We start from the raw sequence: 72,089 nt of genomic DNA, 5'->3' as shown, positions 1-72,089 counted from the left end.
AAATTAATATAAGAATTTAGCAATTAAATAAGTTTAATTTCATAATTGTCCCTATGGATCGATACCTGGACTTGCCATTATTTTAAAAGAATTTAGTATAATTTAGTGTTTAATTTTGGTGTGTGTAACGATCCATCAGGGACCAAATTGACACATTGTTTGACTTTCCGTTAAATTAACTTAACAACCGTTATTTATTGGACTAAAATGATACAATCCGTTAAATTAAGGGGTAAAATCAAGCAAATTGAAACTATGAGGACCAAATTGATACATCGTGTAAACTACAGGGACTATTTGCATAATTTTTCCAAAAAATAATTAACGAACACCAACTAAACTATCCATCATAGATTCATAACTATCAAATACCTCCAACATTAAAGTAACAACAATTAGTCAAAACAACTGAAATAATATAACGTTAAAAAAAATAATCCACAATGTCAAATTGTCAAAATACTAAGGTCATAAAAAAATAATAATAAATACAATAAACTAATATCAACCCTAAGCTCAAGAAAACAAAAGAAGTCCAAGAGACATGCCTAATAACTATAATTATTTCTCGTTACCACTGTAGCTCCAACTAATCTTGCAAAGGAAGCTCGGATGCGCTTAAATAGAATGTACCCGAGATGCCAAGAGATAAAATGGATCAGTATACAAGTATACTGATATGAGTACAAATATTTAACACCCACGTGTCCACCAGACACAAATAAAAGTACATTTAGTTCTTATTACGGGACAAGACAAGTAGTTCCACCCACACCGAGACAAAGGAGTAGTTTCTCACGATACGGTGACATTTAGTTTCTTACCCGTACATAATTAAATATAAATTGAGTATAAAATAAATAAAATAAACATAAAAATACGGTGGGTCATCCTTTCATAAAAAGTTAGTAAGACCCACCATTCTGCCAAAAAATAAAGTTAGTATATTTAATCATAAGTAAATTACTGAAATAGTATCAATATGCACTGTTTCATGCTTATATCATTCGAATTAACCAAAATTCAAAGAACAAAAGTTGTATAGAATCCAATTTTTTGAAGAGTGTCATGAAAGGATTTAGTATAAACTAAACAGGTTGAGAGAAAAACTTGATAGAAGAATCTAGATAGAATTCGACCGAAAAATCTGAAACTGAAAACGAAAAGAAACTGGCCTAAGGTGATTTTTTTCGAAAATGTTCAAAACATGAAAAGTGTCCAGAATAATGTTTTACTTTAGTTTACGTGAAATCAATAAAAATGAGCTCACTTCATGGATTAAAACAGCATCTAAAATCTACATTGCTAAAATGAATAAAAACTATTATAACCAATATCATCTGATTAAAAGTTCTAATCAATCTTTTTAGTACAAAGTTAAAATACAAAAATTATCTAGAATTACGTATACATGCTTCTATCCAAATTTCGTAATTTATCAAGGCCGTTTACTAATTTTCAAGATGTACAAATTAATACAATTCAAACTATACCGATAAGTTCATATTAATTCTGTGTACCTTAACTTCACAACTTCGGCCCTTCACTTTCGGCCTACACATATATCCCGTGTGCCTTTCGTATACCTAATACCGCTCTGAAGCCAAACTTGCACGGGAATATCGTCCCAAGTTTGACCCACACTCTCCGGATGGTTAGAATATACGTACGCGCGTAAATCAAAGCACCCGTCTACTCTTGAGAACGAGGCAACAATATATATATACACAACCTCTCAACTATTCATGAGAACAAATATAACAATGCCAAGTCTAAGGCATTGAAATCAATCTCATAATCCTCACTTTTTTTTCTTTCTTTTACACTTTTTCTCACCAGCACTCAAATAAAACAACAATCGATAGAGTCATGATGGAGTATAAGGAATTTATCTATAGGTTCCCAATTTATTTTAATTTCATATATTCATGAGTGTGATTACATCCATAAAATAAATATACATAAAAACTCTATACTTTGCGTACACATCTAACCAAATAATGAAATCAATCCATCATCTACATGCCAATACAAAATCAAATAAATAAATAAAAATAACGAATTAAACATAAATCAAGGGAAGTGGGTTTTGTACTCACAATATTTTTTTGAATATTAAAGAATCACTTGAAAAATTAATGAAACTACCAAAATAAAACCCTAACCCTTATTTTTCTCCCCTCTCCCGCCATCTCTCTTTCTCTCGGCTATATTCGCTGGTTGATTTTCTTTGATGATCACCAAGAGTCTCTCTCTCTCTCTCTCTCTCTCTCTCTCTCTCGGCATGCTACGGCTCCTCTATTTTTTGTTTTGTTTTATTCCTTTTTTTTTTATAACACTTCTCTAATGCTTATAACCTAATGTGACAATATATTATATTTTATTTATTAAATAATCACAACATATATAAATATGCTATATATTTTATTAATATATAAAACACTTTTTTTTATATATAAAATATATAAATAATCAGATTAATTATATATAATTACCTATCACATTAAATTAATTAAATACCACATTAAATTCTCATGTAGCCACACAATTAATAAAGTCTAAAAATAAAATAAAATAAGATAATAATAATAATAAATAATGACTTAAGAAAAATTGGAGTTGCTACAATATACACACCTCAAAAGAATCTTGTCTCGAGATTCGAGAGAAGAGAGTACTAGGCAAAAAGTTCCAGGTCCATACGCCGAACTTTCTCTTTTAATTCTCAATTGATATTGTTCTCATCCTCGCTCCATTGCACTTTCACCGAGTTCACTTTCTTACACCGCAAGTACTTTACGTCTCGGTCTAGAATAGTAACCGGTCGCACCACATATGTTAGATTGTCACTAATCTCCAACAATTCTAGTGATGCTACTTGGGAAGGGTCTTGCACACACTTCTGCAATAAAGATACATGGAACACGTTGTGAATCATAACTAAAGCAGGTGGTAAGGTTAATTTGTAAGCCACATTACCAATCCTCTCAGTGATCTCGTATGGTCCCATAAATCTAGGTGCCAACTTTTCATTCTTTCCGAACCGCATGATACCCTTCATCGGCGAGACCTTCAAAAACCCAAAATCTCTAACATTCAACTCAACCCCCTTATGTTTTCTATCAGCGTAACTCTTCTGACGTCTCTGTGCAGTCTTAATACGTTCTCGACTAATGTTCACCTTCTCTGTGGTCTCTTTCACCAACCTTGGCCCTAACAATGGTGTATCTTCTACCTCCGTCCAACATGTAGTTGATCGACATGGCCTTCCATACAAAGCCTCAGAAGGTGCCATCCCGATACTTGAGTGATAGCTGTTATTATGAGCAAACTCCACCAATGGCAAGTGTTCTTCCCAACTATCGCCAAGATCGAGGACACAAGCTCTCAACATATCCTCTAAGATCTGATTTACCCGCTCAGTTTGCCCATCCGTTTGAGGATGATAAGCCGTTCTTAGGTCTAACCTATCACCCAAAACATGCTGAAAACTCACTCAAAACTCTGCCACAAATAACGGATCACAATCCGAAACTATAGAAATTGGCACGCCATGAAGTCATACCACCTCCCAAATATACAGCCTAGCTAGTTTATTCGTCGTTCGGTGAACACTGATAGGAATAAAATGAGTAGACTTAGTGAGTCAATCCACTATCACCGAAATAGATTCATTGTCTAAGACCACGACAATCCATCCACGAAATCCATAGAGATGTACTCCCATTTCCAATTAGGGATCTCGAGAGGCTGTAAAAGTCCAGACGGTCATTGGTGTTCCGCTTTAACCTGTGACACACATAGCATCGAGAAACATACTCTCTTACATCCTTCTTCATACCTTCTCACCAAAACGTCCCCTTCAGGTCATCATACATCTTTGTCCCATCAGGGTGAATGGTATATCGGGACCTATGGGCATCATCCATAAGCTCTTTCCTCAATTCAACAATGTTAGGTACACACAACCTGCCCCTGAATCACAATCCCCCATCTGAGTCCACAGACCAATCAGTAGGATAATCATCAGTCAAATCCACCACAAGGGCATCGACCTTGTTGACAATGAACCCATCTAAATACTGCATCTGACGAACTTTACCCAGTAACATCGGTTGCACGGTCAAACTACCAATGTATGTCCTCTCAGCACTCTTTATTGGTTGAACCTCATGCATCAAAATTAACTCTAAGGACTTCCATTCCTGAATCATCAAAGAAGCTATAATCCTATGTTGTCGACTAAGTGCATTTGCAACCATATTTCCTTTCCTCGGATGGTAAAGGATCTTGAAATCATAACTACTGACGAATTCAACCCACCTTCGTTGCCTCATGTTCAATTCTTTTGGAGAAAAAAAATATTTGAGGCTCTTGTGTTCTGTGTACAACTCAAAACACTCCCCAAACAAGTAGTGTCGCCACATTTTCAACGCAAAAAAAAAAAAAAACTATTGCCAACTCTAAGTCATAAGTAGGGTATTGTCGCTTATGAGGTTTTAACCATCGAGAAGCATAAGATACAATCTTCTGATACTGCATCAACACACATCCCAACCTAGTTCCACTCGCATCAGTAAACATTACTAACTTTTCCCCTTGTACTGGTATAGTTAACATTGGTGCTGTACTCAACTGCTGCTTTTAACTCTTGGAAAGCTCTCTCACAATCATCTGTCTATAAGAACTTCGCATTCTTGCGGGTCAACATGGTCATGGGTGCTGCAATAGTGGAAAACTTCTCTATAAATCTCCTGTAATAACCAGCTAATCCTAAAACAGTCCTTACCTCTGAAGGATTTGTGGGCTGCTTCCATTCTTTGACTGCAACAACTTTATCAAGATCTACCACTATCCCCAGATTAGATACAACATGTCCCAAAAATCAAACTTCTTTCTCTCAAAAGTGACACTTACTGAACTTGGCGTATAACTATTGTTCCCTCAAAGTTTGCAACATGACTTTCAAGTGTTCTCTATGCTCTTCCTCATTCTTAGAATACACCAGGATATCATCTATGAAGATAATCACAAATTTATCTAGATACGATTGAAAAATTCTGTTCATCAAGTCCATGAAATAGGTAGGAGCATTTGTTAAACCAAAAGGCATTACAGGAAACTCGTACAACCCATACCGAGCCCAAAAAGCAGTAAGCGGTATACTTTCCTCTGACACACCCATCTAATGATAACCCGTTCTAAGATTAAACTGAGAGAACATGGCAGCCCCCCTCAACTGATCAAACAAGTCATCAATTCTAGGTAGCGGATACTTATTCTTGATAGTCACTTTGTTCAACTCTCTATAATCTATGCACATGCGGAGAGCGCCATCTTTCTTGGAGACAAAAATTGCGGGTGCTCCCCACGGGGAGTTACTTGAACGTATGAACCGTTTCTGAAGCATCTTTTCCAGTTGCTTCTTCATTGCTACAAGCTCTGTAGGTGTCATTCTGTATGCCGCCTTAGAAATCGGTGCAGTTCTTGGCATTAAGTCAATGCAAAATTCTACTACTCGTCGAGGTGGAGGTCCAGGTATCTCCTGAAATACATCCTCAAACTCATGTACCACATCTACCTCACAAATATTCTGCATAGGGATTTCTACTGAGCACAGAAAACTCGTCATTATCGACTCTTGTCCATCGCCAGAAGTATGGGTAAGCCATTTCATACCGGAAATATCTATATCTACAGTCCTCCCAGCACAATCTAGAGTCACAAAGCGTTTTCGCAACCAATTCATACCCAAAATAATTACAAACCCCTTAAACCCTAGCACAATAGGTCTGCATACAAGACTCTGCTCACAAAGTCAATCTCAAAATTTTGAACAAAAAACATTTTAAACTTTTTCGTGCAACTAAGTATTGCTATTGATGTCCCTGGTGAAAAAAGTATCATTTTCAGGCAAGACTATTTGGAAAGGTATTGAATTTTACTTTTTTACATGTTTAACTCTTCGTTGTCAAGTTTTGTTACTCTTTTAACACCTATCGCACCATGTTTTCTTTGGAGAGTTAACCTTCTCTTTTGGCCTAGCTTTCTTCAAATTCATCCCCATGATGGCTATGATGGTATATTGTTATATTTAGATCCCATGAGGTGGGGAATATTGGTTGATAGCTAGGCAATCTGTCATTGTTATGTTTATCTTTTCATTACCTTAACTAGCCTGTTTTTGAGGCTACAAGCTAGTTTTCAATTTGAATATGTTTATTGCACTTTTGTTAATTGAACTAAACTGTTTTCGCAAATTTTTAATTTTATTTTCTGTTTTGTGGGTTTTGGTTTTCAAAGCACAAGAAATTCACTCCAAGAAGTGCAGAGAAAACACTACCAGTTTTGTTTGATTTGTTTACAGTCTAGACATAGAAGGGGCTTACATAGTCAAATATATATAATAAATAAAAAAATAAAAGTTAAAGTTGAATTTATTTATTTTTCTTTGAAAAGTTCAAGTTGATTCATATAGTCTAGTCATTGCAGGACTGTGATTCTATATAGATTTTGGAAAAATTAAAGTAATTGAATCAATAATTTTTTTTATTTTATTTATGGTTGTCTTTTTAATTAGGTCCCATATATATGTATATATATATATATATATATATCATTTTCTAAGGAAAATTGATGATCTAATTTAATGAAGAAAAACTGATTTCATGAAGAAAAATTATAAATGCTCAAATGTAATTGGTTGTCCAAAAAGTAATAATATTTAAACCACCAATAATATTTGGACATGAATGTTTTTAGTAGAATTGTTAGTAAGATTTTAAGTAGATTTACCATTACTCAAATGTGAAGTACTATAATCCATGATAGTGAATTGCTAAGGGTAGTTCTAAGAGATATAGATTTCCTTTTAATTTATTGCTCACATTTTACTAGTTAATTTAATATCCCTTTCTTGCTCACATTTTAATGTGAATATGCTTTGCTTGTGCCACATTGGTGCTGGATTAGATATAGTTGGTACCTTTTGAATTATGTTATGATATTTTCTATTACTTCTTAAAAACTATGGAATCAAGCGTGTATGTCAATGGGGTTTCTTGTCTTCCCTCACGTGTTACTTCTCCTTTCTTATTTTATTGTACATATGTGATTCAAAGTATTTGGGCTTCAAATTGTAACTTCGTTTGAAGGATTTAGTGATTATTTTTTTTAAAAGTTAACCTGTTAAATGTATTTTACTATTAATTGTTGTTTCTTTATCCAAAACTTATGTTGATTTTGTTCTTGTAGGTGTGAAAGTTCTTGAACATGTGTCAAGGGGAGTTGATTGGAGAAGCTTGATATTCTCATTGTGAATACGTTCTTGGGACTGGTAATGCTCAGATATCTATTTCAGAACTGCAATTATCAGGTAGATAAAAAAAGGGTGAATTACACTAACAGTCCCTATAGTTTGGGGCTTGTGTCATTTTGGTCCCTGACTTTTCAATTGTGACACTTTTGACCCTGAATTTTGAATCTTGTTCCAAATAAGGACAATTGAATATACTATTGGATTTTTTAAGGGCAACATTGTCAATTTGATAAAATATAAATTAATTTGACAAAAATAAATGTTAAAAAAATATTTATGAATTTTTAAAAATTATTTCTACCTACTAAAGATAAAATTGATAAATCTTTAGAATTTTTTTTTAACCAAATTAATTTTTATTATGTATTTGGATGATGATCATGTAAATTTAATTTTTAAAAATTAATCATGTAATTTTTATTAATTTTTATCAATTGTACATAATTTTATTTTTGGTGACTAGAAATAATTTTTAAAAATTTTAAAATATTTTTTTGACATTTATTTTTGTCAAATTAGTTTATATTTTATCAAATTGACAATTTTACCCTTGAAATTAAGCAATGGTATGTTAATTGTCCTTATTTGGAACAAGATTCAAAATTCGGAGTCAAATTTGTCACAATTGAAAAGTAAGGGACTAAAGTGACACAAGCCCTAAACTATAGGGACTATTAGTGTAATTTGCCCATAAAAGAATATGAATATAGATTAAGAGGTTTTGATGCTTCAACTAGAGGATCAACAACTAGCACGGCCTAAGCAGAGTAGTTTGACACTAAATTCTAAATGCTACTAATAACTCTGCTGTATAAAGTAGTTTATCACTTGGAACCTTGTAAATTAACTTACAACAAGCATGTATAATTGGGTGGGTATGATATGGCGGAAGGAGCAGTTCCTTCAAGTACAGATATAAATGAAGGATATGTATACCACATAAGAACTTCTAAAACATTAGGATGCCGATATGCCAAGAACACTGGAAGACATATATATATATATATATATGTAGTATATGCATGTATGTGTATATAACTAAAGAATAACCTACTATAGACTTATGCAACAAAATCTTTCTTTACGAATCTTTCAAACGTTCTAAAATTTCTAACTTGTAATACAAAATTCACAAAAGCAAATTGAGAGTAATGTTTTGTGGACACGATCTACGGACCAAAGATGTGTTTTAATCTCATTACCCCAATGTTTCTTCACTAAGAAGTCGTCAAAGTTCAGAAACTCTTGTTATGTTTCCTAAGAACACTATAATGCTATACTGGAAATGTCACACATCTCATAATTTGCTTTTGCAATATCAGACAACTAATGCTCACAACATGTCATCGCCGATAAAGTACGATTTGTGGGCACAATGCTATCATACTATTCATATTCATTCTACTTTTTATTTGAGCAACTTTTTTACCTTAATATAAGTGAAAGAAACCTCAAATTTAAGATTTAGGTCCTTATTTCAACTTAGTCATGAAAGTAAAGGTAGCACTTTGGATGAAATCTCATTCCATTAGTAGCTCTTACTCAGTTGATATTTGCTTTTATTTTGGAACCTTGAAATTGGATTTGATCAGTATTCCATTATGACATAATTTGAGCTAGCTTTTGGTTGTATAATATGTGACTGATTTACAAACTTGTAGAGATATTGCTTGTAATTAGTTCATATATGTCAAGTTTTAATTGGTGAATCACGTGTTACTTTTTGATTTTGGTATATTGAAATCTTGTAATTCACCGTAGGAAAATTTTCTCATAATTTTTTAATCTATAATGTGAAACCAATGTTTTCAGACCAAGAATTTTATTATTAACATTTTAACATTGTAATTTTTTTCATATATTTGACAGATTGGCAATGGACAGAATATAGTTCGGGGAACATCGAAGGATTACATTTTGAATTTTTGGATATATTTTGTCATAGGTTTTTGTTATGAATTTGCAAGCTTAGAATGTTTTTTTTGGAATTGCATGTTTGAAGTTTGGGATTGTAAGAGATTTGTACTTATATTGGATGTTTTGGATTTGATATTTTGCTTATATTTAATAAGCTACTACTTTTGAATGCTTTGCACAAGTGTGTTAATTTGAATTATGTTTTGTTTATGTTTATAGGTTTTATGAATTATGTACTGAACAGGGAAATTGTAAAAAAAAATTACAAATAATGAATTTTTGGTGACAGGCTTTTCAGTTGTAAATTTACTTTTGGTGACACTTTATTTCTGTTGCTGAAAGTTTGTGTGAATAATTTTTTTAGCGACCCAAAACTTGATTGGTCGCCAAAAGACTTAACATTCAACAACCAATTCATTTAGTCACTGAAAGATATTTTTAGCAACATATTTATATGTTACTAAAACCTAACATGTCATCCGCTTAATGTTACTTTTAGCGACTAAATGTTAATTTTTGGCGAAATTTTTTTAGCCTTTTGGCAACTGAAATATTTGGTCGCCGATTTATTTATAAGGCAACCAAAATTTATTTGGTCATTGAACCATTTAGTGACAAGGCTTCAGGGACCAATTTTGTTAATGTCTCGGATACTTTCAGCAACCAAAATTACACTTTTGGTGACTAGAAAAAAGGTTGCTAAAAATGCTTCTTCTTTTTTTTCTTTTTTTTTTGTAATGAAAGCTTTACACATCACATAAAGAGTAATTGCCCCTTCTAAAGGGGTCTCAACGCGAATAGGTCTAGATAAGGAGGTAGTTACATGATGTTCTCTTTCTACAAACTGTCTAGATATGAAAGAATGAGAGGCATCAGTATCAAAAAGTACTCTAATGGACTCTTGAAAAAGATTAAAGGTACCTTACACTTTGTCATTTCCTGGCATCACTGCAAATGCCTTGGCTGGAGTTGTCGGACCTTGTCGTGCCTACTGTTTTTTAGGGCAATCCTTGACTACATGTCCCAACTGTTGACGCCCAAAACACTTCCTATTGATCAGTTGAGATGCTACTGCTTTGATACCAAACTGTCATGCCCTGGAACTTGAACAATTAAATATTAAATTAGAACTAAACCCCAATCAATATTCCATCATCCAAATCCTAGGGGCAAAACAAAATCTAACAGTTCTCATCCCATAAAGGTTTAAGTAAATTTCAATGCTCAAAAAAAAAAAAAATATAGGGGATAAAAAGATAATTAACAAACACCAATCAAACTATCCATCATAGATTCATAACTATCTGATATCTCCAACATTAAAATAACAATAATTAGTCAAAACAACTTAAATAATGTAAAGTTGAAAAAAATAACACACAATGTCAAATTATCAAAATACTAAGGTCATAAAAAAAATACAATAAACTAATATCAATCCTAAGCTCAAGAAAACAAAAAAAGTCCAAGAGACATGTCCAATAACTATAGTTATTTCCCGTCACCACTGTAGCTCCAACTAATCCTGCAAAGGAAGCTCAACTACACTTAAATAGAATGCATCCAAGATGCCAAGAGACAAAATGGGTCAGTATACAAGTATATTGGTATGAGTACAAATATTTGACACCCACATGTCCACCAAACACAAACAAAAGTACATTTAATTCTTGTTACGGGACAAGACAAGTAGTTCCACCGGCACTGAAATGAAGGGGTAGTTTCCCGAGATACGGTGACATTTAGTTTCTTACCCGTACATAACTAAATATAAATTGATTATAAAATAAACATAAAAATATGGTGGGTCAGTCCTGTATAAAAAGTTAGTAAGATCCACCATTCTGCAAAAAAATAAAGTTAGTATAATTTAATCATAAATAAATTGCTGAAGAAATATCAATATGCACCATTTCATGCTTAAATCATTCGAATTGACCAAAACTCAAAGAACAAAAGTTGTACATAATCCAATTTTCTAAAAGGATTTGTGGAAGGATTTAGTATAAACTGAACAGGTTGAGAGAAAAACTTGATGGAACCTAGATAGAATTCGGCTGAAAAATCTGAAATTGAAAACGAAAAGAAACTAGCTTAAGATGATTTTTTTCCGGAAAATTTCAAAACACGGAAAGTGTCCAAAATAACATTTTACTTTAATTTTCGTGAAATCAATAAAAATGAGCTCGTTTCGTGGGTTAAAACAGTATCTAAAATCTACATTGCTAAAATGAATAAAAACTATTATAACCAACATCATCCGATTATAAGTTCTAATCGATCTTTTTAGTACAAAGTTAAAATACAAAAATTGTCTAGAATTACGTATACATGCCTCTGTCCAAATTTCGTAATTTATGTAGGTCATTTATTATTTTTCAAAATGTACAAATTAATCCAATTCAAATTATACCAATAAGTTCATATTAATTCTTTGTATCTTAACTCTACCACTTCGGCCCTTCACTTTCGGCCTACACATATATCCCATGTGTCTCCCGTATACCTAATGCCACTCCGAAGCCAAACTTGCACGGGAATATCGTTCCAAGTTTGACCCACACTCTTTGGATGGTTAGCATTTAAGTGCGCGCATAAATCAAAGCACCAGTCTACTCTTGAGAACGAGACAACAATATATATATATATATATACAACCTCTCAACTATTCATGAGAACAAACATAACAATACCAAGCCTAAGGCATTCAAATCAATCTCATAATCCTCACTTTTTTTTCTTTTTTTTTTTTTACACTTTTTCTCACCAGCACTCAAATAAAACAACAATCGATGGAGTCATGGTGGAGTATAAGGAATTTATCTATAGGTTCCCAATTTATTTTAATTTCATATATTCATGAGTGTGATTACATCCATAAAATAAATATACAAAAAAACTCTAAACTTTGCATACACACCTAACCGAATAATGAAATCAATCCATCATTTACATGCTAATACAAAATCAAACCAACATCAAATAAATAAAAATAAATAAATAAAAACAACGAATTAAACATAAATCAAGGGAAGTGGGTTTTATACTCACAATATTTTTTTTGAAGATCAAAGAATCACTTGAAAAATTAATGAAACCACCAAAAAAAAACCCTAACCCTTATTTTTCTTCCCTCTCCTGCCGTCTCTCTTTCTCTCGGCTGCACTCTCTGGGCAGTTCTCTTTGATGATCACCGAGAGTCTCTCTCTCTCTCTCTCTCGGCTTGCTGCTGTTTCTCTATTTTTTGTTTTGTTTTATTCCTTTCTTTTTTTCAACATCTCTCTGATGCTTATAACCTAATTTGACAATATATTATATTATATTTTATTAAATATAACATATAAAAATATACTATATATTTTATCAACATATATATAAAACACTTTTTTTATATATAAAATATATAAATATATAAATATTCGGATTAATTATATATAATTAATATTATATTAAATTAATTAAATACCACATTAAATTCTCATGTAGCCACGCAATTAATAAAGTCCAAAAATAAAAATAAGGTAATAATAATAAATAATGATTTAAGAAAAATTAGGGTCGCTACAAAATGCCGAGATCTATTTTATTCATTTGCAGTTTTTTTTGAATGCATTACATAACCATCTTTGAGTATATCTTCTTGTCTTCTTAAAGTGCATTCAATGCGATTTACCATGCATTTGAAGGTCTTGGATCTTTGCCTTAATTTCCCTTTACCAAAGAGCTATTATAAGTGGTATTTTTAGTAAAGTTATGTTATAATGTTTTGGATAAAAACTTTGTATTGTTTTGAAAAAGTATTTGGTCAAATATGAATGATTATCCTTTAGTTTTGTATCAAGTATTATGTTGGCTTTGATGACATTCTTGAAAGGTCCTTGTGTTAGGGACTTTAATATGACTAGTACCTTTCTTTGAGATATCTCTTTTGCCACTGATGGGTGGGCTTGTCTAATCGATTTTGGGTTGGTTATTCCTTTATTTTGTCAATGAATGTTTATCTTTGTGTTATGTAGATGTTAGTAAACATCCTTTGAAGCTTTGAAAGCCTTTGATTAATGAACTGGTCCATCCTTTGATTTGTTACAAGCTATGATATGTATTATTTTGATAAAATCTCGAATATTATTCATTCAAATCTTTAGTATTTATATCATTCACTGAGTTTTTAGCTCATCTCTCTCCCTTATATATATGTAGGTGATGAGCAAGAAGGTGTTGTCGCCTAAACTTTGTGGAAGATGTGTTTTGTTTCATGTTTTGTATTCATCTTGAAGATTATACTTCTTCACTTTGTAAATCATTTCTTTTGTATGTTTTGGCTTGAGAAGTCGTTTAATCAAAATGTAATATCAAGTTTTGTTTTATTATTATTATTATTTTTTGTATCCAATTTATAACACCATTTTAATGTGTATGTCATTTCATTTAATCTATGCACAACTCTTACAGACTAATTAGATCTAAATTTATTGATTTTGCACATGTATGCCCCATATGTATACTTTATATGTATAAATCTTTATAAGTTGGCCTTCGGCAATCTAAGATTACTGGTCATCACGACATCATTATATTAGAGGCGGAATGGGGTCGTGACTATTTACTAATATGATTAAAAGTGTCTAAATTGTCAAATTACATATATTTTTGCCCCTTAGATGAAGAATCCATTATTATTGAAAAAATTAAGGGACTGCATAAATGAATAATTTATAGATGAAATAGAACAAATAACAATAATTTAGGAGATAAAAGCTCAACCCTAAATTAACGTTTTAAACTTTTTTCTCAATAAGTCTAAGCACTTTTTATTTTTTATTTTTTATATATAGTGTTGCTATTTGCTCCACTTACACTTTTTTGGATCGCCATCCACCAAATTAGTCATTTTTTTTCTTTGAATACTCACCATAATCCCAGTTATACCCTTTCTTTGGACATTTACCATTGTCACCACTTTCTCTAGTATCTTCTTGCCACTCCTATTATCGATAGCCCTTTTCTAGCCACATTCATCTCTCGAAGCTCCTTTATTAGCCGTTATCCCTCTCCGCCACCCATTACTTTCGGTGCTCCTAATATTTTTTTTGTAGCCTTTGACACAAAGAGATAGAGAGAGCGTCAGAAATAAAAAAAGAGTGATAGAATGATAGAGATGGAGAGTGAGTATGAAATCAAGAGAGAGAGAAAGAGAAGTCAACATAGGGAAAAAATGACATCTATAGAGAGAAGTAGAGCGAGAGATCAACAAAGAGAGGAAGAGAAAAACCAAAAGATCAATACACAGAGAGAGAGAGAGAGAGAGAGAGAGAGCAATAGATGAAGAGTTGGGACTAGAGAGCGGTAGAGAAGGGCTAGGGGTAGTAGAAAGAGGTTAGAAAATGACAAATGAGGGTGGTTGCATGTGAGGTAAGTTAGGGTTTGTGAGGATAAGAATGGGAATAAAATTGATATTTTATGATATGATAAATTGTAATTAAAAAATTTGGAGTAGGGGTTCAAAGAAATTAGATGAGAAGTACTTCATTTTTAAGTAAAGCCACAATGAAATTGTGGTGGAATACCCCTTATTAAAAAAATTAGTTATTTGCTGTTTAACATCACAAGCAAGAAGGCTAATTTTTTTTGACAAAAATTCTTATATTTCTTTAGGTGGTCTGTTGTTTGAATTTTTTTCCTACTAATATTACTTAGAAGAATAAGGATAAACAATTTTCTAGCAGTAGTTTAGGTCTTCTAGCAAACAGAGCTAATAATTTTGGACAAAAATAACCCCCCATGGTTAGTTAACTTTTATGTTGTTTAAATAATTTCAAAACTTTAAAATTTAATAACTTTTGATTTACATCTCTATTTTTTGTAAAATTTATATTTTTAGACCTTCATCGACACGATCTTTCAAACAAGATCAATGAGTAATACGAATTCTTAATATTAAAATTCATAAAATTTTACTATGTTTATTGTTTTGTCACAGTGAAATTTCTCTAACTTTGTATAGAGTGAAAAATATAAGAACACAGAGAAAATTTTGTGTTTTAACACAGAGAAAAACACAAAAATAAAGAGGAAAATTTGTTTCAACACAGAAAAAAATACAGAGACAGAGAAAATTCTATTTCAATACAGAGAAAAACACAGAAACATAGAGAAAATTGTGTTTAAACCTAGATAAAATACAAAAGAAAGTTTTGTATTTCAACATAGAGAAAAATAGAGACAGAGAATTTTCATAATTCAATATAGAGAAAAACACGGTGATACAGGTCCATAAGCAATAAAAAATTCTGAAGAAAAAAATTCATGAAATTTTACTGTATTTATTGTTATGTCATAGTGAAATTTCTTTGACTTTCGTACAGAGTGAAAAATATAAAAACACAGAAAATAGGATTTTTTTTAAAGTCATTCATATTAAGATTTTATAAGATAAATAATATATAATATTTTCATAATAGTTGGGGCCCCTTAACATTTACAAAGAGAAAATTCGATAGAGAGAAATTTCACCCTAACACAGAAAATTTTTATCGAGGGACCTTAGTTAATAAAAAACACACATATTGGACCTCTCATACTAACCAAAGTTAGAGAGGAATGTTTTACTAATTTTTCCGAAACATATGTGTTTCAATATAGAGAAAAACACAGAAATGCGAAGAAAATTTTGTTTTAACACAAATAAAAATACATAGACAGAGAAAATTTTGTTCCAACATAGAGAAAATTATATTTAAACATAGAGAAAATACAGAGAAAATTTTGTATTTCAACACAAAGAAAACAAAGATAGAAATTTGTGTTTCAACATAGAGAAAAACACAGAGACATATATCCATAAGTAATATGAAATTCTGAAAAAAAAATTTATGAAGTTTTATGGTTTTCACTATTACATCACAGTGAAATTTCTTTGATTTTGTATAGAGTGAAAAACATAAAAACATTAAAGGATCTTAATTAGGAAGAGAAATTATCGTGGATTTCCCCTACTATCCAACTATATGGAGAATATATTGCTAATTTTCCCAACTAAAAACCCCATTATAATGATATGATGGATTTAATTTTTTTTTTTTTTGGGTGTAATATTCACTCTATTTGGTTTTGAATTTTTAAAAATAATTTTAAGTTTTTGAGTTATTTGTTGTTGTTGTTTTTTTTTTAAAAAAATAATTATATTTAGTGAAGTTTTTCATATTTCAGTCATTAAATATGTTTGAAAAATAAAATATTTTTGAAAAAAATCTAAAAATAATTCAATAAATATAAAAATATGAAAATGCACTTTTTTATTTTTTTTTTTTGAATTATTGATTTCTAAACTAACACTGACCTCCCATGTCATTTTGCCCTTAACATTAACACTAGTAAATAGTGAAATAACAATGAGCAAAATAAAAAAGTGTAATCCATTACAGTCTCTCTGTCTCTCTTTCACCAAATCTTTATTATTTTTTTTTGATAAATCCACAACGGAGGTGACTAATTGAGGTTGATATTAGAGTAGAGAGAGCCGATGGATGGAGAAGTTGCAACAGTAAGAGAATATGGGGAGGGGGTTTATGCATTTGTGGTATGTTCTCTCTCTAAAAAATCTCATTTTCTCAACTATTAAAATAATAATTATATATATATATTAATAATCTCATTAAAAATCTTAATAAAAATATAAGAGGTCAAATGTGATTAGTTGTACAAAAAAAAAAAATGACATCTAAATATCTAATGATGTTTAGACATGTATGTTTTAATAAGTGTATGACACGATCCGAGGATGTTGCCAGAAAATTTGAAGGTCACTGGAAAAGTCGCCAAAATTTTTGAATGTCTACCGAAAAATTCAAATGTCGCTAGAAACTTCGAATCTTCTAGAAACAATGAGAGGCTTAGATTCTTCAACGGTTGGAACTTAAAAACACAATAACAAAAAGATGATTGAGATAAGAAATTAGGTGAAGAAGAAGGCAAAATAATTATAAAGAGAATAATGGCAAGGTTCTTCTATAGATCTTCCACTTTCACTCTTAAGGTAGATAATGGAAAAGGGAAATTAGTTCTCCTCTAAAAATTCTCTCTCCAAAATTCATCCATTGTAAAGTTATGGGTGGGTGCTATTTATAGGCACCTTATGATGTAGAATAGAGCCCATGTGCAAGGCATATAGGGAATATTCTCTCTAACCACTTTGTTTGAGGAGGTAACCTCTCCGAAGATGAGAAAAATCCTAAAGGGAAGATCAATCTCTCGATGAATCCTTATTCTTAGCCACACCTAACCAATGATCCACAATTATCCTAGAGGCTCAGGGGTAGTCCTAGAGGACATTGTATTGCAAAAGGGTCAAGGGTAGTTCAAGAGAACACTCTACCATAAATATCGCTGAGTTTTAAGAATCTCCTAGATCGTATCACCTCAACTCAGGTATAGGCTAGATTGTGTCACTTTGACCCGAGTATATGCTAGTTTAATTGAAGAGTAAATTTGTCTCCACTCATCGCCCTCGGGATCGGGTCATTTGTTTGGACTCTGTCACGCTCATGGTTTTAGTGCGTAGATCTCAAAACGCTCCAAGCCAATTAGTGTTCTAGGACTCATTAACGAAGCGACTTCTAAATTGTATTCGAATACATTCGAAATCAAGTGCTTCGGATCTTTAGGTTTGTGTATCTGAACCCTTTCGAGTCTGAGCTCAATAGGTCTCTAGGTTCATGGTTTCGAATCCTTTCGAGACTAAGCAAATACGTTGAACAATAGATTTCCTTCGAGGGTTTCACCTCTTTTGAAAGCAACGGTTAACCTTTTCGGATGCCAGTATGATTTGGGCCTCTTCGGACGGGCTTGTTGGACTTTCTCTAGAGATATAAGTTCAATAGGTCTTCCTCAGCCCAATTTGTTGACTTTCTTATGGGTTCATTCAATAGAATTCATTTGAAGCCACTTGGTGATAATTTCTCTGGACCCGTTAACTTTTGGGCTTTTCGATTGGGCTCCGATTGGACCTAATTAATTTAATGGGCTCAAGTTAACCCCTCTTACAATAAGATTGTTAATAGGTTTTTAGATAGATGTGGCATTGTTCGTATTAAAACTAGGGTAAAGATGTAACAGTGAAGATGTTGGAGGGTAAATCTAGGGAGATGAAGAGTAAAAATGGTTGTGATACGATGGAGGGTTTTGATTGGTGAGGAGAATATCTTTTGCTCTATTTCGATCTTTTGTGCGATCAGTGATGATTGTGGATTTTTGCATCTTTTTTCGTTTATAAAAGTTAACACAAAGTGCATGGAGGGGTGAATTTGAAATAGAAAAGTGAAGCAAAAAGGGGAATGTTAGCGTGATTTTAGAAATCTCAAAGGAGTTAATGTGTAATTTTATTGTTGATAAATCAAAAACTTTATACTTTTTAAATGTAAAAAGTAAAATAAGTAATATTAAAAAAAATTCAGAAAAGAATCAAAATATGAAAATTCAAAATTATTTTTAAAAATTACGAAAACAAAAAAGAGTGCTCATTTGTACCTAATTGATAAATAAAAAAATTATATGAAGGTTATGAAGTTTTTTTTTTTTTTTTTTTCGAATATTGAAAAGGATAATAAGATGTGTCATCACGCTAATATTTGAGTATTGAGACAACTCTTTGATATTCCTGTCATTTGGTAACATTTACGTTTTTAATTTTTTATTTATATTTATAAAAATTTAAAAAGTTTAAATAAAAATTTGTTTGGTAAAAGTTTTGATTTATAAATCAATGGTCACAGTTTATAAATTTGGCCAAAAAATAAAAATATAAAAAATATATTTCCGTTTTGAGTTTTGAGTTTTTTTTTTTTACTATCCAACACTAGCCACCACCTGCCACTATTTTCCACCACCACCACCCACTACCCACCCCTCACCACCACCGGCCACCACCCACTCGCCACCACCACCCACCCCTCGCCACTACCACCACCTGCCATCCACCCGCCTCCACCATCACCCGCCACCTACTTGCCACCATCACCCGCCACCTACTTACCACCACCACTCACCGCCCACCTGCCACCACCATCCACCACCGCCCACCCACCACCACCAGCCACCTGCCACCCACTTGCCGCCACTACCACCACCACCATCACCCACCACCCATCCGCCACCCACCACCACCCACGACCACCACCATCCACTCGCTACCACCTACCACCCGCCATCGTCACCCACCCACCCACTCGCTACCACCCACCACCCGCTACCGTCACCGTCACCCATCCACCCACCTTCCACCACCACCCGCTACCACCACCCACTCACTATCACCCACCACCGTCACCTACGTACCCACCACCATCACCGTCACCCACCAACCCACCACCACTACCCACTCACTACCACCCACCACCCGCCACCGTCACCGTCACCCACCTACCACTACCCACCGTCACTACTTTTCACCATCGTCTTCCGCCGTCACTTGCCATTTCTCACTCTTTTTTATATTTTTATTTTTTTAAAATTATTTTATCAATTACCAAACACGTTTGTAGTTTACGTTTTTCTAAAAATAAAAAAAAAACATAATAATATAAAAAAAAAAAAAAAAGTTTATAAAATTTTTGTCCACGTTACCAAACACACCCGCCATTGTTTGGGAAGTGGGTTTCCCTGAAGCGTGCTTGTCTTCTTCGCTCGTCCACCAGATCTACAATTCTCTCATCTGTACTCTGTCCCAGTCATGTGTCCTCGCAATTCTGGGACATGGGTTCTGATTTTTCTCGTTATATCTCCCACCATCTTCTACAAATCTATGTCTGAACTCGATCCTCGTTGGGCAGCTAAGAAGAGACGCATGAGTGAGAAAGTTCGCAAGATGTGAGTCAAATCCCCATTGAGTTTCACAATTTTATTTTTATTTAACTAGATACCATGTGCATTTTGTGTATTCTGATTTTTTTATGGATGTTGGGCAAATATAAGTCGAAACATCATCAATAATTTAGCTATTTTTAGCTGAATTTATGCAACTTGTTGCTATTTATTTGCTTGGCCTATTTCTTAAATATGGGTTGATTACTATGATGAATCCCAGGTTGAATTTAACAAAAGTTTGGCTGTACACTGTCCAGTTATATAAGCTGTGCTGGGTTCTTGAAAAGTAGGAATTAATCATCTTGGTCCACTTATTCATTTGTTAAATCTCATTTTTTTTAAAATTTTTTTTTTTGGTGTTTGGGAAGATAGGTGTGTTTTTTTTGTGGTTGGACGTGATGTTTGTGAGGAAAAAATTGAAATGATTATGAGATTTGATGTGATATTTTATTTGGATTTGTTTGTTTTGTTTTTGCAAAAAATTTGTCTTTTAGTGAAAAAAATGAAAAAAACCCCAAAAAAAATTGTTGCCAAACACCGCGGTGTAAGTTCTATTTAGAGTTATAGATTTCTGAAAGGAGTGAATTCTCATGTTCAACTTGATTTTTTGGTGTTAACACTAGCAAGTTGTTTACTGTCCACTTTGCGGGTAGTCTTTAGTAATGATCGATTTTATGCATTTTCACTACCCAATTTAATTTTTTTTTTTTGGGGGTCAAATTATGCATAATTAGCATAAATTACTATATCAGTTTGGTTTCGTGTGATGGGGTTCTGTGAAATACAGATGTTGCCATGCCCTATAAGATTTTTGTGGTTTTATTATTTAGTACCCCCCCACTTTATTGCCGTGCTGAATTTTTTGAACTATTGAATATCTAACTTCAGACTTGCGGCCTTTCTATAGGTTTCAATTTAAAAAGTGCCTAGCACTCATCAAAAAAATTATGGAGTTTCTAATAACAACAATTCCAATGAAAGGTATCAAATGTGTCATTGTTTTCCATGTGGTTGTTTGGAAATTAGAGGAAAATAGAAGAAAGGAGTATAACGGTTAGTTTTTGGTTTTTTGATTAAAAAAACTAGTTAACTAAACTATGTCTTTCAATACTTATAGTTTTAGTTTAGTTGTGGCTTTGATTTTGCAGGAAGCAAACTGAAGAATATGTTTGACTGAAAATTGTTTTCCTTTTCCTCGTTCCTTGATAACCAAAGCAAGTGTAGGGGTTTTATTTGAAGCTATTATCAATATATTCTAATTTTTGGGTATGAATGTTGTTATCAAACGAGAAAAGGAAAGAAAACTATGATCAAAGAAAAATGGAAAACAAAAAAGAGGCTTCTGCATTGTTGAAATCTGGCATCTCTTTCTTAACCTTCCAATGTGGAAAACATGCTTTAACAGTATAATGTTTTTTTCCTCCTTTTTCAGGTTTTACCATGCTTATGACAACTATATGACTTATGCTTTTCCGGTTAGTTCTAGTTCCAACTAATTATTTGGGAGAGAAATATTATCTTTGTATAATGACATGAATTTCTATCTTTTTGTTATTGTAGCATGATGAGCTAAAGCCCATTGCCAAAACATACACTGACTCCCTTGTCGAGCTTGGAAATTTGAAGGTAATTTTATCACCTGAAATCCTTTGCAGTTATCAGCGTTAAAGGGATAATTTAATTGTCTACCATCTCAAATTTTAGCTTGAACATTTGCCGCAAGAGTATAATGGATCTGCCCTTACACTTATAGAATCATTGTCCAGGTATGATATACTCTTTCATAGAGAGAAGTTCATTGATACAAGGGTATAGTTGTACTTTTATCTTCTAGGCCATTAAAATATTGTAACAGATCATTATCTTAACACTCTTCGTTTCTATTTTTTTTTTTTTTTCTCTCTCTCAGCCTTGTTATCATGGGGAACGACACAGAATTTGAAAGGGCAGTTCTTTGGCTTTCTGAAAATTTAACATTTGATGTCGATGCAAGGATAAATCTTTTTGAGGTATAACTTCAAAAATTCTAATGTAAAATATAGGATTTAATGTTTTACTCAACACTTCATCTAATGTGGCTTCAATGTCCTACTGAAATAAATCTTGAGTAATGCCACCTTTCTTTTATTCTTTACCAAGGAGTGCTGTTTATGGTGAATCAAGTTGAATTTGGAATGCTTAATCGTGTTTTCGCTATTGTGTAGTGCAACATAAGAGTACTTGGAGGACTTGTTTCTGCTCATATTCTTGCAACTGATTCTACAAACAGGTTGGTCCAAGGAAAGTACAAGAATCAACTTCTTATTCTAGCTGAAGATTTGGGGCAGCGCTTTCTACCTGCTTTTGATACCCCTACAGGATTGCCCTTTGCATGGATTAACTTGAAGGTAATTTTTACGTCTTGCTTAAGTTAAAAGAATGATTTTCAATTTCAAATTAATCCATAAAATGTGAAGTATTCAAAATGCTTCATTTATCTTTGTATAGTAGCTTTGAATTACTTGTTTCCCTTCAGATTCTGAATGATTCTTTTTGCTTGTTGCACTAGCATGGTCTCAAATGTTTGCATTCCAATTCCTCTTTAATCCACAAATTTTGATATTTTTAAGATTCTTCATTTATGCTTTTGGGAAGTAGCTTTGACTTGCTTGAGTCTCTTCATAATCGTGAATGGCTCTTTGTGCTTGTTGCACTAGCATGGTTTCAAATTTTTGAGTTAATAGGGACATGGAGCTTCAATAACTGATTTCATAATGTTGGAAGTAAGCATGGATTATGTTGAAGATGAGACATTTTTAATCTGACAAATGTCCTTGATGTCTTTGTTATTGAAATAAGGAATTTTATTTTTTATTTTTATTTTTAAATTTCAATGCATCAATGAGTAAAAGCTTGAATTGTATGTCCCCTCTTCAAATGAACTTGTTTAGAGTTGCATGGGTAGAGCATCAAATTCCATACAGTGATAGGTGTGTGATGGTTCAATGACCAGAAGGGAACATGTCTTTACTAAAGAGAATAGAAGTTTTTTCTTATCCAAGGGCATGCGTTGCGTCCATTTAAGAAAGTAGGCCGAGGACGGAGAAGTTTTCTCTGCCAAGAAGTGTTTCATGCATCATGAGATAAGCTTTAAAGAAGTAAAATAATCAAATATTTTGAATGATTACTTGAAGGGTTATGCTTGGCCTTACTGGATTATAATTTGATGTTGTAGACTCCCTTCTTTGGGATTGTTTTCCCTTGCATAGAGTGAGCGTCCATATTATAAGTTTAAGAAAGATTCAGGATCTTTGAACCATAAAATGCAATTTCCAAAAAACCAATTCTAATTAAAATGTGAAACACATCTCTCTATCAACTACTGAATAAATTGAGAAGTTACTTCCCGACTGCATTTTTTTGTTCTACTTGTATATTCTTTCTTTTTCTTACTACATTTCACACTTGTTCTCTTAATATCTTGCGATAAGAAAATTAATGCTCATGTGCTTTGCCTAGGAACACATATTAAGCTTTTAAAACAACTCCCTTAAACCATAGTTTCATTTTAAAACCTTCTTCTACCAATTTTTAACAAATAACTATAAATCTATTTCTTCTTTTTAGATCGGCAATAACTAAAAATCTATTTTAGAGCAAACCACAACCTAAGAATTCTCTAAGGTGCTGAAACTTCAAAGGTCCTGCCTCTAGATAGTGTTGGTCTACGAAGCACGGATATCGGTACGAGTACTAATACTAGTACCATACGGATACGTCGATATGGTAAAATTCAAAAAAAGTAAGGTACGGATATGGCTTGGTACGCTTGTAAAAAAATATTAATTTTTAATTTAGAATAATGTAAAAATTAATTAAATTATTTAATTTGTTAAGATCCAACCTATAATTAACATTAATGCCAAAAGTAAATGTATAAATTAAAATTAAATGTCAATATATTAAATAACTTACAAACCATAGTTTAATTTTAAAATCATGCTAAGTATAAAACTAAAAATAAAAAAGAAGTCTAGTGAAAGGACTTCTCTGTAGTAGAAGAAAATATTGTTTCAACTGAGGTACGGTATAGCTTGGGTATATACTAGGTACGTCTAGGTATGCCAAAAATTAAGAAGAAAAAATTTGGGTATGTGTTTCGTGTACCCAGTACGTATGCAGAAGTACCATACGAGGTACCATACGCCTGTAAGTATCCGGTACGGGTACGGCATATTTTTTAAAGTACCCATGCTTCATAGATCTAGATGCAGGACCTTTGAAGTTTCAGCACCTTAGTGAATTCTTAGGTTGTGGTTTGCTCTAAAATAGATTTTTAGTTATTGCCGATCTAAAAAGAAGAAATATATTTATAGTTCTTTGTTAAAAATTGGTAGAAGACGGTTTTAAAATGAAACTATGGTTTAAGGGAGTTGTTTTAAAAGCTTAATGTGTTCCTAGGCAAAGCACATGAGGATTAATTTTCTTATTGCAAGATATTAAGAGAACAAGTGTGAAATGTAGAACAAAAAAAATGCAGTCGGGAAGTAACTTCTCAATTTATTCAGTAGTTGAGAGAGAGATGTGTTTCACATTTTAATTAGAATTCCATTTCCACAAGTTACTCTTTCTTTTTATATGCCTCACAAAATAAACACAATTATTGTGTTGAAAGCAGTAAAATTTAGTTTGGAAATTTTGGAAATTTTTTTTTTGAGAAAAACTTGATTTAAGCTTTTGTATAATGTGTAATCTATGAAGCACAAATGCATCTCTTGAGGTCATGTTTCAGTGTACCACACGTATCGGGCACCAACATGCCGCAGACATGTGTCAGACATGCTTCAAACATGTTGGAGGAAGTGTCTCGTTTTTTCCTCCCTTATGTCGGACACCCTATGGAAATGGGGGGGGACACGCGGTGTCCCATTCTATTTATTTATTTATTTATTTTCACTGGAGTAGCATTACGCAAGGTTGATGAATTTGATAAGAATAAATATTTGACATAAAATAATTATATAATATTTAAATGTATGACATGTAATAATTTTTTAAATTACATACTGTGCACGTATCCCATGCATATTGTGTCCTACATTTTTTGAAAAATTGCATTTCTGCGTTTTCTTGTTCATGCTTCTTAGCATGGAGCTCATGACAGATTTATTATATGCTGTGTGTTGACATTATGTTGTGGTTTTATGCTTGGGACTTCTAGGCTGAAAATGAGTGCCACTGCAGGCTAAAAATAAATACCACAGGCTGGCAAATTAGTAGGCTGATACACCATTCTTTATGATCACAAGATTCATAGTAGTATGAAAGTTGGTTTTATAAATTTGATGCTATTTGAAACGCATAATCATGAACACCTATGGAGCTATAAAAATAAATAAAGCTTCCAACAAAGTGACAAGATTTTAAATTGTCATCCATTTAAACTTTCATTGTGGCATGTGTTGCTTTTCAGAATCTATATTACATTCAAAACATGCTTGGGCATTTTTTTTTTTCAATACGTTCGGTCTTTCCATATTCTCCATTAAAAGATTGGAAAGTATGAATATGGTTTGCTGGTTTTGTTTGTAAGAAGGATTTATGACACCACATCAATGCAAAATTCTGTGGACAGTATGGGGTGATTGAGAATGAGACAACTGAAACAAGCACATCCGGGTGTGGTGAGGAGCACATTTTTTGCAGTTTGAATGAAGCCTTTGAAAAATTTCTTGAAGTAAGCTAATTTTCTATTTACGGATTCAGGTTCACTGATTCTTGAAATGGGAGCTTTATCACGATTAACTGGTGAACCCAGATTTGAATCTGCAGCCTTGCGTGCTCTTCGCAAGTTATGGAGCATGCGGAGTTCTTTGAATCTTCTAGGAACTACTTTGGATGTGGAAACTGGAGAATGGATAGAGTACTCATCTGGGATTGGGGCAGGTATGTTCTCTCAGCTTTGATCCATTCTTGTGATGGATTATGTGCATAAAGTTCATGGGAGTTGCTAAAATACTTGAATCTTCCTTCAGTTGCATTAGGTAGTGTGGTGTTCAAGACTTAGTTATTTGTTAATAAACATGAAATGACTAGTTATACATTGGCATATTGCATTCCTTGGTAGTAATCAACTTCCCTCTCCATATATGGTTTGGAGACATTACTCTTTCTGATGCTGTGTTCCTTGTGGTTTCCTCAGGGGTTGATTCATTCTATGAGTATCTATTGAAAGCCCACATTCTTTTTGGAAGGGATGAGTTTTGGAGAATGTTTCAGTCTGCTTATCTTGGGGTGCAGAAATATTTTAGACATGGCCCGTGGTACAGTACCAGCTAATTATCTTCTAGTTCAATACAATGCTCTTTTCTTTCCCCAATGCAGAACCAGCTGATTAGCTTTTAATGTTCAGAACTGTAAAGTATGCTATCGTGGTCCTGATTTATTTATTTTACTAAATTGATGTTTATGCACCTTGATCATCTTACATCCTGAGAAAAGAGACTAACACCAATTTGGTGGTTCATTTTGTGAGAATAATATTAGTGTAGTATATATTATGTGAATTTTGTTTTCTATTTAGGATTGGTTTAGGTTTGTTCTTGTTTCCTATTTAGGATTAGGTCTAGAATTGCTATATATATATATATATATTAGATGTACACATTGTATTAAAATATAGTTGAATATACAAGTTTATTCAAAAACTTACATGTTATCAAAGCCGTGTCTGAAACCCTTGTTCGAAGCTCCCTCTAGTTCGAAGTTCTCCCTTCGATTTGAAGGTTCCCTCTCGTTCGAAGTTTTCTCCCTCTAGTTCGAAATCATATCTGGTTTGATTTCTGGATTCGATCGAATTCGAGTCATGGGTTCACCTTTTGCTTCGTCTTGCTTGTGCGACTCATTTGAGTTCAAATCGTGACCCGTCAACTTGCGACCCACGTGATTCATTGTAAGACTTCGCATCATAGCCCATTTGGTTCGACTCACCTTGTTCCGTTTGACTCACAACTCATCTGGTTTGCATTGCGAAGTTCTTTGGTTTGAAGTTTTGCTTGTTTGACATCTCTCTGTGGTCTTAAGAGTTACAATTGACATCGTGATCAGCATCAGCCTTTGTCATATCCAAACCTACCTGGTTGGTTCTGGATGTGCGACACTCGCTTGATCTCTCTTATTCTGATTCATCTTCATCTGACTCTGCCTGTGAGGTCTTGGTGGCCCCTGATAGTTGGTTCTATTTTGGGATTAGTATATTTGAGCCCCCTAATTTTTTGTTTATTACACTTTGCCCAATCAGTTCTTTATTTTTGGTTCATTACAATGTTAGGTGATCAGACTCAGGCTATTAGTTCTCCATTTGTCTTCTTGGATTCTGCTAGGCCCAAGGCAAGATGCTTGGCTTCCGATGAGTGTGCCTTTTGCCATCAGAGAGGCCATTGGAAGTATCACTGTCCCAAGAAGGGATGTCTTTTTGGCTCGTCTTCTCAGCAGTCTCGGACCCAGTTTTGCTGTTCTTCTTCGAGTAATTTTCAGGCTCTCGCCAGTTCTACTGCATCCGCTCCAGCTCCTGATATTGACTTGACTGTCTTGAGTGCTCAGATTAGTCAGTTTCAACATATACTGTCTACCTCCTAGCCATCCTCATCTACCTCCATTGTTTCCTCTCTTTATTTAGGTTTGCTTGGGTCTTTTTCAGGTATCTCTTTGTCTGTCTAGATTTTTGACTTTGGTGCCTCTCATCATATGACTCCCCATCTCATCTTACTTCAAAATTGTACTCCCCCTCCTTTTCCTATTACTGTAAATGCTGCTAATGGGTCTGGTTTGTCTGTTATATTTGTTGGGTCTATCTTACCGTCTGCTATGGCTGTCTCTATTTCATCTAGTTTTGATGTTATCTTTTCTTTTTCTATCTGTTTTGTGTAGGATCGGATGTTTAAGTAGCAGATTGGGACTAACCATAGAGTTGGAGACCTTTATGTGGCGGAGAGCTTGCATCTGCCTATGACAACTTCTCCAAATGCTTTTTCCTCTTTTTAGTTAGATTCTCTGTCTAATTCTTTCTACATGTGGCATTCTAGATTAGGGTATTTGTCTGCTAACCGCTTACGGTCTTTAGCTCAGTTAGGTATATTGAGTAAAGTTTCTCTTAGTGAACTTACTGAATGTCGGGAGTGTAAACTTGCCAAAATGACAGCCTTACCTTTTCGTAAAAGTACTTCTATATTTGATACACCGTTTTCTTTAGTTCATACTGATATTTAGAGCCATTCTGTTCTCACCAAAGGGGGTTCTACATACTATGTGCCATTTGTTGATAACTGCAACTTAGAAAATATGAGGAAGAAGAACTCCGAAAATATGAGGAAGAAGGAATATATTTCTGTTATATTCAAAACTTCTTATTTTACAAGACCAAATGACACTCCTTATATAGGAGATATTACAAACATCATTATAACCCATTATATGCCACTTACATATTATATATTACCACTATCTACCACTATCATATTATATACATGCCACTATCTACCACCAACACCACTATCATATTCTATACATGCCACTATCTACCACCAACACCACTATCATATGCCACTACCTTATTATATGCATTAACACAAATTTCCAGCACTCCCCCTCAAGCTGGTTTGAAGATATCTTCCATAGCCAGCTTGCTAGTCAGCTTATCAAATTGCTTCTTGTGTAGTCCCTTCGTTAGCACATCAGCTAATTGTTCACCTGTTGGAAGGTAGGTCATACAAATTATGCCAGCATTGATTTTCTCCTTGATGAAATGTTTATCCACTTCTATATGTTTTGTGCGATCATGTAGAACTGGATTATGAGCTATAGATATAGCTGCTTTGTTGTCACAATAGACCTTCATAGGTGTCGGGTGAGAAAGCTTTAATTCTTCAAGAATTCTTTTAATCCACATTACTTCACAGATTCCATGGGCAACAGCTCTGAACTCTGCTTCTGCACTACTTCTAGCTACCACATTCTGTTTTTTACTCCGCCATGTAACTAGGTTCCCACCTACAAAGGAGCAGTATCCGGATGTTGATCTCCTGTCTGTAACACTTCCTGCCCAGTCTGCATCTGTGTATACTTCAACTTGAATATGTCCATGTTTCTTGAACAGTAAGCCTCTCCCTGGAGTTCCTTTCAAATATCTTAAGATCTTATAAACGGCCTCAAAGTGCTCTGCCCCTGGTGAGTGCATGAACTGACTTACCATGCTGACTGCAAAGGCAATATCAGGCCGCGTATGAGACAAGTAAATCAATTTCCCGACAAGTCGCTGATATTGTTCCCTCTCTTTGACTTCTTCAGCCTTAGCAGCTTGTAACTTCAAGTTAGGCTCGATCGGAGTCTCCACCATCTTACAACCAAGCATACCTGTTTCTCCAAGGAGATCAAGAACATATTTTCTCTGATTAACGAATATACCTTCCTTGGATCTTGCAAATTCCATTCCGAGGAAATACTTGAGGGCTCCCAGATCCTTAATGTGAAATTCTTTTGCGAGTTTCTCTTTGAGGGCTGCTAACTCTGCTTCATCATTACCAGTTAAAATGATGTCATCAACATAAACAATCAAAATTGCAATTTTACTGTTTTTTGAATGTTTATAAAATATTGTGTGATCTGCTTGACTCTGCGAGAAGCCACAACTGATAACTGCCTTCCCAAAGCGTTCAAACCATGCTCTTGGTGATTGTTTGAGTCCGTATAATGACTTGTTCAATCTGCATACTCTGTCGCTTCCAAGTCTCTGCTCAAATCCCGGCGGTAGGCTCATGAACACCTCCTCTTCAAGATCACCATTGAGAAATGCATTTTTAATGTCAAGTTGATGTAGAGGCCAATCTGAATTTACTGCAAGAGATAACAGTACTCTGATGGAATTTATTTTAGCAACAGGAGCAAACGTCTCCTGATAGTCGATCCCATAAGTTTGAGTGAAGCCTTTAGCCACCAGTCTCGCCTTGTATCTCTCAACGCTTCCATCTGCGTTACATTTTATCGTAAACACCCATTTACACCCAACTGTTTTCTTGTCTTTGGGTAGATCAACTATCTCCCAAGTACCACTTCTCCTTAAAGCATTCATCTCCTCCATGACTGCTAATTTCCAATTCGGATCATCCAATGCTTCCTGTATATTCCTTGGAACAAACAAGTGTGAAATCCTAGATGTGAAAGCTCTATGGTTTTTAGACAGTCTTTGATAGGAGAGGTAATTTGCAATAGGATGTTTAATGCAATTTCGGACACCTTTCCTAATTGCTATAGGAACATCAAGGTCGGAAATAGAAGGAATAGGATTACCTAAAATTTCGATGCCAGAACTCGGGTGGACATTCGGGTCATTAGGATGGACATTCGGGTCATTATTCCTCAGATGAAATCGCTTCCTAGTATAAACCTGAAGCTCAGGATTTAGATCATTTTGTAGTACTTCTCCCCCTAAACAAGAATCTTCTTGACTAGGCACCATAGAACTTGGTTCTCCTAAGTGATCATTATCAGACAGATGTGGTTTTTGTGTAGGATAAATGACATTGGGGAGCGGGATAGAAATATCCCAAAAACGGTCTTCTACTCCACTTGTCTCCCCCTGAAGAGAAGTGTTGGGGAAATAGGATTTTGTTTCCACAAATGACACATCCATACTCACATGAAATTTCTTGGTTTGAGGGTCGAAACACTTATACCCCTTTTTGTTTGAGGAATAACCCAAAAAAACACATTTTATAGCACGGGGGTCAAGTTTTGAACGAAATTGACTAGGAACATGAACATAGGCAGTACATCCAAAAACTTTGGCGGGTAAATCAGAAAACAACCTCGTGTCAGGAAAAAAAGTTTTGAGACAATCGAAAGGCGTTTTGTATGTTAACACCTTTGTAGGCATCCTGTTTATCAAATAAGAGGTTGTTAAAATTGCTTCACCCCATAAATATTTAGGAACATGCATGTAAAACATTATAGCACGTGCTACTTCAAGTAGATGTTTATTTTTTCGTTCTGCAATGCCATTTTGTTGAGGGGTATCCCGACATGTAGATTGATGAAAAATTCCCTTTTTTTTCAAAAACTCACCCAACTGCTCATTGAAATATTCTGTTCCATTATCAGAATGTAAAATACCAATTTTGGTTTGAAATTGGTTTTCAATCATATTGTAAAAATTTGTGAATAAATTTTTCACGTCAGATTTTTTATTCATCAAATAAATCCAACATAAGCGGGTATGGTCATCAATAAATGTAACAAACCATCTTTTACCAGAAAGAGTAGTGATTTTAGAAGGGCCCCAAACATCACTATGAATCAAATAAAAAGGTTTGGAAGCCTGGTAAGGTTTTGGCAAATAAGTAGAACGATGAAATTTTGCAAAAATGCAACTTTCACAATGAAAAGAAGAACAATCAATCCCTTTAAATAATTTTGGAAATAAATGTTTCAGATAAAGAAAACTAGGATGTCCTAGCCTATAGTGCCATAGCATTATTTTTTCTCGAACAGAGATTGAACTAGTACTATTAAAGCTCTGAGCTTTTTTATTACTAACAGGTACTTCATCAAAGTAGTAAAGACCTTCAAGCATCCTAGCACGCCCAATCATCATCCCCGAGTTCTGGTCCTGAAATTCACAATGGGATTCAAAAAATGTAATACGACAATTAGAATCCTTAGATAGTTTACTGACAGACAAAAGGTTACAGGCTAAGTTGGGGACGTGAAGAACAACATTGAGATTAATTTTCTCAGTTAGTTTAATAAATCCTTTTCCTGCAATAGGTGAAAAACTACCATCGGCTATTCTGATTTTGTCATGACCGGAACAAGGGAAATAGGTACTAAATAAATGGGAAAAACTAGTCATGTGATCGGAGGCACCGGAATCTATGATCCACGGAGAGAAGTTTAGGCAAGAGAAGGCTTTAGGATTTCTACCTGTTTGTGCCAACAAAACACTAGGAGTACCGGATGAGGAGTTGGATTTTATCAGCTTTAAGAGTTGATCAATCTGCTCTTTGTTGAAGGGACCTGAATCGGCTTCATTAGCGGTAGGAAAGCCACGATTCTTCTCTCCTTGTTTGCTGCTTTTCCAGTTGACAGGTTTGCCATGGATCTTCCAACACGTTTCACGTGTATGGCGAGGCTTGTTGCAAAAATCACACCAGACCCGTGGCTTATTATCAAACCTGCGCTGGTAATTTGCAGCCTTGTTGGCCGCAGCATCGCTAATTAAAGCAGAAATTTCAATTGATTCACCAGTACCTTTTTTCTTAAGCATGACGCTCCTTCGGCTCTCTTCCCTTCTGACTTCGGCAAATACTTCGCCAATGGATGGGAGAGGAGGTCTGCCAATAATTCTTCCTCGCACTTCATCGAACTCAATGTTGAGGCCGGCAAGAAACTTGTAAATACGGCTGTCTTCCACAGTTTTCTTGTGGTGGTTGCAGTCGTCAACCGATTTCCATTCGTATGTGTTGAAGATGTCAAGATCCTGCCACAACCTTTTCAACGAATTGAAATATTTGGTGACGGAATCTTCTCCTTGACGAATCTCTCCCAACTTCAAAGTTAATTCGAAAACTTGAGATTGATTTCCTAGGTCAGAATACATCTGACTAACATTATCCCACAATTCTTGTGCAGTAGGATAGCACATGTAATTAGAGCTTATATCCTCCTCCATGGAATTGACCAACCATGTCATAACCATGGAGTTTTCAGCGTCCCAACTGTCGAACAGCGGATCATTAACAGCAGGAGCCTTCTTGTCACCAGTGATGTAACCGATCTTTCCTTGCCCACGGATATACATCCGGACAGATTGTGACCAGCGGAGAAAATTATCACCATTTAGGCGGATGGTGGTGATTTGGACAGAGTGAGAGTTTGATGTTTTCAACGGAATGGCAGTGGCAGGGGTTGAAGTGGTTTCGGACGTGACTTCCGACATGGCTATGACGGTTTTAGGGCTGCTGTGTTTTTTGTAGCTCTGATACCAACTTAGAAAATATGAGGAAGAAGAACTCCGAAAATATGAGGAAGAAGGAATATATTTCTGTTATATTCAAAACTTCTTATTTTACAAGACCAAATGACACTCCTTATATAGGAGATATTACAAACATCATTATAACCCATTATATGCCACTTACATATTATATATTACCACTATCTACCACTATCATATTATATACATGCCACTATCTACCACCAACACCACTATCATATTCTATACATGCCACTATCTACCACCAACACCACTATCATATTCTATACATGCCACTATCTACCACCAACACCACTATCATATGCCACTACCTTATTATATGCATTAACACAAATTTCCAGCACTGCAGCTGTTACACTTGGGTTTATCTTATGACTCATAAGTTCGATTTCTATCACATATACCGTATCTTTCAGTTTATGATTACTACTCAGTTTGGGTCTACAATTAAAGTGTTACGGTCTGCCTTGGGTGGGGAATATTTTAAAAATGAGTTTTGAGTATTTGGCCAATTTGGGTACCATTCACCAAACTTCCTGTACAGATACACCTGCCCAAAATGGTCGAGCCGAGCGTAAACACCGTTATCTCCTTAAAACAGCTAGGTCTATTCTTTTCTCTACCTCAGTTTCGGCTCCATTCTGGGGGAAAGGCAGTTCTTACTGCTACTTTTCTCCTCAACCGCATATCTACTCCCCTTCTTTTTGGTCGGTCTCCTTATGAGGCTTTGTTCTTCTAAATTCCTAAGTACTCTCTCCTTTGTATGTTTGGGTCTGCCTGTTTTGTCCTTTTTTTTTTTTCCCGCAAAGATAGGACCAAACTTAGTGCCTGGTCTGTTTTTTGTGTCTTTTTGGGTTATAGTCCTACACAGAAAGGCTATCAGTGTTACGACCCTGTTTCCCTCTTCGTTATGTCCCCGTTATGTTTTTTTTCTCGAACGTCTACCTTACTTTTAGCTTCCTCCTCTCACCGCCTCAGTTTCCAAAGAGGATTTGGTTCATATTGATCTATTTCCTTCTGAGGTCCCGTCTGATAAGTACATCTCCACAGTTCCTCCTAAGCTTGTTCCATCTTCTCCTCCTGCTTCACCTCTGGTTGCTTTTGCTCCTTCGGTTTCTTCTCCTCCTCCTTCGTTGTTAGTTTATTCTCGTCGCAAGGCTCCTCCTCTACTGGTTGTCTCTGCCCCTATTGCTGATCCTCCTACTTCTGACGACTTTGATCTTGCTGCACACCGATATCCTACTCGAGCACGTCATCCTTCAAACAGATTGGGTTGGTCTAATACATGTTTTTCTGCTTTCTATCGTACTTTTTTGTCTGCTATTCACTCTTTTTCAAAACCTCAATCTTACAAGGAGGCCTATTAGGATCCTTATTGGGTTCAAGCTATGGAGGATGAGTTGTTTGCTTTACAGAAAACTAGTACTTGGGAGTTGGTTCCTTTGCCTGCTGGTAAGAATCTGGTTGGTTGTAAACGGGTCTACAAAGTCAAGAGTCATTCTGATGGTTCTCTTGAGCGCTACAAAGCTCGTCTGGTTGCTAAAGGTTTCTCACAGGAGTATGGTATTTATTATGAGGAGACCTTTGCTCTTGTTGCTAAGATGATTACTGTCCGTACTTTAATCTCTGTCACTGCTATTCGTTCTTGACCTCTTTATCTGATGGATGTTTAGAATGTTTTTTTTAATGGCCATTTCACTGAGGAGGTTTACATGCGTCCTCCCCTCGGCCTTCACCATTCCTTTGGACAGGTTTATCGCCTTCGCGCGTGCTCTGTATGGTCTGAAGCAATCTCCTCGTGCTTGATATGATCGCTTTCAGGCTGCTATTTGTCACGACCCAAACCCGCCCCTATGGGTTTAGCACCGTAACCGGCCAGTAATCCGTGATTACCGAAGGCTTGCTTAACAGTAACGACAGAAATACAGAGTAAAGGGGCTGGCGGAAGCTAAAACAGTAAATAAAAGATGTCCAATGAGCTGTAAATAAAAGATGTCCATTGACAACCAAAACATATATATATATATATGCAACATATACACAAACATCCATGTCAGGGATCAAATCCCTAACTATAACTGTACAGTCAAGTCTATAACATTTGTTACAAAACGGAGACAGAATGGTGTGGAACTGAGACACCCCAGAGCAGCCCTAGCTTGAACAGACGTGGAACCTCAAAGTGAGGCACAAAGGTTGGCTTGACAAAATGGGAGCTTAACCTGACGCTCCTAGCTCCGGTCCGGTGCTTGGACACCTACATATATATATAAACAGTGAGCTAAAGCCCAGTGAATAACATATGCGTAAAGGGGTTAAGAATGAATGTCCTTTCAGTAATTAGAACAGTCAATTGCATCAGTGAATCAGTCATTTAGAACCATAATAGTCATATGTGGTACATCTATTAGCAAAACAGTACAGTAGGTCTTAATAGACCAAACAGTCAGTTGATGGCCATCATAACAGTAAACAGTAGTGGTTTCAAACATGGGAACTGACAGAGATCTCTGTGACAGTAGCAGTAAAAGTACAGTAACAGTAAATTGCTATGGATGCCACGGATACAGTTTACAAGTAGGACAAATATTCATTCATTAAACAATAACGGTTCAGTAAGTAGAACAGTTGATCATTCAGAAAATAATCATAATTGAACATATTTTTACAACATTGTTACTCACAGAGCACTGGGCTAGGGACAAGCTAACGAGCGTCCTCGGATGTCAACCCTACAGTTGCAGAACGAACACACACTCAGGATTAATAACTTAGCCCCTAACTATACAGGTGTGGTTCTATAACATTATCTTCATTAAGATACCTTAAACTTGGCCTAGGAATGCCTAGGATGGAACGATGATGCAAAAATGCACTTTCAAACACTTTTCAAATTTTTGCTGAAACAGGAGTCTCGCTCGAGCGTGGCTTTCTACGCTCGAGCGGACATGCAGACAAAGGAGCTCCGCTCGAGCGTGACTTCCCTCGCTCGAGCGGACTGTAAACTCATGAAAAAGTATTGGATGCACGATTTTCACGTATGACGGATGCTCGACCTCCGCTCGAGCGTGAGACTCCGATCCTCGCTCAAGCGGATTGCAAAACATATGAACTTCTGGGCATATGCATTTCACGCTCGGGCATGACTTTCTACGCTCGAGCGGAAGTGCATTTACTCAGAGTGTACGCTCGAGCGTGAGGTCCTACGCTCGAGCGTGGGTCCAAAATCTGGAATTTCCAGATTGATCCTCAAGCATGAAACTCGACTTTTAAAGCTTTAAATTTGATTCTTTGGGCTAATTTTCTGGAAAACACTTGAAAACCCATAATACAACATGTTTCAAAGATTAATTTGTAAAATCAAAGCCCATAGGTAAGTCAATGGAACACAAATTCAAAGGAAACTTGAAGAACAATGCAAGAACATCACATGCAAGTTTTCCAATGGATTCCAATGTTCCAAAACATAGCCAAATGCAAGTTTGAACTCCAAAACATGATGAATTCATGGACTACAACCCAAATGTAGACATGCATGTGGAAATTCTTATGAAAACAACCTCAAAATGTTAGAGTCTGTGCATGTATGCATGGATTAGCTACTCAAATCAACTCTTTAATTCAATTCTTGACTCTAGTCACCAAATTTCCATGAATCATGCAAGAAACAATTTAAACACATGAATAAGAGGATGAACTCCCTACCGTAGGTCTTGAATTCAAGTATGGAAGCTCAATTATGCAAATTTCTTTCAATTCTCCTAACTCTCCAAGCCAATTTTGATGAACTCAAGTTTTCTCTCCTACTCTCCCTCTCTCACAGTTTGGTCTCAAGAAGATGAGCAAATGATGCCTCAAACATATGCAAGGGTGAGAGAAGTAGTGGCCTAGCATAAACCACTCAATGGCAAAATGGTAGTAAATGCAAACTAATGTAATTTAACTTTATTTAATCTAATTTAATTGTTCCAAATCAAATTTCAATTAAACCTACCATAAAATCACATAAATTCTAATTAGCATAAAATGCTAATCAATTTCTGGTTCGGTCGCCGATAAGACCTTTAATTCGCAGTTCAAAGTTAAAACATGAACAGATTCATTCAGAAATCAAACAGATAAAAATGCATTCGAAACAATACACTCATACAATCAGTTCAGAATTTCGTTCTTATCAGTTACTTATCATGCTCAGTCACAGTTTAACATTAATCAGAGGTGAGGGTTGTCACACTATTACTGAGGATTCTGCTTTATTTCTTTTCTACTCCTCTGTTGGATTTGTTGCGTTATTACTGTATGTGGATGATATAATCATCATTGGTTCTGACTCTTTTGCTATATCTGAGGTCAAGCAGCATATTTTTCGCACCTTTGAAATGAAGGATCTGGGCCCATTGCGGTATTTTCTTGGTATTGAGGTAGCTGTTTCTCCTAAGAGCTACTTTCTCTTTCAGGCCAAGTATGCCAATGAGGTTATTCATCGTGCCGGTCTTACTGACACTAAGATTTCTGATACCCCTATTAAGCTTAATGTAAAGCTCAACACTACTGATGATGTTCTTCTGAATGATCCTACTCTATATCGAGAGCTCGTGGGTTGCTTAGTCTATCTAACGGTTACTCGTCCTAATCTTGCCTATGCTATTCATGTGGTTAGGTAGTTTGTTTTTGCTCCTCGCTCCGCACATTGGGCTGTCTTGGTTCGGATTTTTTTCTATCTCCGAAGTACTATATTTCAAGGTTTACTATTGTCCTCTACTTCCTCTCTGGATTTGGTGGCCTATGTTGATTCTGATTGGGCTGGTAATGTTACTGATCGCAAGTCTACGTCTGGTTTCTGTATGTTTCTTAGCGATTCCTTGATCTCTTGGAAAAGCAAGAAACAAATTGTTATTGCTCGCACTACTGCCGAAGCTGAGTATCGTGCTATGGCTCATGCTATTGCTGAAGTTGTCTGGCTTCGTTGTCTTCTCTCTGACTTGGGCGTTCCTTAGTCTTTTCCGATCTTCCTCTATTGTGACAACCGTAGTGCTATTTAGATTGCACATAACATTGTCTTCCATGAGCGGACTAGGGGTGTAAAAATGGCCCGTGGCTCGTGGGTGGCCTGAAGCCCGCCCGCGGCCCAAGATGGGCTCGGCCCGTTTAGGTGTGCTTGGGCCCAAGCCCGAGCCCCTACGCTAGGGCTTGGGCCATCGTTCTGAAGTTCGGCCCGTGGGCCCGCTTAAGGCCTACTTAGGGCCCGGCCCACAAGAGGCTCAATGTATTTTTTAATGGAAAATAATAAAATTTTGGTAGAAAAAAATTAAAAAAAAAAAAAATGGTCAGGCCTGCCCAAGCTCGAGGCTAGGCCCAAGCCCGTTGGGCTGGCCCACCGGCCGAATACCCCTGGGCTTGGGCTTATTTTTTTGGCCAGTGGCCTGGCCCAGACCGAATTTTGGCGAGAACCCGCGAGGCCAAATTTACACCCTTAGAGCGGACCAACCACATTAAGATTGATTGTCATTTTATTCGTCAGCATCTGCAGTGTGGCTCTATCTGGCTTTCTTTCGTCTCTTCGGCTCTGCAGCTTGCTGACTTCTTTATCAAGACTCGCACCACTGCTCGGTTTTAGTTTCTTTTTAGCACACTTTCAGTGTTTTTTGCCTAAACACCTTAAGTTTGAGCGCGGGGGGAGGGGGAGGGGGGTGAGAATAATATTAATATTATATTATTATTTCCTGTTTGGGATTAATTTAGGTTTTTTCTTGTTTCCTATTTAGGATTAGGTCTATAATTGCTATATATATGAGATGTACACATTGTATTAAAATACAGTTGAATATACAAGTTTATTCAGAAACTTACACATTTATCCTCATTAAAGCTTCTAGTCCATATAGGCATAGGCATTTCTGTTCTTTTTGGCTGATACCAAGTTTCAGAGTTTTATTTATCATGAGTTTAAAGGAATTTCCAAAATCTTCGTCCAATTTTGGAGGGCATTGAAGTTGCCAAATTTGCTAAAACATCTTATACGGGTAAATTCCTAGTTTTCCCAATGTTAGTGTAAGGTCAACTCTGAAATTATCTGTAGTCTCAATAACAGTTCTTGTTCAAATCCAAATTCAGGTGGTGAGTCATTTGATTTGGATTGACCAACTAAATGTCAATATAAAAGTCCTGGCCATGAGCTGGACTGTTTCAGAGATTCACAATAATTTTTTTAGAGCAATAACAAAATGAAAGGGAGTGTTCTAAAGACAAGATCCCTTCAAATAAGAACTATACCTGTTTTTAGTTGTAAAAATACACACACACACACACACACACACGGCCCTATTTAGCAAGGTTAGGTCTAATTTGCTTTAGAAGTTAGATTTCTGCAATTCTAAATCATATTCTTCTTTTCAATTTTTTATAATTATATAATTAGAATTTAGAGCTTAATGTCTTCAACATTTTTTTATCTTCCTTAACATTTCGAATGTACGACTAGCCTCTTTTTCAAATTACAAAATTTACATCTGGCAGGCATATCATAAAACTACTTTTCATTTATTTGAGATAGAAATTCAATAAAATATTTGACATCCTTAATATAGTGTACATACTTAGAGAAAATGAATGGTGGTTTTGTAAATTAACTTGACAACTATTTGATTTTGGGAGTGATATGAATCATTATACTGTAATTTAGGTACCATGAAGCTGATATGAGGACTGGACAAGCAACTTATTGGCAACTAACAAGCCTTCAAGCATTTTGGCCTGGTCTACAGGCAAGTAAACAAGGACCATTATATGTTCCTGCACATCTTGAACCTGGAGCACAATTTTGATATTTTATTATGGTAATTAGGTACTTGTTGGGGATATTACAGCTGCTAATTCATCACACCGTGAGTTCTTTTCTGTATGGGAGAGGTTTGGAGTTCTACCAGAAAGGTATCATCCTTCTTGTTCTTATGAGGTTATCTCCTCGTCTTTAATATATACAGACATTTTAGATGAATCTAATAATCATCCCTAAAATTATTTAGGTATTTGCTGGATCGTCAGATGTTACACCCTACAGAAAAGTATTATCCTTTGCGCCCTGAATTGGCAGAGTCAACATTTTATCTTTATCATGCAACCAAAGGTCTGTTTATTTTATTATTTGGTAGTTCCCATTTCAAATTTTATGCCAAAGCATAAATTTCCGTTTCCTTTAATTTGTTTTATTATCTAAAATGATTATCTATATTACATTCATTCTAAAAAACAGAACAATAAGAACATCAATATGATATGCTTCATGTTAGGGATGTGCATGGGTCAGATTGGTTTGAGTTAGGGCTACACCCAACACTGGACTGACGTTGGTCAGTTCTCAATTTTGGACCTTGCACTGAACCAACCAAGGTGTAGAACTGAACCCATCCAAAACGAGAAAATTTGGGTTGGTTCAAGTTGGATATGCGGATTTAATTTTATTGTATAAAAATTGACTTATTCATTGTATAAAAATTGACTAATTCGTTAAAACAATTTTGATTACTATAATGCAAAGCAACAAAGACCTATTAATATTACATATTATGATTTTGTGTAAGAGTGTCTACATAAAAAATATATACAATCAATAACACTGAGTCATGTTAATTAAACTATAAAATTTATAAATATATCTATTTATATATGAAAGGCAAGGTTCTAAAAAGCGGTTGCGGTCACCATAACAGTGGCAGTGGCGGTAGTGGTGGCGCGGTTGCAGTTGCGGGGTGTAAAGGCCATAACGTAACGGTTGTTGTAACTGGAACCGTGAATTTTTTATTTTTCACAGAATTTGAAAAAAACTTACCGATACGCATATATATGTATATATATATATATACATTTTTCCATAATCATATTTATTGGGTTTTAAAATAGATTTTGATTAATTTTTGTAAAATTTTAAGTATGATCCAATATATTTCATATTTTTAAATCACTATAAATTGAGTTTTTTACATTTTATTTTAATAATTAATGACTTTATGTGTCATAAATTCATATTATACTTGTGGCAATTTTTTTTTTATTGGACTTAGATGTATAAAATTATTTTGTTAATTATTATATTTGTGGAAGCACAAGTAAATTTTAACTTGAATAGTTTTAAAAAATAAATTATAATGCTAATGTAATCATATAAAAATTAAAAAATAAATTATAATTTTTTTTTTTTTTTTTGTGTCTGCATAATTTGAATATTCATTCTCCCTTTGGATAACTTGTAGATAAAAATAAAATAAACTAATTAACAAAAATTGATATGTATAAAATATGTATTAATATATAATTATAGGTGTTATGCTTTTTAGATATTTAAAAAAAAAATCAATTACTATCTATTATATATAAGATAAACATGACAAAAGTAAGAGAATAAATAAGAGCCTAAATATATATATATATATATATAGTATATTTTTTAATCAAGCTAAATAGATAATGATCACACTTATTATTATTATTATTATTATTAAGCAATATATAGATAGACACACACAAACAAAATAGTTGAGTGATAGCAGCCGAATAGAATAGCATAGGTCTTTTAGCTTCAATAAATCAATAACAGGTTCTTCATCTTCCCTCTTCTCTCTCTGTATCTTTTACTCCTCCATCTTCCCTCTTATCTCTCTATCCCTCTTCTCCCATTTTCAGCTTCTTTTTTTATTTATTTATTTTTTTCGAAAGAAGCAGTTCAAAATTGTTACGTAACGGTACCGTCACGGCCTACACACCTATGAATCTCAATTACACCACAAAAGCGGGGGTAACGCATGGTGCCCTACCGCCGCAACCGTTACGTAATGCTGCATTTTGATACCTTGAGAGGTCAGTTCTCGGATTAGTTTGGTTACCCAACCACCAATTAGAGAGCCGAATCGATTTGGTCGGTTTTGGAATATTTGGATGCAAAATCAAAACAAATGAATATTAAATTCAATCAACCCAACCCATGAAGGCCAAGTTCAGTTCACAATTTATTCGATGCTTTTATGAATTCCTACTTCACGTTGTGGCAGGTCTTGGTCAACCTAGTCTTGTGGGTTTTCCACTCTCGCAAACTAGTCAAGGTGCTAGTCTCCTCAAGGGAGGGAAGGCAATGGCCAAGGCACCTTAACGGATTCTAAGCGGGCAGTTCTTGGCCCTGGTGCCAGCATAGGTAAGCAACATAGCGTCGGGGGTCCAAGTCTGGAGAATTAAAGCTCCTAGAGATGTTTAGCTTAGTTGTGGGAAGTGGGCGGGCTAATCATTGTAGAGATGGTGTGCTCTGCCGGAGAGTGAGTGCACCTTGAGGCCTGGGTGCAATCTCTGGTGGAGTCACTCAGTTCCCATTTCTAGGCATGACTCACCGAGAAGGGGTGAGCCTCATTCCTTGGCACTATGGCTTGAGTTTGAGGCATTGACTGCATTAGTAGACCAGGACTAAGTTGGCGGTTTATGTGCCCCGGCTTAGGCTAGACACATGACCCCAATGATCATGCTGTGCAGTTGATGTGGCATCTATGATGTCTTGCCATGTGTTAGAAATAATGCCGATGTGGCATTGACAAGGCTTGCTACATGGAAATTAAATGCGAACACCTACTCAAAGTTGTTCTATTCAGGTTATTTGTTGATGAACCTTGGAAATTTTAACTCTAACGTGCTTATTATAGTTTGGGTATGTATTTGTTAAAAATATTGTATTGTATTATTGATTGATATATTGATTTTATATTCTGTCTATTACAAATGGTTCCTTATATAGATGTAGGTGTAGTGGATGGTGTGTAGTGGATGGTGATAGTGGTGTAGTGGGTTAGGTTTAGTGGAGTAGGTGAGGTGGTAGTGGTGTAGTGGGTTAGGTTTAGTGGAGTAGGTGAGGTGGTAGTGGTGGTAGGTGATAGTAAATTCTAACAGCCCCCCGCAAACTCAAGGAGGATAGAAACTAACCAACTTGAGTTTGAAGAGAGGAACAAAACAAGAAAATACATAAAAAGGAGAGGAGACACTGTATGGTCGTGTCAGACCGTTGGTGAAGACACTGTATGGTGGTGTCATAACGTTGTAGATGACACTGTATGGGGGTGTCATAACGTAGTAGAGGACACTGTATGGTGGTGTCAGACCGATGTAGAAGACAGTTTATGGGGTCATGTCGGACCGTTGTAGCAGACTATGTTGTGACAGTTGTTGTGACAGTTTACGGAGTCTTGCTGGACCCTTGTAGAAACTAACCGGAATCAATGTCGGGACAGTTTACAAAGTCTTGTCGGACCCATGAATGAGCTAACCGGAATCAATGTCGGGACAGTTTACAGAGTCTTGTCGGACCCTTGTAGAAACTAACCGGAATCAATGTTGGGACAGTTTACAGAGTCTTGTCGGACCCATGAAACAGACAGTTTACGGGGTCATGTCGGACCGTTGTAGAAGTTGCACCCTCAAAAGGTGTGCCCAATTTTTCAAAAGGCGTGCCATCAAAAGGCGTGCCCAATTCATCAAAAGGTGTGCTGGACATGATGGCGAGGCACGTGAGTGTCTTGGCTGGCGCGCCCGTTTGTCGTCTGGCGTCAAGGGGCGCGCGATACGCGTGGCTGCCTTGGCTATTTAACCAAGACGAAGGCGGAGGCCGAGGCAGAGGCTGAGACAAGAAACTGAGAGAAACCTCTGAAAATTTGCATTCTGAAAGACTCGGTAAACACTCTGTAACCCAGAAAAAAATGGCTTCGTCTTCCCGTAGTCTGCTCACTCTCTTTCTCGACCTCAACGAGTCAACAAGAGAGATAACTGGTGCGGTGGCACTGGAACCTCAACCAAGCGCCCCGGAGTTTGCTCCGTTGAACTTTCCGATGCGGTCGGTGGAGCAAAGAATGGCAGTGCAAACGGATGTGGAGGCCAATCAGTATACATTGAAGTCCTGTGTTGAAACTATGACTGCGGTGACAAACTTGTCGAACCGGCTGCAGAGTAGGGCAAATGAGGTGCAGCAGTTAAACTCCCAGCTGGCTCTGCTCCAACGCATGTATAAGGATGCGCGAGCAGAGATAAGTGTGCTAAAGGCGGAAAATAAGGAGCTGAAGCGGAAGGCCACTGTGATGTTCCGATTTGGAGGTCCGCCGTATGCTGCAGTGGAGGAGCAGGGAGTAGTGATCGTGCCCAGTGGAGTGGGAAACACGGAGGCAACACCGTCAAGGGCCGCCCAGGACGGAGGCAAGAAGAAAAGACCGGCGGCAGAGTAGAGAAGAAAAATCCCACCTGTGAATGTGGGTGTTGGGTTTTTTTTTTTTTTTTTTTTGTATGTGGAAACATGGTGATCGGGGTGAGCCCCGACATGAATAAAATGAGTTTGGTGTGCAGATCTTCCTGCGGTTTTTTTTTTTTTTTTTTTTTTTTTTTTTTTTTTTTTTTTTTTTACGGAAGATAGGATGATGCTCATGAGTTGTATAATAAGGAAAATGGATAGAAAAAGAAAGATAGAATAAATAAAATAAAATAAAATAAAATAAAAGTAGGAGTAGTGAAAATATATTATAATAAATATAGATATATAGTTAAATAAAAGAAAAGGGGGAAAGAACGTGGGTGCACATGGGTTTGGTTTGATGATGCATTATTTTAATATATATATATATATTAAAAAAAGAAATGTGAGATGGAAATTGGGTTGGTGCGCAAAGCTGGTGATTCGGTTTTGTTTTCAAAAAAATGGATTAAAATAAATATAAAAAAAGGAAAAGAAAGTGGAGACCATGATGAAAGGTGGGAACAAGTGTGCTGGTGCTGTGTTGTAATGGTCAAAAAGAGAGATAAGAAAATAAAATAAAATAAGTTTCAAGGTGCTGTGTTGTAATGGCATTGAAATATCCACCATCATAAAGAGTATCAGGGGGTCCAATAATGGTAACACTCCATTCAAAGATGTTGCTCTCGTCAACCAAACCTGCCGAGAACCCATCAACAGGGTGCTTACAAAGATCTCTGAGTTGTTTCTGAAGGAGGAGGCTTGCTTGTGTGGCCATACCAGAGAGAGAGAGGCTTGCTGTTAATATAGGAGATGCCGGTGCTGTTGAGGGCTTGCTTGGACAGAGGAGGGAATACCAGTGGTGTCGCCGTAGGCGGAGATGGAGACGGTGGAGAAGCTTGCCAGAGTTGTGCCGGTGCCGGTGGCAGCGATGAGAGATGGCTCGGCTTGGCGGAGGAGCCACTCGATGGTCTGGCCGTCGGACTTGTGGCCCAGCTCGCGAGTGAGCTGGAAGACCCTGGCGGCGCAGATGATCGGCATGCGGATGCGGCGCCCTCGGCCGTCGACTTTGCTGTGTCGGTCTTTCGCCGGCGGCTCTGGACTTGCAAGAACTTGGACACTCCACATGACCTTGAGAGGTCCTTCTGTATGGATCGCTGTTTGCCGCTTCCAGTAGCTATACTAGTAGCCATTGGAAATTTTTTTTTTTTTTTTTTTTTTTTTTTCGAAACCCTGGTTGTACGATTGTTGTTCAGAGGATCTGAAGCAAAAAAGAGAGAGAGGAGAGAAGAGTTTTGTGCTTGGACAGCAGCTGGGGAGGAAGCACATGCAGAGTGATCAAGGTATGTGTAAGAAAAATCTTAGCGGACTAGGTTGAGGTCCGGCGGGCAGCTAAGGTGAGGTTGCCGCCCGCCGGGGAAGCGAAAATATCAGGTTCTAAACCTGCTCTGATACCATGTTAAAAATACTGTATTATTGATTGATATATTGATTTTATATTCTGTCTATTACAAATGGTTCCTTATATAGATGTAGGTGTAGTGGATGGTGTGTAGTGGATGGTGATAGTGGTGTAGTGGGTTAGGTTTAGTGGAGTAGGTGAGGTGGTAGTGGTGTAGTGGGTTAGGTTTAGTGGAGTAGGTGAGGTGGTAGTGGTGGTAGGTGATAGTAAATTCTAACAGTATTTATATTAGATTCTTTTGATTTTGACTTATATTTTGGATTAATAGTCGTATAATCATTTTTGAGTAATTTGCTTTATCTTCTTTTTAACTTTGAGCTCAACAGGGTTTGTGATTTTTGGTGTAAATTTACATGGCGTTGTTGCCTATGGCATTTGAGTTTAATGATTTGAGATGTGTTAGTTTGTTCTTCAAGAGTCTCTCAAGAAAAATAGGCACAACTTAAGATAATTGTAACTTCATTTTTAAGACATCAACAAGAAAAAAACAGATAAATTTCCCTTTTCTGACATGAAAACTTGTATGATTCATAGTCTTTAATATATTGTTGGCGACTATATGAAAGATTTCATCAGGTAACGGAATTTATTACAAGTGAGAATTGTGATGATAAATAGAAATTCAGATTGATAACCCAAACTTCTGGCCTCTTACTCTCCCCCTCTTTCTTTTACCCAGGATTTGGGTTGGAATTCTATTTCAAGTTTCATTTTCTGTTAATATGAGATATGTTATGCAAAGAAAGACAGAAAGAAATACATAAAAAGAAAGGATGTGTTTAGCCTTCTCATCATTCTTGATCTATTCATCCCCCACACAAAAAAATAAAAATAAAATGATAAATTGAGTATGTTAAATTTGTAGTCAATGACTCGAGAGCTCTATGAGCTCTTTATTAGGGTTTTACACTATGCTAAGTTCTACCCTTGGTGCAGTTAGATTGTGCCTTGATTGCCTATATGAACTTTTAGTGGGATGATGACATGCTGCACAAAGAATTGTTCCACAAAAATGTGACTATATGGTTGGCTTTTAACTTGCATTTTACTGGTGTAAATTACAAATAACCAACTAATTAAGGTGTTGAAAGGTTAAGTGTTCGTTTTAATTGGTCAATGAGGTCGTAAGGTTAACCCGCAGAAACAGAAATGACAGTACTGGAGTTCCTTGCCTATTTCCAATCATCTACGGGTCTAGGTGTTCATTTTAGATTTTTCTTTTGTTGAGTACCAAATGCTTGTTAGTGCTTTCAAGCAGGCATTAGTTTTTGCTCCAAATTCCATGTAGCCTTGTTGTTTATTTATATGCAGGTGTAATTTTGATAGCATATCATTGGTTATCATGCCTCAAGTCGTTTCGCTTTCCTTTTCAGTGCTTTGATTATTACCTTCTTTACTAAATAACATCTTCCTTGTTCTCAGATCCGTGGTTTCTCGAAGTGGGTGAATCAATTGTAAATTCTCTCAATTCATACACCAAAGTTGAAGGCGGGTTCGCAAGCATTAGAGATGTCAGTTCCATGCAATTAGAAGATCATCAACATAGTTTCTTCCTTGCTGAAACGTAAGAATTCTGTAATATCATGCAAATGTAAAGGAAATTACTTTGGTTGGACTATTGTGTTTAACATCTATCAAATTGTATATCAAATAATGGTTCTAGTTTTAGGTTTAAGACTTTTTTGCTTGCTCGTCCAATTATTATAAAGCAATATGTTTAATCCACATGTCAAGTTAATTTGATGTATCATCTGTATTTTTGTAGGTGCAAGTATCTATATCTTCTCTTTGATGATTCATTTTTGGTTGATCGCAATTATATTTTCACAACTGAGGGCCATCCTCTTCCAATAATGAGTGCTTGGCACGATAGGCTTCCGGAGACCTACATCCCAAGCAACTGGACTTGTGTCAAGGTGACCTTTCCGTTCTTTCCCACAAGTGTGATAATGTCTTCATTATTAATTTATTATGATAATATTAACATCAGACGTCCATTTTGTTTTGATATGATGGACACTTATACTAGCAATTTGCCCACTAGCTGAAATCACACTGACGTCTTTAAATCCAAGAAATGAATGTATTGAGAAAGATCATGCGACTTTGGGTCTTTCATTAAAGCATACTCCTTAGAAAATTTTCCTGGAAAATGTTTTCCATATTTTCCGACTTTTGATACATTGGAAAACAAAAGTTAACGGAAAAGTCCATTTCGGCAAAATGATTTTTACTTTTAAAAGGTGAAAATATTTTTTGGACTAAGATCTTACCAATACCACGCCACCGCCGCTACCGCTACCGCCATCACCACTGCTGCCACCACCACCTTCACTATCACCGCAGCTGCCACCTCCACTACACTACCACTAATACAATCATTAGTATATTAGTCAAATGGAGCTTTAAGGACGCGGCCAAACATAGGAATTTTCTACAGAATTTTCTGTTGCAAGACGTTTTCGGCAGAAACAAACGGATCATTGGTTCAGAGCATTGACAATTTCAGTCATTTCATTTGGAAGAAATTGGAAACTGCCAACATTGTTTGGCAATTTTATTTGCACATTATGCACAGGTGTTTCAAAATACGACAGTGCCATTTTTGTACTGTATGCAGATAGCAGCATAATTACTTAGACTTGCTAAAAGCGAAGCTTTTATTTCCTGCAGAGTGAACTGCAAGCAAAACGAGCGAGTGCAATGTCCATGCAAGTCTGTCCAGCAACGTCATTGCTATCTGGGCAGAGCGGTGAATGGATTGAGAGTGCTTGTCACATCCCTGATCTTCGTGATGATCACAGGTGCTTGGTAGACGAGGATTGTGGAGTTGATGCAATCACATGTAGGCGAAGATCGTGCAGCATGGCAGGCTACTGTGGCCTCTGGTTGTTCATATGAAGCCCTCTAAAACTTGAAATTCTTTTTGCAAGATGGAAATAAATGCAGATTCTGAGGTCCAAGACCTGCAATGCAAGGATAATTTATTCCGGGTATGTAATCTCTTACACCAGATTGATGAGAGAACCAAAAGAGATAACAAAATGCCAGTATTTTAGTACAACTTTTGTGCTTAGATTTTATTTCACAGCATAGGAACTAGTTTTTTTTCAATGTTTTGAAAAGGTTTTGTAATAACATTACTAAACATTGTGGTTAGATTAGCAGCTCAGGAGATCTAATTTAGAAGTGAAACTCTATGAAGTTTTTATTTTCAACACATTTTGCTTTGCTTTAGGTAATATTTGAAACGCTAAGCCGTCTCTCAAAATGAGTTCATCATACTATGTGGAAGGTAAATAAAATAGGAGGGGAAAAGTGAATAAATTGTAAGTTTGTTTGTGTTTTTTCCCCTCCTACAGATCTAACATTTACACCTAGAATACAAAAATACACATTATAGTTTGTATTAATAATAAATTACATGGACTTTTCTTGAGTTTTGAGAAAAATGTAATATATTTCGTAAGTTAAACATAACTATGAGGGTGGGCCACCTGTCATCTGTTAAGGGTTCGCCCGCCTTGTTGCTTAGCGGCTTTCCTTCCCCGTACATTTGGAGTAGATTAGATATAATTTGTATTTCGGTCCTAAAAAAATTATTAATTGACCTCTGCAAAATAAAATATATTTTTGGTAAAAAAGAGATGGCGGAATAGTTTTTTCATTTATATTATTCACAATATGATAGTTGGTAAGACGTAAAGTATATGAAATAATTTTGTAAGAGTCCAATGTAATTATACTAAATTTAGTAGGTTTTTTTTGTAAATTTTATTATTTTATTTTATTTTATTTTTATTTTTTTATAGAGTGGCTATTCGCTGAAAATGATGAATGCTGATTTTGTTAACAATGTATTTCTTCTTCTTCTTATTATTATTATTATTATTATTATTATTATTATTATAATCAATCCAATAAAAGAATGGATATTCAGTGGATATTTTATTTCACTTTATTCTAATAAACTAAACGTTAGTTAATAGTATTAAAGAAGGCAATATTTTAAAATCTTTTGTACTTGTTGAGTGTTTCTTAACAAAATCTGAGTGGCCTCTCATTTCAATCTTCAAGTGCATTGGTTACATAAAAATATGAATAAATTATAAATACATTTATGAGATTTAATAAAAAAATCTCTATACTTTTGAAAATTTTATTATAAATTTCTAATATCATGACAAATAATTTTGCCTGTTACTTAATCTAGTGGTTTGTATTATATAAACAATCTATTTTAATTTTTTATTTTTTTTGAAATTTCCATTTTAACCTTAAGAAGACAAATTATTTTCCCCCGTCTTTCTTTTCTTTCTTCATTTATCCATTTTCTTTTACGCTGTGTTTAGTTGGAGGATTTGGAGAGAAATTTGGAAAGGAAAAGAGAAAACGTGTGTGAAACTATGTGAAATATAAGTATGTTTTATTCACATTTCACTTACCTTTTTCATTTCTCTTTCCAAATCTTTACTCAAATCTCCCAACTAAATACAGTCACCTACAGTAACCCACCACGGCCCCCCAGTACCTATGGTAGCATCAACATGCCAAACAACCACAACACCACCAATCTAGCCATAACTCCTTGTCACTCACCCAAACCACCAACCACATCACTACCCTTCCAGCAAATCTGCCCATCTCCACCATCATACCTTACCACCTCTGTTCCATAATCCCAATGACCACCATGAACAACCTCGAACCCTAGTTTGCACATTGATATGTATCTACCTCATTTGCCTACCTACACTATCTACCTTCACTGCCCAAACTGACACTCAATGTTCCAAATCCCTCAAATCAAACACAATTCATCACTCAATGCAACCCCCCGACTACTGCAACATATCACCAATTCAGACCCTCAATGGCATCGATAAAAAGCGTTGGTAAAGCACAACCACTATTCGAGAAGTGAGGCCACGGATTTTGTCATGAAATAGGTTTCTCCAGTTAGCGCTGAAGACATTGATGCTTCCTGTTTGCTGCACTAGTCCTTGGATCTCTTCACAGTATGTGAAGAAAAGTAAGAGGAGATCGAAATGCCATATCTTCTTGTTTGTGAGGTGGAGGTCTATAGTGATACCCTGTTTGCGCTGGCAATGGATTGTATGAGAGATAAAAAGGTTTTCTAATACCGTGTAACTATGTGAGTATGTAACTTGTGTTTTTATGTATGGCATTTGCCTATATGTATGTTAGGTCTTGATTGGAAGGGTGGAGGAGGAGGAGACCAGACATGTTGGCATTCATTTGAGTGCAAAAGGAAAGAAGGGTAATAAAGTAAATTTGTATTATGATATAAGGGTAATAGGATAATTTAATTAATTTTGTTAACTCGATTAAGGGTAATTCTATTTATACAACACAAATAGCTTATTACACCCTATATTTTCAAAACAAAATTATTACACTTTTTACCCATTGTAAAATTACTAAAACCCACCTCAAAATCTCAACTCTAATTTCTTATCCCTACATTTCCACCATCTCAGTTAGGGCTGGGCATAGGGTTTTCCGACCCGCACAACCCGCCCTACCCAAACCGAACTGCACATGTATGGGCGGTTTCACAAATTGAATAGGGTAGGGTGCGCTTTGAAATATATAAGATTTTTGGGTTGCGGTTATGAACTGCACCCGTCACAACCCACTCGCACTTAGCCAAATATATATGTATATATATATATTTTTTTTTTTGAAAAAAAAACATGGATTGTTCAGTCATTATCTAGATCTATCTATTCTATCCTATCTATTTCACATTGTTCAGATTACTCTCCCATTGTCTCAATGTAAGCTCGTTCCTTTCTCTTGTTATGTTCACCAATTGATAATTGGATGTTTCCACTATTGTGATAGTACACCCAGTTTAATTGCATAGAAAATTGAAAAAAAGGGAATAAATAAGGTTCAAAAATGGGATTTTGTTGTTTTTAATTTTATAAGTTTTAGTTCATTAATTATTAATGTTGAAACATTTTAGAAAATTGAAAGAAAGTGACTCGAAATAAATATTTACAAAATGGAAAAAAAAAACTCAAAAGTTAATTTTTTTAAAAAAAAATCTAAACCGTAAATCGCCCGCACATCCGCAAACCCTATCTGCACAAATCGCAAATCGTACTACGGGCGGTTGCGGTTTGACTTTTTCCCAAACCGCATAGGTGCGGGCGGGTCAAAACCGAACCGTAAACCGCACAAAACTGATCCACGAACACTCCTAATCTCAGCTACTTTCGGCACCTCTCCCATCAACATCGCGTAGCCCTTTGCCGCTACAACATCATTTCTCCGTTGCCATATTGTCAAAACCATCACCATTATCACAACCACCACTTTCATAGCCTCACCACTGCAACCACACTCCTTTGTTGCCCCACTGCCCCTACAATCACCACCGTTGCAACCACACCCTAGGGTTTTCTCTCTCTTTCTCTCTTACTCACTTTTGCAACAATGAAAGGAGGTGGCACTACAAAAAAAATGACTTTTTGCGACGGTAAAATACCGTCGCTAATACTCCTAATGCCGTCGCTAATACTTTTTGCGACGGGAAAATGACTTTTTGCGACGGCAAGAGGGGGGTTGCAACTGCAGGGGTTGCAAAAGAGTTTTTGCGACGGTAAGTGCCGTCGCTAATGTTTTGCGACAGCATTTTTTACCTTTTTGCGACAGCACCTTGCAGTCGCTAATAACATTTGAAATTTCTTGACTTTTTTGCGACGGCCCTATTTTACCGTCGCTAAAAATATTATTTGAGACAACAAAAAATACCGTCGTTAAAAGTCTTTTTTTTTTAAAAAAAAACACTGTTTTTTGCGACGGTGTGGTACCGTCGCAAAAAGTATAAAAAATATGAAATTTTTTATTTTTTACGACAGTGTAATGCCGTCGCAAAAAATATTAAAAAATAATAAAAATTTTATTTTAAATAATAAAATTTCCATTTTTTGCGACAGTATAATGTTGTCACAAAAAATAAAACCTATAACAAAATTAATAAAAATATTAAAATTTTCTATTTTTTCCGACAGTGGTGCCGTCTCTCTCTCTAAGAGCTGATTATTTACATTCCATTCACAAAAACATCATAACAGAATAAAAATAAAAATTGATCAAACCATCAAATTCAATATTTTACAAAGAATAATTAAACTGTACATGTTCATAAAAACATATTTAAATTATAAAATTCACCCAAATCCTATAAAATAATAAAATAAAATCTAAAATTCACCAATCAGCACATTGGATATTTAAATGCTCTTACAAAAAATAAAAAAATAAAAAATTTCCAACAAGATCTCAATTTTGAACCTATTTCAAAAATCCAGCTGCAAATTCCTTACTTTTAGAATCAGATCTTCCCCTCGGCAAAATTTATCCTTTTGACCTACAAATAAATAGATAACAGTTGCAAATTATAATCTTTTGGAGAAACCAACTATTTAAACACCAGTAATGAAGATAATAAAAACTGTGGAAAGAACACTTACGTTGTCATCAGGAACAACTGCATATCTCTCAATTGGAGAAACAAAAGCTTTCCCTGCTCACAAATAATAATAATAATAATAATAATAATAATAATAATAATAACAACAACAACAATAACAATGGAATTCAATGTAGTACTCAATTACATCACTCTTCCTTACAATTGAATCCATAGGTCTTTGTTATACATGACTAAATCATCTTAGCATCTTCTCACTCAATTTATCTTCAACTAATAGTACTCCTACCATTTCGCACATATATTCATTTCTAATCCTATCTTTCACACATCCATCAGTAATCAATTTAAAGAAAATGATAAGGTAAAATTTTATTAAATTTGGATGATTAGATAAGGCAACAGCAACATTCACCAATCAGCATCACGGCAGAATTTGTGCATTGACAGACATTTGAGACTACTGCATTTCCTTATCTTGGAAAAGTAAGAATTAATTTTTCAGTCAGCCCAACTAGCATGTGGATGCCAAAGCTTTGCTTATGCCCACATAGCATATGCATCATTTTGAAAGAGAAGGTTATGCAACAAATGATTAAGTAATCAAAACCCTACAAAAAGTAAACAGATAATGAGGAGGAATTCCACCAAAAAACCTGCACTTCTGTGGAGCAAAATTGATTCCTATAGAAGCAGGGGCAACTCCACACAGGTATGAGTGGAATTAAATTTTTATTTACTACATATAATTGTTCATTTGATGAAAACCTTAAAATAGTTGTCACCACTGGAAAAGGAGTTTGAACACACTGCCCATTTAGTCCAATTCTAAACATCCCAAAACATCCCAATCCTCCATTGGGTCTACTCTACTCTACTCTACTCTACAAAGTCCATGCTAGAAAATCATTTGTTTGTGTATGTATTTAGTACAAATCATTTTGAAAATTGATGTAATTTATTCAAATTAGGACCTAAACTAGATGGAATTGTAATTTGAAGTCAATTTTTTGTTTTTTACTACGTGCAAATTGATGCATCAAATTGACAGTGTTGTTTATTTTAAATCTTTTATATGATCAAAATTTCTAAAAGAACATCAATTGTAGTGCAAGATTCATCTTCTACCCAAGAAATGTGGGGTGATAGTCGCATAGAAAATTATTTTCAGCTAAGTTGTGTTGACATGAACAATCTTCTATGAGATCCAAGGAAAGCATGCCTAGTTTAGTCCTCACTGAATAAGGGTTTAAAAGGAGGAGTAGATTGAGTCCAAGGCTACAATAAAAAAATCTCATCTTATCAATTCTAAAACTTCATCTACTTGAGTGGCTTTTTTGTTAAAACAATTTATTTATGATTTGAGACATTAAAGTTTCTCGACTTCTTGGAAATAGGTGATAGATATTTATAGGTGTGAATTTCTATAGTACTGGTAAAATTCAGGGTGTGTTTGGTATCATTTTTGTTTTCATATTCTATTCTCAAAAATTGGGAAAATGAAAATTTTGTTTGACAAATTGATTTGCTGAAACACTTCTATTGGAAACACTTTATTATTTTTTCTGATAAGCAACAAAGAAGATTGTAATAGATAAAGTAGAGAGGGGGCACAACCTGAGTACAATCACACAAGAAAATCAAAAGAATGAAAAAGGAAAAAAAAGTATTGAGGAAACTCCAAAATCCTACAGAAAACCGTAAAATAAAAAAGATAAGTTGATGAATGGGTGTTTTTTTATTGTTTTTGTTTCTGAAAATATCGAAGATAAAAACGAATTTTGAATTCCTACTGTAAAGAAATAAAACGCCTGGGGATTCAAAAGCACAAAATTTATTAGTTGTGATCCATAATATAACAATACAATAAAAAAGAGTAAGAATAAATGAAAGAATAAATTACCAGCAATAGTAGCATTATCCCATCCTTGTAGTAAGTTACCCATTGCTGCAGCAACAGCCACCAGAACTGCTCCACTCATCTTGCTCTCTCTCTCGCTCTCTGCATTATGAGAAGTGGCGCATTCGCATATGCACCACCTCAGCTTGTGCAAGAGCCAACTGGGTCTGAAGAAGGTCAATTTGTTGCTGCAACGATGATATTGCCCCTACACATCCGTACACTGGATCACGTACCCTTGCGTTTGCCTCATATACCATGGAACTCACTGCATCTCCTCGTTGGTGCATTGGCAACTCCTGCAAATTTCACGTTAACCCATCAAATCTGAAATTAAATTTAATTGTCAAAATCATAAAACAAAATCAAATTGAACCAATTAGACGCAATTTAGTTTTATTTTATTTTTTTTCAAACTATAATTTCTAACAGCTTGTCTTGTCATTATTCTCTGATCACAAAATCTTATTCAATTCTCAAACATTAAGCAAAATGCATCCTTTTCAAACAGTAAGTAATATGCCATCATTGACTTTTTTTTTTAGAACAAAATGTCAACCTTGTCATCATTTTCTAAACAACATGCAATTTGTCATCATTTTTTCAAAAAACAAAAAGAAATTTGTCATCAGTTTTCAAACATCAATTAAACAATCAAAATATTCCTGCTCACAAGCAAGAGCATTGTCAAACAATATAGAATTGAAAACTAGTACAAATTTATTTCAAGATTGCCTTGATCAGCGGCTAAAAGCTGTTGAAATGAAACTACTACTCATTCGAGCCGCAAAATTTTTCATAGGCATCTACAGCAGTTTTTTTTTTGTTGTTGTTGTAATGATTAAGCATGAGCAATTTGATTCTGTGTCTTTGTACTGCATGCATGTACTGTTTTTTGATGAACGGTTTGACGCGCGCCCTAAATCCGTCTTTTTGGACTTCAATTAAAAGGCGCCTCTAAAATAAAGGTGCTTTACATAATATTATTTGTAAAAATGTTTGAGACTTCTAAATGAGGAATTCTAGAGGTGAGCTCCCATTTTATGATTTGATGTTTTGACTTGTAATGTTACATTATTTATTTATTTATTTATTTATTATGTATTGCTACATCACTAGAGTTGGCATTAGAATTCCAATCCAACTCTAGTGCTTTCTATCATCACTCTATTATTTGCATTCGGATGTCAACATCTCTATCTCGGCACAGAAACAACTTGACTTGGATATTCATATTAAATGTACAATCTAGCGTCACCTTCGTGGATTGTTCACTACAAGGAAGGAGCCATGGCTTGGCCTAGGGTGGCCATGGCCCCCGTTTTTCAAACTCCATTTATAGATAGTATATATAGGGTGATTATATGCAAGGACTTCTCAAGTTGCAGGTATTGATTGACCTCACTACCCAATTAGAATAGTAATATAAGCCACAAAACAAAAGTCTCATAAAGTCTTTTAATTACACTTGACCCAACAACCCATCACCATTCTAAATAAAAGAGTAAATAAATAAATAAATAATACAATTGAATTTTTTTTTTTTTTATGTGCATCAAGTATAATGTTTAAATTTTTATGTAGTATAATATTTGGCCCTCTTTAAGATAAAATCCTAACTTTGTCCTTAATTCTCTGTACACATTTTTAGTTATTTTATTTACCAATATTTTATTCATATTTCCCGTTTCCTTTCTTCTTATCCTTCTTTTTTTTTCCCCACAAATTTCTAGTCAAAATTAAGATCCCAACGCACCCAAAAGACAAATACTTCATAGAGATTCCAATGGCTCCAAGAACTATAATCCTATTTGGGCCCCAAGCCTTGACTAATGATAAACGTTGCCGTGATCCCATAATTACACTACTTTAATTAGTTTCAACAACTTAGAATTACAATGGGTTTGTTTGGTGCAGCTCATCAGAAGGATACCCAGTTCACATTAGCTCAGAAGATCAAAAATCACTGTTTAAAAACGATTCAAGAAGTCCATAAAAAAAGAAAGCCCCATTTTGGCTATTTTTCACCGACTATACTTGGTTCGGATTCAAATTTTAACAACTAAAGGAAAAATCAATGGCATCAAAATTTAGAGAAAAACCATAAAGATTGAAGTTTGTGGAACAAAAAATGTTAAATAGAAAACAGTTTAAGTATAAATCCATTAAACGCATATAAAATTGTCAGAGTTTTCAGTTATATGAATTAAAACCCTAAGAACAACATAGAATTAATTTAAAACCCTAAGAACAACATAGAATTAATAGCAAATTAATTAAAGATGAACAATAATTTAGTTAGTTCAATTATAGGATTGTGATGCACCAGAACATGAGATTTTACGATAAACATCGTAAATTAAGTGGATCAGAAAACTGAAAATTGAGAGAGAGAGAGAGAGAGAGAGAGAGAGAGACGTACCCATTTGTGAGAGTTTAAGAAGGCCGTGGATTTGGTAGCTGAAGAAGGAAGGGGCGGATGAGAAACGTATGGGTTCGGCGAGAACCACTGTTCCTTTAGCCACGAAGCTGTAGATCAAAGACTGTTGCCCCATCTCTCTCACACTCAAAACCCTAAAACCTAGAGAGACAAATGGGTAGAGAGAAACGGAAGGAGAGATTGGGGATTTTGGGTTTTTCGGTGGGGATTTTGGTTGAAGAGGTTGGGGTTTTTGGGGGGGGGGGGGTGGGCGGGGGGGAGAACCCGATTGGGGATTTTGGGGGGAGAGGGAGGGGGAATGGAAAACAAGAAACAGATTGGGGATTTTGGGTTTTTGGGGGTTGTTGGGGGGGGGGGGGGGGGGAATGGAAAGAGGGAGGGTGAGAACCGGGCGGGAATGAAGGGGGGGGGGGGGGGGGTTTTTAATTGTCATTACAAATAAATATTTAAATAATAAAATGATTTTTTTTTTTTTTTGCAACAGAGGATGTCATTGCTAAAAAAAATTATTTTTTATTAAAATAATTTTTTATAGTTAATGAATTTTTATTTTTATATTTTCATTTAGTAAAGTTGAAAATTTATTTGTTTCATATTTATTTTAATGAATAAAAAATTATTATTTTTTTTTTATTTGGTAGATGTAGGGATAATATTTTCCATTCAAATAAAGTTAATTTTTTGCGGTCAATGTGGCATTTGCAGTGGTAGTAGTGGTAATAATGGAATGACATTTGCAGTAGTGGTGAATGTGGTAGAGAAAATGGGTGGTGAGAGAGAGATGAATAAGAGACACATAGAGAAGAGAGATAGAGAGAGAAAGAGAGACAGACAGATAGACAGAGACAAAGTGATGAGTGAGAGAGAGACAAAGTGGTCGCTAAAAGTGCATTTTCTTGTAGTGGAGAGCTCGGTAAATAGAGAAGAGATGAGGGAGAAAGTGAGCAAGGTGAACACAATGGGAGAGAGAGACAAGCAGACAGACAGACACATAGAGAGAAAGAGAGAGAGAGAAGAGCGAAAGACAGACAAACAGACATAGAGAGAGAAAGAGAGAGAGAAGAGTGATAAGTGAGAGAGACAAAGAGAGAAAGAGATATAGGGAGACAGAGAGAGAAACAGATAGAGAGAGACATATAGAAAAATAAGAGAAACAATAGATGAGCGAGAGATAGACAGGGTGAGAGAGAAAGAGAGCGAAAAAAGATGATCGAGAGAAAGACATAGAAAAAGAGAGAAACGAAGAGAGAAGAAAGATGAGCGAGAGAGACAGATATAGAGATAGAGAGAAGAGAGATAGAGAGATGAGAGAGATAAAGAGAAGAGAGATGAGCGAGAGACAAAGAGAGAGAGAGAGAAAGAGAAAGAGACAAAGACAAAGACTGACAGACAGAGAAGAGTGATGAGTGAAAGAGAGAAGAGAGGTAATATTTTGTGGTAGAGAAGAGGAACTGACAGTAGTGGTAAAGGTGGTGGATAAGAGATGATGGTGGTGGTGGTGGTGGTGGTGATGACAAAGGAGATTAGTGGTAAAGTTGTGGTAGTAGTGGAGTAAATGGAGTAACAGAGGTGAAAGAGAGGTAAAGGTAATAGTAGTAGTGGTAGTGGTGGTAGTGAAGTGGTGGCGATGGTAATAGTAATGGTAGTCGTAGAGGTCAAATGGCGACCGTGGTAGTAGTGGTGGTAGTGAAATGGCATTTGCAGTAGTGGTAAAGGTGGTAGAGGAGATGAGTGGTGAGAGAGAAAGATGAGTGAGAGACACACACACACACAAAGAGAGAGAGAAAAGAGATAAAAGAAGAGATAGATGAATGAAAGACACAGAGAGAGAGAGAGATAAATAGACAGACAGAGAGAGGAGAGTGATGAATGAGAGAGAGAAAGAAAATAGGGAGAAAAAGATGAAAAAATTGGTGAAAAGATATAGACAAATAGAGAGACAAAAAGAGGAAAAAAAAAAGAGCGAAAAGAGATAAACGAGAGAAAGACAGAAAGAGATGAGCGAGAGAGAAAAAAAATAGAGAGAGAAGAGAGACAGAGAGAGAAGATAGATGAAAGAGATAGAGAGAAGAGAGATGGACGAGAGACACAGAGAAAAAGAGAGACAGACAGACAGACAGACAGAGAAGAGTGATGAGTAAGAGAGAGAAAGAGAAGAGAGACAAAAACATAGAGAGAAAGAGAGAGACGAACAGACAGAGAAGAGTGATGAGTGAGAGAGAGACAGAGACAGAGAAGAGAGACAGAGACACATAGAGAAATGGAGAGATAGACAGACAGAGAAGAGTGATGAGTAAGAGAGGAAAAGAGAAGAGAGACAGAGACAGAGAGATAGGAATATGAAAAAATGGGTGAAAAGAGAAATGTTCAAAAGAGTAAGACGACGTCGTTTATAGTGGATCGATAAATCGAGAAGGAGCTCGATAAATAGAGAAGATGAGAGTAAGAGAGTGAGCAAGGCAAACATAGTGAGAGAGAAATAGACAAATATACAAGTAGAGAGAGAGAGAGAAGAGTGACGAGTGAGAGAAAGATCAGAAAGAGAGAGAGAGATAGAGATAGAGGGAAAGATAGAAAAAGAGAGAGAAACAACAGATGAGCGAGAGATAGACAAAAAGATAGAGAAATAGAGCGAAAAGAGTTGAGCAAGAGAGAGACACCAAAAAAGAGAAAGACAGAGAGAGAAGAGAAATGGACGAGAAAGATAGAAAGATAAGAGAGAGAGAGAAAATAAATGAGAGAGATAGAGAGAAGAGAGATGAGTGAGAGAGACAGAGAGAGAAAACAGATGAGAGAGATAGAGAGAAGAGAGATAGGCGAGAGACACAGAGAGAAAATGAGAGAGAGAAACAGACAGACAGAGAAAGAAGAGTGATGAGTGAATGAGATAAAGAGAAGAGAGAGAGATAGAGACAGAGAGACATGAAGATGAAAAAATGAATGAAAAGAGAAATGTTATATCAAAAGAGTAAGAAGACATTGTTTTTTTAAATTTTTTTTTTCCGACAGAAAAAAGTACTAGAATTTATTCAAACCATTTTGTGACTGTATATATATGAAGCTGTCTCAAAACAACAATCACTATGCTAGGTTAGAGTTTTCCAAAAACTCTTTTGAAAAAATTATACTTTATTGTGTTTCTGTGTTATATTGTTTTTACTGATTTTTTTTAATATTTTAAGTATTTTTTTTTAAAATTTTTAGACACACCTAACATAAATACACCTAAAAATTTTTAAAATTATAAAAAAAAAATCTTTTAAAAATTCACTAAATACCAAAAATATAATAATTCAATACATTTTTTTTTTGTATTTTTATGTATTTATTAATTTTTAAAAATATTTTTTCATAATTTTTTTTTAGATACATCTAAGGTGCATCTAAAAAAAAATTCAAAATTTTAAAAATATTCACTAAAAATTAACAAAAAACAAGAAAGTCACTTTTTGCGACGACAGAATATGCTGTCTCAAAAAAGCAGAGTATTTGCGACGGCACCAAATGCCGTCTCAAAAAAGCAGAGCATTTGCGACGGCACAAATTTGCCGTCTCAAAAAAGTAGAGTATTTGCAACGGCAGAAAATACCGTCGCAAATGCTCTTATTTTTTGAGACGGCAAATTGTGCCGTCGCAAATGCTCTGCTTTTTTGAGACGGCAAATGGTGCCGTCGCAAATGCTCTGCTTTTTTGAGACGGCATTTTCTGCCGTCGCAAAAAGTGACTTTTTGAGACGGCAAGTGTGCCGTCGCAAATAGTCCCGTCTCATATACCCACTTTTCTTGTAGTGTGGGTTTGGTTTGTGATGGGGGCTAGGATTTTGAAGCTCAATAGATGGCTGGGTTGCGATGTGGCGACGATGAGAGGCGACATGGAAAGAAGATGGGAAAGAAAGAGATGAGAGAATAAGGATCGGCAACAAGGGATGGCCTAAGGAAGGGGTGGCGGCTGTAAGAGAGGTTGTCGGTGGGAGTGAGTTTGGATGTTGGAGTCGGAGATGTTGGTTGTGGCAGTTGTGAGGGAGATCGTCGGTGGTGTTGAGTCTAGATCTTGGATCGAAGATGGTGGTCGTGGCTGCCGGAGGTGGTGGTGGGAGGTGGGAGAAGAGTTATGGTTTGTTAGTTGTGGGTGTACAGAGGAGGATTGTAATGGGTATTATGGTAATTGTAAAGAGAGAATTGAATTATTATTATTATTATTTTTTTGTATAGTAAGAAATTCAGTGTAACGAGAAATTTTTGTTATATATATAGAATTACCCCTCGTTAATGGGCAAATTTGAACAAGGAGATAATTATAATTTTTAAAGCTATAAGAGAAAATCACTATTTTTAATAAATCTCAAGAGTTGTATTTGTAATTTGCGCTGAAAACAACTAACTCATTATCTTTTATAATGGAATATAATAGTATTATGCAGTAGGCAAATGTACTCTCCAAGCACGTTTCCAAAACAATTGTAAATAAATAAATAAGAAAAATACTCATGATCATGACTATTTTCTTTTTTTAAGGTATGTATACTAAATTAGAAAGGAAGACGAAAAAAATGTGCAAAATAGTGAAATTTGCTAAATATAAAGCTTAAAATTCTTCAAAGAGAAAATAGTTTTCCACCACAAAGTTGTAATTTCATATTCAATGAGAAGTTTATAACAAGGCTAAAGAGTTTAAAAAAGATAAAAGGATAAATTTACAAAGAAAATAGAAGAGACTTAGAAATATATCATTATGTTGTGGGAAACTATGTTGTAAATCTATATCTTAGCCACCTAAAATCAAAAAGGAAAGTGTTATTTAAAACTACAAATACTATATAAAGTGATTTGTGAATGATATTTTTATAATTTTAAATTACAATCATAAATGTTTTGATTCGAAATAAAAAGATCAAAGAAAAGCATATTATTTTGTATGAATTTATTGTACAAAAATATTATTTGTATAATATTACCCTATATATATATATATCCCCTTTTAATTTTATTAAATACACACATCTCTACTTCAAATGTCAAAAAAATAATTCTAAGATCATACAATGAACATGAAAAAGACCCAACTTTTGGAAGGTGGTAGTGATTTATAACTGATGTGGGCGTGCACATCTACATCTATATTATATTATTATTATTATATTAAGTGAAAGTTATACTTGCTATTAGGGGTGTGCGCGGTGCGGGTCGGTGCGTTTTGAGAGAAAAATAGAAATTGTATGGCGGGTGGCGGATTGATAAAAGTGTCACTAGAATTTGTCATTTTCCTTATCAAAAACCAGCGGTTCAGTTGGCAAATAATGACGGATTTGCCTTGGCGGTTCGGACGGATTGGCGGTTTATAAAAAATATAATTCAAATTACAAAACTTAAATCAAAGAGTAAAAAAAAGACAAGAGATACCATGATGTTAAGCATCTTGCGAAACTTTCTTCTGATGCAGCAAGTGTAGTAACAACATGATAATATCAACAACTATGCCATCAGTTCATTACAAGCATCTGTGAAAGCTACAATGATCAAATACAATACATAAAATTAATATCATTTAGGGTTTACAATATATTGAAAATGTTTACTGTTGAAAAGTATTTAGATTGAAAAGTGAGCTGATGCAAGTTTGCCACATGGCGAGAAAAAAAAAAAAAAGATTGAAAAGTGAATTGGAGTCCAACTTTATTTTGGATTACTGACATCTTGAATTCCCCTCGAGCAGTAATGTAATACTATATTCTAAGGTATAGAACAACAAGCAAACTTAAGTAAAAAAGAATTTTTAGAATCTTATAAAACATGATTTAATAACGGTGCGGGTCGGTGCGGTTTGGAAGAAAAATAGAAACCGGCGGATTGATAAAAGTGTCACTAGAATTTGTCATTTTTCTTACCAAAAACCGGCGGTTCGATTGGCAAATAACAACGAATTTGCCTTGGCGGTGCGGCTCGGTGCGGTTTTAGCGGTTTCGACGGTTTCGGCGGTATTATGCACACCCCTACTTGCTATCCAAATCTTTGCTTTCTTTTCTTTATGCCACATGTTCTTTATTTTTCTATTTAAAACAACAAAAAATAGATAGATGGGAAGAGTGAAATTCGAACTTTGGATCTTAGGTCTACTGAAGAAGACCCTTACTACTTAAGTGACATACACTATATAATAAATATTTTATTTTATTTTATTTTTACTTATTTAAATGGTAAACCCTTACTACTTAAGTGACATACACTATATAATAAATATTTTATTTTATTTTTGCTTATAAATGTATCACATGTGTCAACTATTAATTAGTAATTAAGTGAAGAGATATAAAATAGGGAAAACTTCATTTTTATTCAGTATGTATCGTATGACCCAACAATCAAAGGAGGGACGTATTGTAGGGAGAGTTTTTTAAGTAAATGATTGTCTATTTAGTATGTATTGTACGACTCAACAATCAAATGAGGGACGTATTGTAAGGAGGGTCTTTTAAGTAAATGACTGTCTACTTAGTATGTATCGAAGGAGGGACGTATTATAGGGAGGGTCTTTTAAGTAAATGATTGTCTATTTAGTATGTATTGTATGACCCAACAATCGAATGAGGGACGTGTTGTAAGGAGGGTCTTTTAAGTAAATGATTGTCTATTTAGTATGTATCGAAGGAGGGATGTATTATAGGGAGGGTCTTTTAAGTAAATGATTGTCCAAGCAAGATATTTTTTTTTTGGAAAAAGAGAACTTGAATAATTTTACTTTTATGAAGGAAGTTAGTTCATGCAAAAATGTTTTGGAGCTCTAATAGCTCTAATGGGGTGTGGGTCCCATTGTGATAGTGATCTTTGTGTTTTTTTTTTTTTTTTTTTTTTTCAAGTCATTAGAGCTCATTGATTTAGAAGAATGTATCGTTGTTAGTTCATGTGTGGTTTTCTCCTCATTTAGAAATAAGTACATAATTATAAATGATTTGACGATCAGACATCGCATCTATATTGTCAAGCATGAAAATGTGTCTTGATATAAGTTTATTTTGTTCATATCTAAATGTTAAGGGGTAAATTGCATGTTAAATAAAACATGAGGAGATAAAGTGTATTTTTTCAGAAAAAAATAACAAAAGTACACTTAATTTACGCAATGATATTACTCATGTACAAGAGGTACAGGCAGAGGTGAATTGAAATTATCTATTTTATTTCAAATATTAAGGTCTCTTTTGGGATATTCCAAATAAGCTGCTTATTGATTTATTTCTATCACATCACATATGTATTTTCATAATAAGCAAAAAAATTCAAAAATAAGTTATACCTAAAATAATCTTAAGAGATAAAACCACACGTAGAGTAAATTAAATGAAGGTAACGTGTATAAGCATAAATAGTTTATATAATAAAAAATAATGTCATTCCTTTAATTCAATGCCTAAAAATTTTCAAATGAAAAAAAGTTGTCTAATCATGTAAATTGTTATATGAAAAAAATTAAAAAAGAGGTTAAAATGATGAAAAAATGCCTAAAAATTTTCAAATGAAAAAAAGTTGTCTAATCATGTAAATTGTTATATGAAAAAAAATTAAAAAAGAGGTTAAAATGATGAAAAAATCAATTGGAAAAGAATGTAAAAGAGGCCTTGATTATAGTGATTCTATATTTTTGTTGGAAAAATATTAGAAATTCATATTTTTAAATTTTATAAATTTAACCATAATAATATGGTAAAAGAGTTAATTTATTATTGGTGTGTAACAAATTAAAAATACCCATTATATAACATTATTGTGAGTCAAATTGTAAATTTTTTTTATGAGTTTCAATTTTTTTTTTTCATTTCTACTACCGCTCGGTCCCCCCCTCCCAAAAAAAAAAAACAAAAAAACTTTTACACCCCATCATCAAATTTTATTTTTGTCATTTATTTTTTTAATTCTAGGCACTTTAGAAATACACCACCACCACTGTCCTTCCCCCCAACACCACCATCACCGTCTTCCATTCGAAGAACGAGTTGGAGCTTTAGAGATTCGTTCATAGCGGTTTGATGCACCGCCGGCGGTTGTTGAAGCCGACCACCGCTCGTCTCATCACCATCGGAGCATGACTCTGACGGCAATGCTGCTTCTAGTTCCAAGAAGTCTAGCACCGCCATTGAACCCACCGCCACTGCCACCGGCCGGCGTAGATTCGTCGAGAGAGAGGAAAAAGAACACCTAACCAAAGCTTCATCCAGATTCGCCGCCGATCCTCCAGATCTACCTCCCCCTCTCTCTCTCTCTCTCTCTCTCTCTCTCTCTCTTCTATGATCTCTCTCTATATGTATATATATACACTAGTGGGTGGCACACACGATGTGTGTGCAATTTAAATAAGTAGGAATAAAAAATAATAATAATGAAATTAATATTATAATGTGTACTTAGCTTAAGTGGTATGAGTTCTCGTACTTAAACCCATGGTCATGGGTTCAAGCCTTGCCCATCTCTTTGTTTAAGTTTTTTTTAAAAAATAAAAAATACTACCACATGGCATGAAGAGAGTAAAGCTTCAGGACACCAAAGTTCCTGTTCACTTTATAATAGTATAGATAGATAGATAGATAGATATAGATATATCACCCATTCTTACAGATTGCACTTTTTAAGTTACGCAACTTTGAATGGGATTTGCAATAGAATGGGAGCTGAAGCATATAATCATGGATATATGTAACATATGCAAGCATTTTGATTTTGTGTATTTCTAAAGTGCCTAGAATCAATGGTTAAAGCTGCTCATGATGCAGCTAAGGAGGCTCTGGCCAAGGGTAGTTAGTTTTGGACGGTCCTGGTTTTTATTTATTTATTTTTATCTGTGGTTATCTCTCTCTGTGTTTTTTATCTGTTCAAATTTTGAACATTTTCTTAGATCTGTGGTGTTTTGTGTTTGATTCTTGGCGAGATATTTTTGCTGAAATCTCGTTGGAGAGATAGGTAAAGGAGTTTTTGTTGTTGTTGTTACACAAATCTTCTTCTTGTTGAACAAATAGTGGCTTAGACAATAACAAAGAATTATAACTTTTAATGAATTTTTGTAGGAACATTTGAAACATGCTGCTTGGAATTAAATATAAGTTGTCTATGTTGGAAATGGTTATAAAATTCTGGATAAAACCAGAATTTTTTCCTAAGTTCGATCTATTTTTTAGGTGGGCCCCGAGTGTCGATTTACTCGGGTCAAAGTGGTAACGCGTTCTATGCCGCGTTGTGATTCACGTGGTATATTTGGTTGCTCAAAACCATTACCGAGTGAATGGGAAATTGAAGCCAAAGTGTGCTCCATGGAAATGGAGTTTTGGTGGAAATTCCTTAAGGTTGTAAATTGGCTTGTCCCACATTGATTTGGTGGGAAGTTTTGAAAGGGTTTATAAGGCTTAGGGTGAGATACTTGGGGTGTGCCCCAAGGGGTACCCAAGTGTTTTAGAGGGAGAGGTTATGGGCAAAATGGGCTAGACCCATTGGACCCAAAAATCACCACACACGCGCGCCGCCATCCGTCGGGCTGGGCTTGGGCGCGGGTGCGTAGTGTGTGGTTGGGTTGGGCTTCTAATCTTTTTGGGCCAAAAACATTTGAATTTAATTTTATTTTTTATTAAAATAAAATCCAGAATTCAAATTAAATTGGTTTGGATTTTTTGTTCATCCAAATAGGGCCCTTCCCGTTTTCAAACATAATTAAACGGATTTGAATTTATTGCTCATCCAAACAGAGCCCTTCCCATTTTCAAACAGAATTAAACGGATTTGGATTTATTGCTCATCCAAACAGAGCCCTTCCCGTTTTGCTATCTGTTTGAATTCAAAACCAACAGGTATCATACCTGTTCAATTCAAAACCAAGAGCCACATACCTGTTCAATTCAAAACCAAGAGCCACTTTCACATCTATAAATAGGACCACCCTCATTTGATGTTTTCCATTCAAAAAATTCGTATTTCACTTCTGCTAATTATATTCTTCATCTTGCTGCATTTTATTTCCGAAAGAAAGAGTGTAAACACTTAGTGTGTTCGTAAGGCAAACAATTTGTAGTGCTGCTATTGTTTGTGGTAAGATCATTTCATCCTGGGAGATAGACGTCCGAATTCTGAAAGCACCGTGGAGAGGACGAATCTGTCTTAAGGACACAGTGTTAAACACTGGACTTGATCAGAAAAGTTATTCAAATAAATTAACCAAGTAAGTTGTTTAATTTTATTTTGTTTTTTATTTGTTTATTTAATCAGATTTTGTTTTTGTTTTTGTAACAAAATAAAATCTGTGGTTTTATTTATTTATTATTATTTCGAGTTTGGTTTTTGTAATCAAACAAATTCTCTCCTTTTATCTATTTCTTTTATTCTTGTTGTTGTTTTGTACACAACAGAATTTAATCTATTTAAATACAGTGAAGATTGTCCTACAGTCTATACTTTCGTCCAATTTCTCCCTTTGTATTGTGTTCTTCATCATAGTTCTTGTTTTGTCAGAGAAAACCGAAGACTAGAGCAAACACAACCATTAGAGAGAGTAGTCTAGTTTGATTGCTTGCAAAATTTTATAGATATGAGAATTTTGTATAGATAAAATTTGGATAGAAAATGTTCAGATAAAAATATTAAGCAGATAAATTTTTGTTGGTTGTTGATGATGATGATAATGAGGAAGCTGATTGCAACAGATAGGGAGAGAGAGGTAGAGAGAAGAAAAGATTTCAATAGATGGAAAAAAAAAATTGAGTAGATAGTCAACAAAAGTCAACAGATAAATTAAGGAGTAAAACTGGAAACAAAATGTCTTTTAAAACAAACAAAATAATTTTTTACCAAATTATTTCACAAATGATAGACCTTGTACCCTTATTAGTTTAGACTTTTCAACAATATTGCTTATAACAATTAATATTTTGCACTTTTAGTTAAGTTGTAATATGGTTGCTTTGTTAGTCTGGAGTTAAATTCACTAATAAAAATTTTCATATAACCCTCACATGATTTTTTTTTTTTTTTGACAAAAATGTAATTTTATTTGTTGGTAGTAAGTATACACTATAAAGGAAAGAAATATGTAATTTTACCTCTAAAAATGTTTCATGCGAGAAATTAGTGAATTTAGCATCAAACTAATGGAAAGACAATATTACAACTTGATCAAAAGTATAAGAGGTTAACGATTACAATTGAAAAATGAGGGATTAAATTCAAATTCGATTAAAATTCGATTAAAGTGTAGGGGTTTGAAGTGTAATTTATTAAAGAGTTTCTCATATTTGTACTTATTTTTCTATCGATTGACAAATAAAAAATAAAATTCACAAATTTCATTTATTAGGTGACATGACTAAATTAAAGGTTGGTTTGGGAAGTTATTTTTTTAGTAGTTTTAAATTTTTTTTAGCTAAAATATGAGATCAAAAAAATTGAAGTGTTTAGAAATAATTTTTTGACTTTTTATAAAAAAAAAAACGTATAAAAAATAAAGAGAATAAGAATGAGAATGAATCTTTAACTTTTTTTTTTTTTTTATGACTTTTTGATTTCTTGACTTTTTAATCTTTTGACGTTTTTAATGACTATTTAACTATAATAACCAATTGCCAAATGCATCTTAATTGAGTGGTTCGGGTGACTATCTTTGTAAGTAACTCCATTGGTGACTCCAGGGGCGGAGGCAGTGTATGCCCAGGGGCATGTGCTCTCTCAAGTTTTGATAATTATATTGGTACCTCTATGTATAGATTATAACATATATATCTTTTATAAAATTATAATAATATCCATTCTTTAAATTATAATAGCCTGTTTATTATAAATTTTCTTTCTTATTACAATAAACCTACTAAAATAAGTCTTTTTATTATACACATTCAAAAGGGGTGTACCATATACTAGTTATTACTTTATGGTATTGATATTATAAATTTTTATAGCTAAATTATTTTCATTCATAACTAAAATGACTACTATATAAATTATAATCAAACAACACATCTTTAATTATAACCTAAAAAAAAAAAGAATTATTTATTTATTTATTTATTTTTACAATAAGTCATAACTAATATTAAAATGAGTCATTACAAATCATTACTTGATGTATAATCAAAGACCTCTTCAATCATAACTAAAATAACAACCACAAGAAGTTATAACTAAGTTACATCCAACATTATAACGTGCCTGTTTGGTAGAACTTAAAAGCTGTTTATTTCAACTTTTAGATTATTTTAAGCTATTTTGGTGTGTTTGGTAGAGCTTAAAATCACCTTTTGTAGCTTAAATTAAGCCAAAAAAGTGATTTTTGGTTGAGTGGCCTTTGGGGTGCTTCTGGATTGAGCTTAAGCGGGAAGCTAAAAATTGAGGGGCAATATTACTTAAATGCCCCTAGTCAATCTCAACTATTACTAAAAACCCAATTATATAAACCCCATATTCTCAAACACTGTTCACTTCAGAGAGAGAGGAGAGGTGATTTCCGGTGGGAGATTTCCCGCGAGGAGGCGATTTCCAGAGCTCTCTCTCTCTCTCTCTCACGAACTAGAGGTGGTGGATAGGGCATGATTTGCTCCGTCGCTGCCTCTCGTCACCAAGGAGCGATTAAGCAAATTTAGAGATCCTAGGGACCCAAATCCCTAACTATTAAGAATACTTATACGTAACAAGAACAAGAACATAACCAGTAGATTTCTGATACGAGGATTGTATGTGTTATATATATATATATATATACACGTAAGAGCCAAGTTCACGAGATTCATGGAGGGAAAAGAAGGTTACAATGGAGATTCTCCGAAGAAAGTTGCTTTAGAGGATACCATTTAATCGAGTTCGTATTTTCCTCTACCTCCAATCATGTGTATCTATATCTATATGTTTGTATTTCTAGATAATTGTTTTTCTGGGTGTGATTTCAAAATGTAAATTTTTGTGGGTTTTAATGGAAGATTGCTTTTTCTTTTTTTCCAATTCCTAACTTGTATGAGTTGATGTTGAGATGCTTGTTTTGCGTGGTGGTGGAGGAGATGGATGAGCTGAGAGAGGGTTTCTTGCAGATCACCAGAGGCGGCTCCGACAAAATCAGATCTAGGGTTTTGCAAAATTGTAATGAAAAAAATTAAAAAAAGAAAGAAAGAATTTTTTTTATTATTTCAATTAACTTCCATTTAATTTTTTTTAAAAATATTTTAATTAATATTGAAATAAATTGTGCAATTTATATCCATTAAATAAATTACACAATTTAAATAAAGAAATAAATTGCACAATCGTTATATTATTAATTGTAATGAAAAAAAATAAAATAAAATCAGAATCACAATCACAATTTTTAAAAAAAATTAAAAGTGAAGAAAAAAAAATTAAATACAAAGAAAAATATTATAACTTCTATTAAATAACTAATTGAAATTAATATAAAAAAAATAATATATAATGACATCAAAACATTAATATAAATACAAGGATATTAATTGGTATTAATTGTAATGAATTAATAAATTAAATAAAAAAAAAAGTAATGATGCTAATTAAGCCATTAATTGACACTAATTAATTTATAATAAAAAATGAAATAATTTTATACTAATTGATACTATTAATGAAAATAATAATTTTTGTAATACTAATTATATTAACTTTTATTAATGAAATAACATTTTTAAAATTAAAATTGAAAAAATGTCAAAATAATCGTTTTTATATCATATAAGGATAAAAAAGACAATTACATAGAAAGTTATTTTACAGCTTATCAATTAAATACTACTCTACTGCTTAAAATCTATAATCCCAGAGCTGCACCAAATAGGTTAATAACTTATGTTCACAGCTATAAGTTACAATCTGTTAAGTTATAATCTGTGATCACTTTTCCACAGCTCTACTAGACAGGGCCAATATGTCATAACTAAAGATCACAAAGATCATAACTGCAATATATGATAGATATAATTTTTTTTTTTGCGGTGTGCTTTATAGAATTTCTCTATTAAAATATATAATTTTTATCACAACTTATCTTCTTTTTGAATTTTTCAATCCACCTAAAATAGTTACTCCACAATATTTGTATAAAATTTAACCTCAAATCCTTTACTTTAAAATTTCAATCTATCCAAATAAACTCATAATATTTCCGTTTAGTGATATCTTATTGTTGTTTATTATGAGAAAAAAATAAAATTAATATTATCAATAATTTGTGTCTATTCTACACTGAATTTCTGGCTCCGCCATTGGGTGACTCCTTTACGCTCTCAATTGAGAGGTTCGGGTGACTATCTTTGTAAAAAAAAAAAATATTAATTAATTATTTTTATTTAGTTATTTATTTCTTTATTATTATGGAGCCCTTAGTTGTTGTTGGGCTTGCGGGTTTGTATGATTCAACTTTTTAAAACAGTTGATTGTATTTGTTTTAATATTTTTAAAATTGTAAGTATTTTGTACCGATTAAAAAA

At 34.7% G+C, this 72,089-nt stretch overlaps 2 protein-coding genes and 1 long non-coding RNA gene across 6 annotated transcripts; 1 reads left to right on the top strand and 2 right to left on the bottom strand.

The window, feature by feature from the left end:
- Positions 1 to 2,725: 2,725 nt before the first annotated feature.
- Positions 2,726 to 3,295, bottom strand: LOC114256209 (uncharacterized). The gene has a single exon (XM_028195812.2). The coding sequence runs from the start codon at positions 3,293 to 3,295 to the stop codon at positions 2,726 to 2,728; it is 570 nt and encodes a 189-aa protein (XP_028051613.2).
- A 16,554-nt stretch (positions 3,296 to 19,849) lies between these two features.
- On the top strand, positions 19,850 to 49,052 carry LOC114256229 (alpha-mannosidase I MNS5). 4 transcript variants are annotated; one of them, XM_082909668.1, is made up of 17 exons: positions 19,908 to 20,098; positions 21,003 to 21,148; positions 21,244 to 21,315; positions 21,528 to 21,570; positions 21,656 to 21,721; positions 21,800 to 21,861; positions 22,005 to 22,104; positions 22,300 to 22,482; positions 25,710 to 25,758; positions 25,841 to 26,020; positions 26,277 to 26,397; positions 39,805 to 39,886; positions 39,967 to 40,052; positions 40,148 to 40,248; positions 47,255 to 47,396; positions 47,598 to 47,748; positions 48,506 to 49,052. In XM_082909668.1, exons 4-17 carry the CDS (start codon positions 21,553 to 21,555, stop codon positions 48,731 to 48,733), a joined length of 1,569 nt encoding a protein of 522 aa, XP_082765794.1. In that variant the 5' UTR covers positions 19,908 to 20,098; positions 21,003 to 21,148; positions 21,244 to 21,315; positions 21,528 to 21,552; the 3' UTR covers positions 48,734 to 49,052. The 4 variants fall into 4 exon arrangements, with proteins under 4 accessions (XP_082765793.1, XP_082765796.1, XP_082765794.1 ...); XM_082909667.1 differs by lacking the exons at positions 21,003 to 21,148; positions 21,244 to 21,315 and having other exon boundaries at positions 19,850 to 20,098; XM_082909669.1 differs by lacking the exon at positions 19,908 to 20,098 and having other exon boundaries at positions 21,003 to 21,315.
- A 3,886-nt stretch (positions 49,053 to 52,938) lies between these two features.
- On the bottom strand, positions 52,939 to 57,867 carry LOC145813751 (uncharacterized). Its single transcript, XR_014356992.1, has 4 exons — positions 57,620 to 57,867; positions 55,201 to 55,496; positions 53,338 to 53,390; positions 52,939 to 53,234 (listed from the first exon to the last, which is right to left on the bottom strand). It is a non-coding gene; the product is annotated as an uncharacterized LOC145813751 (long non-coding RNA).
- Positions 57,868 to 72,089: the final 14,222 nt, after the last annotated feature.

This window comes from Camellia sinensis, chromosome 15 (assembly GCF_055761805.1).
Source record: "Camellia sinensis isolate YWXY chromosome 15, ASM5576180v1, whole genome shotgun sequence".
Classification (NCBI taxonomy): Eukaryota; Viridiplantae; Streptophyta; class Magnoliopsida; order Ericales; family Theaceae; genus Camellia; species Camellia sinensis.
The sequence above is the reverse complement of the archived record's forward strand: the minus strand, read 5'-3'. Positions and strand labels throughout refer to the sequence as shown.

Bases quoted from the DNA above. Each gene is read 5' to 3' on its own strand.
- LOC114256209 (XM_028195812.2), bottom strand. From the start codon at position 3,295: ATGGCACCTTCTGAGGCTTTGTATGGAAGGCCATGTCGATCAACTACA.
- LOC114256229 (XM_082909667.1), top strand. From the start codon at position 19,962: ATGTGTCCTCGCAATTCTGGGACATGGGTTCTGATTTTTCTCGTTATA. The intron at 21,571-21,655 runs GTTAGTTCTAGT...TTGTTATTGTAG, and splicing joins ATATGACTTATGCTTTTCCG to CATGATGAGCTAAAGCCCAT. The intron at 22,105-22,299 runs GTATAACTTCAA...GCTATTGTGTAG, and splicing joins CAAGGATAAATCTTTTTGAG to TGCAACATAAGAGTACTTGG.